At 40.1% G+C, this 72,089-nt stretch overlaps 4 protein-coding genes across 8 annotated transcripts; 3 read left to right on the top strand and 1 right to left on the bottom strand.

Moving 5' to 3' along the window:
* The first annotated feature begins 2,910 nt into the window (after window positions 1–2,910).
* sec11a (SEC11 homolog A, signal peptidase complex subunit) lies at window positions 2,911–10,505 on the top strand. The gene is made up of 6 exons (XM_080423811.1): window positions 2,911–3,085; window positions 5,205–5,314; window positions 6,665–6,814; window positions 7,232–7,351; window positions 9,380–9,437; window positions 10,060–10,505. Exons 1-6 carry the CDS (start codon window positions 3,023–3,025, stop codon window positions 10,108–10,110), a joined length of 552 nt encoding a protein of 183 aa, XP_080279937.1. The 5' UTR covers window positions 2,911–3,022; the 3' UTR covers window positions 10,111–10,505.
* Window positions 10,506–14,325: 3,820 nt separating this feature from the next.
* On the top strand, window positions 14,326–16,715 carry LOC308076247 (uncharacterized protein; the record flags this gene model as incomplete). The annotated part of the gene is made up of 3 exons (XM_080416450.1): window positions 14,326–14,491; window positions 15,289–15,491; window positions 16,637–16,715. 3 exons carry the CDS (start codon window positions 14,326–14,328, stop codon window positions 16,691–16,693), a joined length of 426 nt encoding a protein of 141 aa, XP_080272576.1. The 3' UTR covers window positions 16,694–16,715.
* A 13,157-nt stretch (window positions 16,716–29,872) lies between these two features.
* LOC308093009 (tetraspanin-3-like) lies at window positions 29,873–42,673 on the top strand. 2 transcript variants are annotated; one of them, XM_080439193.1, is made up of 7 exons: window positions 29,873–30,002; window positions 31,746–31,937; window positions 33,320–33,394; window positions 34,572–34,673; window positions 35,027–35,179; window positions 36,795–36,878; window positions 40,214–42,673. In XM_080439193.1, exons 1-7 carry the CDS (start codon window positions 29,940–29,942, stop codon window positions 40,304–40,306), a joined length of 762 nt encoding a protein of 253 aa, XP_080295319.1. In that variant the 5' UTR covers window positions 29,873–29,939; the 3' UTR covers window positions 40,307–42,673. The 2 variants fall into 2 exon arrangements, with proteins under 2 accessions (XP_080295319.1, XP_080295320.1); XM_080439194.1 differs by lacking the exon at window positions 40,214–42,673 and adding an exon at window positions 38,133–39,051.
* Window positions 42,674–42,839: 166 nt separating this feature from the next.
* LOC308086994 (proline-serine-threonine phosphatase-interacting protein 1-like) lies at window positions 42,840–67,758 on the bottom strand. Of its 4 annotated transcripts, none has more exons than XR_013933272.1 (16): window positions 67,559–67,758; window positions 65,861–65,961; window positions 64,448–64,522; window positions 63,635–63,669; window positions 63,356–63,462; window positions 62,921–62,983; window positions 60,597–60,689; window positions 58,923–58,968; window positions 57,731–57,810; window positions 56,282–56,380; window positions 50,169–50,265; window positions 47,654–47,747; window positions 46,976–47,088; window positions 46,213–46,331; window positions 45,121–45,343; window positions 42,840–44,657 (listed from the first exon to the last, which is right to left on the bottom strand). XR_013933272.1 is itself a non-coding variant. In XM_080430634.1 (15 exons), exons 1-15 carry the CDS (start codon window positions 67,567–67,569, stop codon window positions 45,206–45,208), a joined length of 1,290 nt encoding a protein of 429 aa, XP_080286760.1. In that variant the 5' UTR covers window positions 67,570–67,758; the 3' UTR covers window positions 45,021–45,205. The 4 variants fall into 4 exon arrangements, 2 of the variants coding, with proteins under 2 accessions (XP_080286760.1, XP_080286759.1); XR_013933273.1 differs by having other exon boundaries at window positions 45,155–45,343; XM_080430634.1 differs by lacking the exon at window positions 42,840–44,657 and having other exon boundaries at window positions 45,021–45,343; window positions 65,861–65,980.
* Between the last annotated feature and the right edge of the window lie 4,331 nt (window positions 67,759–72,089).

The raw sequence follows: 72,089 nt of genomic DNA, 5'->3' as shown, positions 1-72,089 counted from the left end.
CCTGCCCCCAGGTTACTTAGGTCATCCACTCAAAAACTCCTTTCAGTTCCCCAAACACGCCTCAAAAACAAAGGTGACCGGGCCTTTTCTGTTGCTGCCCCTCAACTTTGGAATAATCTTCCATCCCACATTAAGACAAGCCCCACCATTGACAATTTAAAATCTAATTTCAAGACCCAGATCTTTTTCTCTGACTGAGGTTGAAGTTATTGTTTCTTTAAATATACTGTTTATTTAATATGATCAATTATTGCTTTTGTGGAATATGGTCTTGAGAACAAGGGGAGTCTACCGGCACGCCTCAGCCGAATACGGCTAGTCCGGTGCGTCACAGGAGCCGGGACAACAGATGCAGAAGAGATTGACACCTTTTATTCAGGTGCTAGTACAATAAGAAATGACTCAGCTAGTACAATAAGAAATGACTGACGTTTCGATCTTTCGTTCTTCCTCAGAGATGACTCTGAGGAAGAACGAAAGATCGAAATGTCAGTCATTTCTTATTGTACTAGCACCTGAATAAAAGGCTTTAACTGTCCGAGCTGCTCCAGTGTCAATCTCTTATGGAATATGGTCTATATTTTTGTTTTCATCTAATGGAAAGCAATTTAGGTCAACTGCTGCTGTTTTTAAATGTGCTATATAAATAAACATGACTTGACTAGGTCTAAACAACTCACACTAACAATATGGATTCATCAAACAGAAACATTTTAGTTTTAATATTTGAATTGAGACTATGAACTGTTATATGAACTTTATAACAGTTATATGAACTTTATAACTGTTCTTAGGAAAGAAGGTTTACACACACCCAATCATGCTAAAAATGTATGAACTAATCTTTTTTCTTGAATGGCATATATTTACAATAACTAAAGAAAAGAAAAGAAAAGAAAAGAAAAGAAAAGAAAAGAAAAGAAAAGAAAAGAAAAGAAAAGAAAAGAAAAGAAAAGAAAAGAAATCAAGGAAATTACAGTGGAATTGAAAGGTATTGGCTGTGGACCCCTGATATGAAAATATTTGAGAAAATTAAGATTGTTGATGTTAGATTAGATTTAAGAACGGTCTATACTATAGGTGGAGACAGTGAAACCTATGATCTAGTCATTCTTACACATTCTTTCATTGGGTTAACTTAACTATTGGGTAAAATAACAGTGAAATTAAACCATTCCTCATTGTGCAGGGGACCCCCTGGAACCTAAGGATCCGTCCCCCGACCCCACTTTGAGGACCACTGAGTGTGGCTACGACACATGATATTTTGAATACTGCATACTGTATTCCAAACTCCTCCGTAGACTGGGATCAATTGGCTTTGCAGGTTGCAGATCCAGGTCTCGAGCGGATAAGGAAACTGCCTGTGTTGCGTGCATGTATGAATGTAAATGCATGGATACAGTAGGGCGGCCGGCTCTATACCGGATGTGAGCACTGAACAGCAAATTGAAACCAGGCTTTCCACAGGTGCTGTGGAGAGCCTGGTGCTCATTGATGTTACCTCCTCCTCCTCCCCCTCCTCCTCCTCCTCCTCCTCCACCTCCTCCTGGTGGAAGAAAGTACTCAGATTGGTATATGTAAAAGTAGCAATACTACAATATTACAATTATTTGTTTCAAGTAAAAGGCTTGTATTGAAAATGTTACTTGATAAAAGTACAAAAGTAGTGGCATCAAAATATGCTTAAAGTACCAAAGTAAAAACACTATTACTATTAGTAGTATTTGTCAAACTTATTTAGAAAATAGCCGATCTACAAACTCACAATGCGCCGCAATACAACGCGTTGTGAGCTTGCAGATCGGCTACTTTTGAAAATCCAAAGTATAAAATTGGGCTTAAAGTGGTTAACGTATCTTTGCATGAATAATCTCAATATTATATTACTATCTCAATAAGTATAGCTGTCAAATAATTACAGTGCAGTAAAAGTAGGCTACAATATATAGGTGGGCACTAGGGACATCTGGGCACCATATTTTTGGGATCACTAGGCACCTGGACGAGTGGGAACCTGGAGAGGTGGACACCGTGATAACTGGGCACTAGGGACAAGTGGGCACTTAGTTATCCCAGTGCCCACTATCTCCACCCCTAAGTGCCCACTCGTCCAGGTGCCCACTCGTCCAGGTGCCCAGTTATCTCAAGTGCCCACTAGTCCAGCCCAGGTGCCCACATGACTAGTACCCAGTTGTACCTAGTGCCCAGATGGTTTTGATGCCCACCTATCCTGTTACCCTGGGATGTAGTGGTGTATAAGCTATTATATATTAAAAACAAAATGGAAACACTCATGTAAAGCAAACATGCCTCAAAACAGTAGCCTACTTTAAATGTAATACTCGAGTAAATGTACTTTCAGTTCACTGTCCACAGCCCACCGTATCCAGAAGTGACACCTCAACGTTCAAAAAAGCCGTTAGGGTAGCGTTGCCAGATTTCGCGAGAGAAATAAGCAAACAGGTCTATGAAAACAAGCCCAAAAGAACGACTAGGCTACAAGCTCACAACGCGTCAATGGTCGAAACATAATTGTAACTAGTAGGCTACACGCACAATTAATCTGGTAGGGGGGGGGGGGGGGTAACCTCGCGTCACCAGACTTACCCACCTCTGGGGGGGGGGGGGGTCCCTGGCTGGCACTAAATATTAGATATATTAAAATGTATGTACATAAAATGTTTGAGAATCACTGTCTGGGTTTAAACAACAGCCCAAACTAAAAAAAAATCAACTACACTTTATAAACAAGCCAAAAAAACGCACGCCGCAAACTACCAATATTTACAAACAACTTCACAGATACAGACAAAGTAACCTCGCGTCACCAGTCTTTCCGCCTAAAGACAAAGGAGCCCAAAGTCGACGTAAGCTGACATGGCAACCCTGCATTGGGGCGGGACTTCCTGCCCAGGACAACCCGGAAGATTTGGATGCGAGTTGCCTCTGCATCCATATGTTGAACACTATAACCGTTTTCATGTGATTTTATACATATTCTGTATATAAATACATCATCATGACCGCCGGCATGTTGTCTTTAGACTTCCTCGACGACGTCCGTCGCATGAACAAGCGGCAGGTAGGTCATTTTAAACCTGTAAAAAAAAACGGTTTGTTTTTTTTGTTCCTCTTGCTTCCTTCTATGGTCACAGGAACCTTAAAAGCTAGCCGACTAGCTAACCAAAGCTAACCTAGCTTCTTCCCTCCTCCTCCTCCTCCTATAATAACACGTTGCACTTCATGGTCGCTTATTTATTTCATTATCTGTATTTTTTAAATTATTGTATGTGTTATTTTGTTATCTAGCTGCCTGGGTTGTGCTGTTGATTTATGTGTGTATATATATATTTTTTTTTTTGTATTATTATTTTAATATTTATTTATTACTCTTGATTTTAAATTGTTTTATGTGTCATTTTGTTAACTAGCTGTCTGGGTTGTGCTGGTGAATTATGTGGGTATACTATAGTAGCTGCTTTTGCTCAATGAATGCCATACATTGATTGATTGAACAGAAATTCTCACTCACAGTGATATAGTAATGTAACTCTGAGTGGTTACAAATGTAACCAAATGCCATTTGGTTGCATTTGTAACCACTCTCAGAGTTATATCAATGTATAAATGAGCACTGAGGATATTTTTTACTGTGTGCAGCATGGATGGTGTTCTATTGTTGCTGTCAGTCAAAGGGGTGCAGAGGATGAGTGGATGATCACTGCACAGAATGTGATCTTCAATATGTTTCATTCAAATACTTGTAAAACATGTTTGAGTTATGATGGTTATTAAATATGTTTGATTCAAACAGATCTAACATAATAGATAGTGCTTTGGTGGAGTTATGATGATTATTAAATACGTTTGATTCAAATACATCTACAGTAACAAACTAGATAGTGCTTTGGTGGAGTTATGATTATTATTAAATATGTTTGATTCAAACACATCTAACATAATAAATAGTGCTTTGGTGGAGTTATGATTATTATTAAATATGTTTGATTCAAATACATCCAACATACTAGATAGTGCTTTGGTGGAGTTATGATTATTATTAAATTGTTTTGATTCAAATACATCTAACATACTAGATAGTGCTTTGGTGGAGTTATGAATATTATTAAATATGTTTGATTCAAATACACCTAACATGGTAAGTAGTGCTTTGGTTGAGTTATGATTATTATTATTAAATATATTTGCTTCACATTATATCCCAAAGAATAAAACCCGCACGCTCATCTGCTCCAATGACACGTTTTGAGCCAAGGCTCTTCATCGGGTCCCTTCACATATATTCAACATGATAATGGTTTGGTTGAGTTATGATTATTATTAGATATGTTTGATTCCAATACATCTAACATGGTAGATAGTGCTTTGGTTGATTATATGAACCCTAGCGTCCCCATTCTGGGGCAAACATTCATCTACAATAGCAGATCCACAAGTTCGCGACACCTCGGAACAAGACACGTTGTTGTGAGCTTGTAGATCTGGTATTTTCAGCGAAGAGAAGCTCCTTATGGGAAAACAAGATGTGTTGCATTGATCATTGTTTAATGGGTTACACGTCAGATATTCATCCATTGTAAATGGTGCTTAACAATTAAAAAAAATAAGTATACAAGACCATCCCTAATGGGCAGTGGGCACTCATGCTTTCCACAGCTCAGTGGTTTTGAAGAAATATAAATTAAAACTTGTTTGTTTTTTGTGTTCAGCTGTACTACCTAGACCTGTCACAATTATTACATAATCGCCTAATCGCAATTATTTGAGATAAATGCAATTTATTTTTCCATGTTGAAAAATGTTCTTACATTTACAAATGTTTTCCAAAAATAGTGGAAATGGCAGATCTTGTACATCGTCTATTTCCACTATTTTTTGCAATATTTTGTAAGTATATCATTATTCAATATGTAATTTCTTAATATAGTTAAGTTATTTGTCATGTCTGGCTTGTACAGTTTTGGTTTACAAAGCCTAAAAGGCAAACGGAAATATATATATATATATATATATATATATATATATATATATATATACTTATTATTATTATTCATAATGTTACAATATTCAATGCCAAAACAAATCCTTAATCACAATTATTTGTATGACAATGAATCGTCAAGTAGTGACTAATAATACTACCAGGTGTTTAAACTTTGTGCATTTGTTTTTGTGTTCAGCTGTACTACCAGGTGTTGAACTTCGGTATGATCGTGTCTTCAGCGTTGATGATCTGGAAGGGATTGATGGTTGTCACTGGAAGCGAGAGTCCAATCGTTGTTGTTCTCAGGTACGTTAAGCTTACTTAACCCATTGAAACTGGGAAAGCGTCTGTGTGTGTCACTTTAGATTTGAGCTATATTGTGTGTGTGTGTGGGGCACATTGGTTGGCTATTCAAAAATGGCAAATATACAAGCTCATAGCGCGTGACTTTGTGCAGCGCTATGAGCTTGTAGATCTGCTTTTTTTCCCAGAGTTTCTGAGGGTCCCTGGTACAAAATATATTGAGATGGAGTGGTCTGTGGGCAAATACATATACTTTTGGGGGTTCCTTGACATGAAAAGGTTTGAGCACCACTAATATAGCAACATAAGTTTTTCAGAAAACTGTTACGGTTTAGACCAGAGATTTTTAGACTCGGCCTCAGGGTTAATTTTACTCTTTCGTATGACCATGTCGCGCACCGTAAATGACTGCTCTACACTGCTGTTGCGTCACCTGCATTTCTGTAAAGGTTTATGTAATGTTGTCAATAGCTGGCCAAATGCCCCACATACCAACGGCAGGTTGAAGTGTGGACTACACATGTGTTGACTACGCATGGAAATGATGATGGAAGTATGACATTTCTGCCAATGTCCTCCAGCTCCTTTCATATAGTTGATGGAAATGATTCTGACGATTAAATTAAATGGTGCATTTATGTAGGCCTTCTCCAAAGCACAGGGATGTTGAACCATTTTCATTGTAATGGGTCCCTGAACCTGTGTATTGTCATTCATGTGGGTCCCAGGGAAATCCAATGGATTCCCAATATAATACTGTGTTACTGTAGCTATAGCTACACATGTGTAGCTATAGCTACACATGTGTAGCTATAGCTACACATCCCACCGTGGCGGGGACTTTCTGATTCCCAAGTGACCGCTCTACCCCCGGAGTCAACATAATTGTGATTAGCTCATCCAATAATTGCAATCAGGCCATTATGTAATAGATGGCCTGGATGATAGACACTGTGGTTTACACCTCTGATCTTTGTGTCCAACGCTTGATTAATACGTTGTGGTGCAACAGTGTCTCATGCAGAGAATAAAAGACCTGCAAGCTCACAACACGTTACGGATGCGACGTGTTGTGAGGTTGTAGGTCTGCTATTCTCGGCCTTTCCATTGCTCCACTGTTGTCTATTTGAGTCAATTAACCACTTAAGGCCACTTAATCATAACATTATTCATTATTTTTTTATAGAACGGCTATTGTCACTATTTATTTTTATGTTCGCCTATAATTACTTGCTCAAAATATGAATGGCTTATTAATCAATTATTTTACTAAAATGATGGATTATTGGACTTTGTTTATGATCGATTAGTTGGATTAATTGTTGCACCCCTATTGCTGCCTGTGTTTTCCAGTGGGAGTATGGAGCCAGCCTTCCACAGAGGAGACCTGCTGTTTCTGACCAACAGGGTAGAGGACCCCATCAGGGTGGGAGAGATCGTAGTCTTCAGGATAGAGGGCCGGGAGATCCCCATAGTACACAGAGTACTGAAGATTCATGAAAAGTATGCTCCACTCTACTTCAAGCTCACAAGGCAATGCATCGCCTTGTGAGCTTGGAGATGGACTATTTTTGAAAAACTTTAAAAGCACAGAAATCGGGACACATCGGCTGCATATTTGCAGATACCGATGTCATCAAGAGTCAAATAATTGCCAATACATCGACCAAACCGATATGTCGGTCTGGCTCTAAATTCTTTGCCTATGAAACTTGAGAATAAAGTTTTCGCGAATTGGCTTGTAATGCAAGAACTGATGAGGAGTCGGTGTTCAGAATAGAATCATGTTCAGAAAGGGCTGAACATGTGATCCTTCTCACAGCCATTCAGGAATTATCATTCAGGTGCATATAGACGTCTTAAAAGGGAAAGCAGGGGTCTGCTGTGAGGCGTAAAGCTGCCACTGTTCTTTATCTACAGGGAAAATGGAGACATTAAATTCTTGACCAAAGGGGACAACAACGCGGTGGATGACAGAGGACTCTACAAACCTGGACAACACTGGCTGGAGAAGAAAGACGTGGTGGGGAGAGCCCGGGGGTAGGTCGTCCCACAATTCAGCAGTTATTAAAACTTTTTAATTTCAAGGACCCCCAGTTTGGTATGCATTAGGCCACAACCTCCCATAACTCAGTGTGTCAATGGACTATATCTTCCCTCGCCTACTGGGAATGTGCGTGCAAAGGTTTACACAAAACATTTGGAAGACAATTGTAGCCAATTGAATATGAAAAATCTGACAAATACTTCTTGATCACATGACTACAGAGATAATGTGTATGGATTTGTGTGAGGTTTGGACAAAATCTGTTGGAGTACCGGTAGTAACAAAACATGTTTTGCAAGCGTCAGACTCTAAATTCTTTGCTGTTGAAACTTGAGAAAACATGGTGGTACTATGAAAAACTTTCGGTGGAGATTCCTCCTTGTCCTACTGGGAATGTTCGTGCAAATCTTCATGCGGATTGGTCTAGAACAGCGGTTCTCAGACTATGGGTCGCGACCCAAAGTGGGGTCGCGGGAAGGTGCTGTTGGGGTCGCACATTGGCAATCAAAAAAATACGTTTTTTTTAATCAAGAAACGGTGAACAGACGGTATAGAGACGGACGGACGGACTGACTAACTGACTAATTATCTGGCGGGGATAATTAGGAGAGACAGCGAGACACCTGTTATTGAATAAACACTATAGCAGTGATTGCTATGGGAATATTAAAACAAAATGAGTTTTGACACCCCTGGTATTGACCCTCCAGTTTATATAGTGACTGCTTCACTTCACCTAAATGCACTAATGTAGTTTTCAATTGTCCCTGACCCAGTTCCTTTTCATTCCTTGTGTTCGCCTGCCCTCCACGCACACACTCATGAAGTTGTGCTTTTTGTGTAGTCCTCATAACATCCGTCCATGATGGGAGAATTTGCTTTGACCTTTTCTCATGCACCCCCCTCAGTGAATATCCTTTTTGCAATCTGCACTGACTGGTCAGCAGTGGTGGACAGTTTATTTAACGAGTGCAAAGTCCTTAAGCCAAGCAGTTCCCTCCTGGTCTGCTGTATGGAGGGTGACTAATCCTCCATTCAGTCTTTGGAGAGGACAAACGTCAATGATGTGCTCCATAGTTTGCTCCTCTCCACAAGCACACAGTGGGCTATAGGGCTACTGCCCCATTTGTGAATACCACTGTCTCCTTGGGAGGTTGGTGCCAGGGACCTGTTGGTTGGCATCTGACGCCAGATGTTTGTTTGGGACCTCCTTGGACTCCCATTCCTTTTCCCAGGCTGATTGGATGGTGAAGTCAGCTGGTGGGGTGTTCTTCCAAATTGGTCGTCTAGATGGAAGTCGAGCAGGTTGTAGATGTCTGTGTGGATTGGTAGATGGGGAGAGTCTTTAACCCTTTGAAGCATCCTTTGAGTAAATGCTGCTCGCCGGATATGTGGAGGGGCTATGTTTGATAGAAATAGGGAGCCAGAAAAGCGGAGCACATAGTCCCGGTTGTGGTTCTCATGGTTGTGTTGAGCTAGGTGTCAACGTGCTGTGTATGGGATGACCTGGACCAGACAGGGGCACAATATTCTGCTGCAGAGTATGCAAGGGCCAGTGCTGAGGTGCGCAGTGTGGAGGCTGCCGCCCCCCATTTTGCACCAGCGAGCTTGCAGAGCAGGTTATTTTGGTGGACAGTAACAAAGTACATTTACTTGAGTACTGTACTCAAGTAAAAGTTGCAGAATTCCTCAGAGTCTCTGAAGAAGATCGCAAGATCGAAACGTCGGTCATTCTTTTTTGTACTAGTGAAAATAGCAGATCTACAAGCTCACAACGCATCACGATACGACACGTTGTGAGCTTGTAAATCCCATCCTAACCCATTTGGCTGGTAAAGTCAAGCCTTAAACTAATAATAGATATTAAAGTTATTTTATGATAAAAGAGTATTGGTCAAACTAGCAAGTATGACAAAGTGTATATAGGGCTTAACTGGTTAATTGTATGACTGCAATAAAATGAAGATGTAATGTTTATTGTTGTGCTGTATAGTTATGTCTGAATATCTCCTCATCTCTAGGTTTGTGCCATACATTGGAATTGTTACTATTCTAATGAATGACTACCCCAAATTCAAGGTAAGTCTTTTTTCAGTTTTTCCTCAAAAGCCCTTTTAACACTTTTAGATCACATACCGATCATATTTGGTACCTTTTTCACAATATATACTACAATGTTTTTGTATTCTTATTTCAAAATCCAATCGTGTTTTCATCTTGTAAAACACAACATGACGTGTGCTTAGTTATGTGTCCTGAACCAACCAATTTCAACCAATATCATAACATCCATGTTACAGTCAAGCACTTTGTAACACTGTTTGGAAAAGCCTCCATATCACACAAGATGATCTCGGGGGAGTGACACCTCTTCTTCATCATTAAAATGTTTGCCGCCCAGTAATAAATATCATATTAGGTGAGGCAAACCCACCATCTTGTTTGGGTCTCTGAAGATTGATTTTTGTGATTTGGACAAAAAAAAGGGGACGGTCTGGAAAATGTAAAAGGAGACGTGGTAGTATGTTCATTTTAATCGTTTTCGATACGACCCACAAGTGAGAGAGGGAGCTTATTCCATCTCTGAAGATCTAGTTTAATCTTTTCAATTAGTTTTATGTAATTCTCCTTATGGAGTGAGCTAAGTGAATGGCATACAGTCTTTTGGTCTCCAATATGTTTTGCACTGTTTCCCCCGCAGTATGCTGTGCTCTTCATGCTGGGTCTCTTCGTGCTGGTCCATCGGGAGTGAGGCTCCAATCTACCCAAAAACACGTCCAGGAAACAACAAACCATGCCTTTTCAAACTGATGTTATGTTAGATTTCGTCAAAACCAACCGGCTTTTTGTACCATTTGTTTGGGCTTTTTTGTAGAAATGTGGAATAGGGTGTTTACATTTGAAACAAAAAAAATCCAAGCTTTAAAAAGTATTTTTGTGAGGGAACTAGATTAGATTCAGAAGTTAAAGTTCAATCTATTTGTAATTTTTCCTCAGAATGTGAATATGACATTCTTAATGGTTTATTGAATTTTGCTTTTTTTCTGTTCTTTTCTTGTTAATTCATTGTCTTTGAAAAAGATGTGAAGTATTTTATGACAAGGGAATATGAGTGTGACATTAAAAATGGAATCTGTTACCCTCCAATGTATGTATCAATTTGACTCCTTAAAACACCCACAATGCATCAGTGGCAGCAGATTTGAACCGGAAACACATTCCGCTGCTGCCAACTTGTGCCAAGCCAATCAAACAAAGCTATTGGAAAATGAAACGGTCAGGCCACATTGTGGAAACACAGGACTACAGTTATGCCCAGTGCCTATCATTAACCATATAATGGCTTACAATATGTCAACAAGGCCGGGTAACAGCTGTTCACCCTCAATTACTAGCAAATTTTACATTTCTTTTTAAGACATTGATGTAACTACGTACAGTTGTTACATACTGATTAAATGAAAGCAAGTGACTAATAGGTGACGCAAAAGACTACAGTTTGTTGCAGTATATTACACCTTTTTCAAATTTCAAAGCTTCCCCGGTCAGAATGCGTCAGCGGAAGCCGTTTGCCTCAATTACCTCTACTAAGCCTTCCAAAGCAACTGCTTTCTTGCTTTCTACAGGGTTTTTTTTTTGAAAATTTTCAATTTGTTTTGAAGGTTAGTGGGATTTGAGGTCCTGGGAATCTGTAAGTAGGCCAAGTTGGACTTCTGTAAAGTCTGTTATAAAAGGTTATTTCCCTTTGCACCTACTAAGTATAGATATAAATGATGTCATGTTTTTCATGATGAAAACCAGGCCAAACATGGGGAATTCTGTTTTGTGCAGCACTGGCATGTAATCACTGACATAATAGCATGGATCAAGTTGAATGAATGAATGAATGTCTTGTACTTGAGGTTGGACTGAAACGTTTGACCTGACCCACATTGATGGGTCTTACAGAGGGATGGATAGACGATGCTTTTCTCTCTTTTACCATGAACACTGTAACATAAACATAATGGCTATATAACACAATATAAAGCAACAATGTTGTTCATAGATATATAACTATGCATACCAGGAGTGAAACTGTTAATTGAACTAATCGATTTAAGCAATTATATAATAAAAAAAAGACTCGATTATATTAACAATATTGGAAATAGCCGATCTACAAGCTTGTCAACCAAGGCTCGTTAACCGAGCTTAGATCTGCTATTTTTGCATGTTTAGTGTGACATTGTACAGACAAGTAACAAATAGGGCTTAAAGGGATAGTTCACCATTAAAATGACTTTTTTTCTATCGATTAGTCACCCCATGGAGACTTGAATTCATGGATATTTTTTTGTTTTTGCCGCATTCCTAAGCCAATAATTTGATGACCGGCAGCGGTTCCAGTAGGAGACGCAAAGAGTCTCCTTTGTGTCTCCTACCGGAACCGCTGCCTACTGGTCCGCTGGTCATCAAATTATTGGCTTAGGAATGCCCATGGTAATTACAGCTGGTTGAAGTCCTGATGTGTTGCTGTAGATATATAGCATGGCATACATCACAAAGGTACAACCTGCCAAGTGTGATGTAGCCGAATACAGTAGTAGATCTGGTAATGGCTTGTCCATGTGCCTGGGATCAGCCCATTAAAATTCCCACACATTATTTGAAAGGAGATAGAAATCACATTCCTCTCAAAGTGCATCAACTGTCACCATTTCATTGCTGTCTGGCAGAAACCTTGTATCTCCATATTTCAACGTGTTTATTTGGAAAATGAATGTCTGCTTCATCATACAAGAGTGTCGCACAAAAGTAGTGAAAATAGCATATCTACAAGCTCACAGTGTGATGCGTTGTGAGCTTGTAGATCTGCTATTTTCACTATTTCAAAATGTTATTAAAATAGTACAGGGAAAAAAGGAATGTTTTTTGACCTGCAAGGTTTCCACCCGACAGCAACAATTTGAACTGTCAACCTGATGCTGTGATTGTTAGATCACCAAATGAGCCTGACATTCATCAGTGCATTGTTGAGATCCGCAGAAGTGTGTACATGCGCATGCGTGCGTGTGCGTGTGTGTGTGGGGCTAGACACTGTGTGTGTGTGTGTGTGTGTGTGTGTGTGTGTGTGTGTGTGTGTGTGTGTGTGTCTGTGTTTGTGAATGCCAGAGGTTACGAAGAGGACAGTGTTTTGAACTCTCATGCAGGTTTGGCACCCTGGAGTGACATGATGCAGCATGCAGTGCCTTCTCAGCTCTAAATGAACTGTGTGTGTGTGTGTGTGTGTGTGTGTGTGTGTGTGTGTGTGTGTGTGTGTGTGAGAGAGAGAGAGAGAGAGAGAGAGAGAGAGAGAAGAGAGAGAGAGAGAGAGAGAGAGAGAGAGAGCTGACAGAGCTCCAAATGAGCAGAGAGAGAGCCAGCCTCATATCCCTAGTAGACTACACTGCCACAACTGGCCAAGTGTCATGAGCTTAGGAAGAGGCTTTGTGACTGGAAGCAAAGCATCACCGGTCCAAAACATGCACCACACAATCTGCACCAGACATCCAGCATATCTGTTAATACAATCTGTGAGTGTGATGGCCAATTTTATCCTCACACCTATAGTAGATTTTGAGAAGAATTTCCCTGGTCCTCACAACACAAGATAAATAAATGGTTGTTTTTTGGGGAGTTAGACTTACAATTAGGAAAAAATATTCAGGTTGGGGTTATGTTGGTAACCGGAATAGTGGGCACCTAAATGTTAAATTGGCTTTTTTAAGATTTTGGAAAATAGTCTGAAGTAAATGTAAAGTAGACTTAGGCCTATACATGATTTGAACATGTTTGATCATTTGATATTTAAAACCTATTATTTGTAGCCTACAATAATTGCTATAAATTGCTACAAAGCCTGTACTGTGGCTAGACAGTTGGGCATAAACAAGAAGTTGAAGGGTACATTTAGGTCTGAGTATGATCATGCATTTTCAAATCATGTATATTTCACATTACTTCAGACCATTTTCCAAATTCTATTATTTTTTCTTTAGAAAAAAAAAATAAAAAAATACATTGAGGTGCCATAATCTTTATGTGCCCACTCTTCCTGTATTCGTTATGGTATAGGATTAAGAATTTTGAGGATAGCCAGGGGTCAGAGTTAATTATTTCTGATTTATAATTGTTGTGTGTTCCATGTTAACGCCATGCACCAAAAATAGCTGAACAATGTGGGAAAATTGTTCCACATTCCCATTAAAGGGATATTTCACTTCCAAACATGTTTGGGGGCCATTGTAACTTCTACTCAGGAGCACCACAGACAGTTTTTAAGTTGCTTGATTCAGTATTTAAATACTTGATATTCATTTTAACAAACAGCGCCCTTCCTATACAAACCCATGGTAACATCAAACTCTATTCTAACCATGATAGATTCATTGAAAACACCCATCCTTGGTTCTGGTGACTTGTCCTTCTTATGCGTGAGGACACCATGTTTTTTCAATAACTTAAAAAAAAAAAAAAAAAAAAAAACATAAATGAAAAAAAGTAATCGAAAAAAACATGGCCCCTTACGTATTAGGAAGGCACAGTAGGCCTATGAGTCACCAGAACCAAGGATGGGTGTTTTCAATGAATCTAACATGGCCTCAAACATGGTTGAAAGTGAATTATCCCTTTAAAGGTCTAATCCTAAAATTTCCCATAGTGGACCCTTACCAGTCTGTGACTCACATTTAAATGAACACTGCTGGGTGGCCACTTCAAAATGTTAACTGGATGGACTGGGGCTCCACGCACGCACACGCGCACGCGCTCACATAGGCCTACTCATCACACTTCTTCTCGCACGCACACAAAACCGAGCCCACCCTGGTCATCATCATGGCAAGACTATAAAAAGCACGACCCGCCTCCGTTACTCCACCACTGGACAAGAAGAAGGGACGTCTGGACACTTGGAGAATCCCGTGGATGAGCAGATCTTTCCACAATGAGAGGCTTTACGTTGACCACGGTGTGTCCTTATGGCTTACTGACCTACCTGCTGCTGTTCTCCTTCATCTCCCTGACCACAGCGGTCAGCTTCGACCTGACAGAGCTGAGGAATAAAGTTGCCAAGATTAAAGTGAATCCGCGAGGAAATCTCTGGGCAACAGGTATGTAGCCTATATCAGTGTTAATTAAATGTGTATAATGCATTTATATTATGTTTTTGGCTTTTTCTGCCTTTATTGATAGACAGTATATCGTAGGTAGGAAATAGGGAGAGAGAGATGGGGAGTAACACAGCAAAGATTGTCGGGATCGGGATTCGAACCCGCGACACGCTCGCTGTCAGGTGGCCTTAGGTGCCCGGACCGCTACGCCAGCCGTCCGGGCCATAAAAGTGTTAATTTTAACAGGACATTTTTTATTTCGTTTTAGTCATAGTCTTTGGAATAAAATCTCATTCAGTTTTTGTCACATTTTAGTCATCTGAAAAGTTTTGGTTTTAGTCTAGTTTTAGTTCCAGTGCGCTCACTATTTTTAAAGTGAAATTCTGGCTTTTATGTTTGAGATTTAATTGAAAAAAACACGACCAACAGTTCACAGACAGATACAAGTTATTAACTTTATTTTTTTTGTCATAATTGAGCAAGTATTTATTTAGTAATTGAGTAAAAAGCAAAAAGGTTCACAACCTACCACGCCCTCCCTATCCTCTCTTCAGAAGAAATGCACCGTTACGCACGTTACGCGCGACAACGCAGATCTTCTCTTAGGGGTCCTCCCTGGCACAACATCTTTTCAGATGGGGGTCCCCCCGGTCAAATACATAGCCATCCGTTTGGGGGATCCCAAACTGACCTTAACATGAAAATGTTTGAGGACCACTTTTACCCATGCAGAGTTTCCAAGGCTGCCTGTCTATCGCACGCGATTAACGGTCAATGAATTGGTTTCCTTTTTAAAGGACATTTTATGGGCAAGAAGAGCGTGATGGACAACCCCTTGCTGCCGTCCTCTGATGATCAGGATGAAGATGAAGATGAAGAGGAGGAGGATGTCGTCTCGTCGAGGCAGAATCATCTTCTTGGGAAGAATCTTTTCCAGGAGGTTTTGCGGGTCGCGTTGAAAACGCAGCTGGACCCTCACGACAGCCGCTCCAAGACTCAGGTGAGGGAAAAAACACAGTGGTGGAAAAAGTACTCAAATGCACTTAAGTACAGTACTTGAGTATGTACTTAGTTACTTTCCACGATTGGCCTACACGATCAGAATTGCAAATGAGTAAATTAGTATTTGTAATGTGTCGGAGAAAACTGGCTATGTGTTTTATTTGTTCATGTGTTGTTGTATACACTGTAGCTACAGTGGTGGAAAGTACATTTACTCAAGTTCTATACTAATGTATAATCTACAAAGTAGGCCTATAGGCTAACAGTCCTAGTCTAACTAAAGTTGTAGAGTAAAACATTATATTTACCTCTGATATATAGCCTAGTAGCCTATAAACTATCAAAATGGAAATGTACAAGTAAAGTAGTAACCTCTTATTGTACTTTAGTACAGTACTTGAGTAAATAGTTACTTTCCACCACTATGATGAAACATACATAAACTGCTAAATGATGATGTATTCTTTATAGATTAATCTACTCAGCACCACGTAAAGTAATTCAAATCAGACCCACTTTTACCAGCTGCAACATTAAAGTGATGAACACATGAATGTATCACTAATAACAATCCAGTAATATGATGTGAAATGGACCATTCTGCATAATGAGCACATTTGGTACTGTATAGCCTAAGTATGTTTGGGTGCCAATACTGTAATTTTACTCAAGTAAAACTAGAATACACTTACTTAGAACAGAGTATTTATATAATTAAGTTATTGGTACTTTAATTTAAGTAGTGGACAAAGTAGGCTACTCAGATTTCCTTTATGAAAATAATTGATATTTCATGAAAATGCATTGTAATATTTCATCTTACACATCTTACATCTAACGGTGTAGCACAAAAATCGCAAAACTATAGCCGATCTAACACAAGCTCACTAACTCGTCACATCGCGATGCATTGTGAGCTTGTAGATCTGCATTGTCAGCTTGTACATCTGCTATGTTTGCTATTTTAACGTTTTTAAAGAAAAAAGGGAAATATAAATCTTTTCGCCCACAATTGATTTAAAAAATAAAATAAAATCAATGAATGAATGAATAAAAATATATATATATAATCGATTAAAACGATTAGTTTGATTAACTGTTGCACCACTAATTTATTGTGTCTCTGCGTTGTGTGTTTTGTAGGAGACGGGGCTGTTGAAGAAGATTTTACAGAGCTACATTCTAAGCAGCAGAATGTGACATCATCAAACCGTGCTGGCGCCCGCACGAGTGAACATGCGGAGGTCGTCATCCGACCTCGTCGGTCAAATCGATTATGTCTTGACGTCTCTGTTAATTGCTTTATCACGATTGTATGGTAGGCTGCCTACAACACTGTCGCGGTTTTAAAGGTTTCATGGTCCTTCAAAAGTGTATTAAAAGGTTTTAACTGAAATATCCACTCCAGTGAGCCATGGCAGGTTGTTTTCTCTCTGTGTCGCGGAGGCCTTTTTAACTGCAATGAAAAAAAAACTACTTGCCTGCGGGTGTCGCTGTTGAGGGATTTTGCCTGTCAAGCATCGCCTCTGCTCCGCCCCCCCAAAGGAGAAGGATAGGGGAGGGGACGGGGCGGGATTAATGGACTGTGACATCAAAGTCCACGGGCCAATCGCAGCACTAATTATTCAGAAAACCCCAGACCACAGAAAATCCACTGAATGCTCAAAGTTCAGTTTTTTAGGGTGTAATTGAGGTCAGAAAACCTAAAAAAATAAATAAATGAATGAAATTTGATGTCATGAAACCTTAAGTAAAAAAATAGCAGATCTACAAGCTATGTCGCCATGTGAAGTGTTGTGAGCTTGTAGATCTGCTATTGCGACGGCATCATAGACTGACGATAAGTTAAGCATAATTTCAGGTCACAAGATGCACAGGTTGCAATACCGTTTGTAAATCATGTGGGGGATTTGTTTTCCTGTTACTTTGATGATGTGTGTTGAAATTGCATTGTTTATAAAAATTATTTATATATTAAATAAAACATTGGTTTGCAAAGTCGGTGATCTTGATCTGCTGTATTATAAAGATGTTTTTTATTATCAGAAGATCATGTTTTGGTATGAGTCAAATGACAAATCTTTTCAACTTATTAACATATAGTAAATTATCCACACTATTACTGCTCATTATAAGATGGAACCATTTCAGAGGAGGGCTGTGGACAGCCCAGAAACCTGCCTGCCAGTGACATCATTGATAGGCAGGTTCTGACATTTCAGAAAAGATTCTTTTATTGCATTTCTATGTGAGATTTCAGCATGCTAACCTTCCAGGTACGAATGTACAGTAGTTTCTATTGTCTTGAAATCCCCATTGATGATGTCACTCACTGGTAGGCAGGTCTCTGAACTGTCCACAGCCCACCAATGAGACACAAAGTGAGTAGACAGAAATGTTGACGTAATGAGCATTAGTGAGGACCAATTATATGAAGATAAGTGGCAAAAAAGAAAAGACCAAGGCACTCTTGTGGAACAATTAAAAAGCCTTTAAGACAGTGGTTAATTCTTAGTGACTTGTCACCCTGATGAAGGCCTTGTGCTGCAACGCGCAGGTGTTGTTTGTTATTCTTGCCATGCATTAGCCATCATATTAAAGGCTTTTTATTTTTTCCACGAGAGTGCCTTGGTCTTTTCTTTTTTGCCATTTAACTTAATTTGTACCAAAGATCACCTCGTTGGGCATTTTGACTTTGCCAAACAGATGCGCTCCTTCCTCTCTTTCTTCTACATGAAGATAAGGTTGAAAAAATGGGTGAAGTGCTCCTTTAATATGTATATTTTTAAACATTATCATGTCATGGACCTATTATAGAGGTCCACACACACACACACACACACACACACACACACACACACACACACACACACACACACACACACACACACACACACACACACACACACACACACACACACACACACACACACACACACACACACACACACACACACACACAATAGCCCATGTTTCAGCCTATTTTACACTGGAGAGGAAAGTGTGAAGTCACAATTCAGCCACTTACTGTAACACTTTATCAGGGTGCAATGCAGTGATGTGATGTCATGATAATAAAAAAATGCAGACATTATTGAAATGAACAATCCGACATTCAGTGAAAAATTGCATGTTGGGCACTTACATCTTTAATAATAATAATAATAATAATAATTGTAGGGAATAGTATAGTCGTAGGCTATGCGTTGTAACCCTCTGTAGGAATAAACACATCACAGAAAATGGCATCACAAAGCCAGTATTGAACAAAAAATGTAAATGATAAACTATGCGTTAAAATTTTCTTGCACAACTAAATGCACTAGTAGGGCGAAGTACAGTAGGCAATTTCAAAAACACATTGATACCACATTGTACTTATACAGTAGTAGCATGACTGAATCCTGTTTTTCTCTGCAAAATGCCACCACAGTTTAATTTATTTGACTATACTTAATATTGTGCATCTCAATCTACAAATCAACTAAAGATAGCACATTGGATTAAAAGTAATGGAGTACAAAGTACAACATTTGTCTCCAAAATGTATTATAACATAGCAACAAATTGAAATACTCAAGTAAAGTCCGAGTACCACAAAATTAATTGCACGACTGAAGTAATGATGTATACCCGATTACCTTCCACCACTGTACAGTATGGCGTTATCTACTGTGCATTTAGTAGTCTGGTCCTATAGTGTGACAGATATTCATAGTGTTAACTGGATTTAAGAATTGCAGGGAGGGAATTTGCACAGTAAAATGCTTAGCATTAGCCACTTAAACCCTCTATGATTTGTAAAACTGAGCTTGTAGATCTGCTATTTTTGACAAATGGATGCTGGGATTCAAGAGGTTAATTTAACTCCGAAAGTGTACAGAACCAAATGAACCCGCAAGGTTCCATTTGGTTCCATTTGTACACTCTCGGAGTAACAATGGACAAATGAACCCTGCAGACCTTACTACACAGTCAAATCCCCAATGCTACTGTTTTTATTAATTGCTTTTGCACAATTCTCATAATGAATATTTTCAAAACAACATGTGTACAGCTCCAACCGGGCACTTTGTTCACAACAGATTAGAATTTCTCATTCTTTTAAGCAAATGATCGTCTATGCAAATTAGCAAGTACAATAATTGTCTACAATAATGACCAAATGAGCATATCCTGCTGATCAAAAAGGATTATGTTGCTTCTCATTTGAATAGTTTCACGCTCCAATACATACATGAATCATTTCCTTGTGGAAGTCATCATGGCATATGAATATCATGACGGTAATAAGGTTTTATTATTATTATTGTTTTGCAATGTCCTCTAAATCGGTACGTGAATTTCACTAGCACATGAGATCCCACCCTTCCCTGACACGTTAGACTCAGGCGTGAGCTTGTAGAGCTGCTATTTTCGGCAAAATGTTTGGCCCAGATTAAGGACACTTTAGGGTTCAAGTGATTAAGGACCAGCAACCCCCACTGACCCCGTTGATGAGGTCGCTATAAACAGACTGGTCAGTAAACTGAAGGATTTCTTTTCCCTCTTGTTCAGGGCAGGCCAATCAGCAAAAATATGACGAGGCAATAGAAACAAGCCTTTTCTGAAGGAGCGCTTCCTGTGGCCGACTTTCTGCTGAAGGAGGAGGTAGAGACAGTGGGGGCTGTGAAATGCAGCTATTTTTTAGAGAGAGAGAGAGAGAGAGAGAGAGAGAGAGAGAGAGGGAGAGAGAGAGAGAGAGAGAGAGAGAGAGAGAGAGCGAGAGAGAGAGAGAGACACACACACACACACACACACACACACATACACACAGACAGACACAGACACAGACACAGACACAGACACAGACACAAACACAGACACAGACACAGACACAGAGTGTCACGATCTGGTGGTGTGGTGAGGACCCAGCCAGGCAGGGTAGTGTTCAAAACCCATGATTGGGATTTTATTACAGGTGAACATACAGACAAACGATGCTACACAAACAATGATCCGACAAGGACTCACTGGGGAACAAGACTTAATATACACATGAGGGCTGATTACACATGAGATACATCTGGGGAAGACAAGAACATAGAACTAAAACAACTAAAACAAGAACATAACAAAGAAATACAACACCTAGATAGGCACAGTCTGTGACTGTGACACAGAGAAAGACAGAGATAGACAGAGAGAGAGAGAGGTGGAGGATGGAGGGAGTGGTTCTAGGTTTGATTTATTTATTGAATACTTCATCAGACAGAAATGTAAACAGCACGAGGTACAGTCAGACATTTGAGCTAAAAGGATTACACAAAAAAGACCTGAGGCCTTGTTTCCATTGTGGTACTCTGAATTCGATTCATCAACATAGCATAAAAATAACACCAAAATACAATATCATAGAAAAAAGGGACAAAAGAATAAAACTGTAGGCAGTGAATGCCAGCACCTTAGAAGTCAGTTTACCTCCTCATTTGGCCTCCTGAAAGATGGATTTTTAGGCCTGATTTAAAGGAAGCGAGTGATCCACATTTTTTAAGGGACGGTGTCAGGGCATTCCACACTTTGGTGGCAGTGCAGTAGTAAGAGAATTTACCCATTGCTCTATAGGTGGTACCAGATCGATAGTGTTACTCACGGTGAGGTAGTTATTCAGGTATGAGGGTATTGAGGGCATTGAGGGCAGCAGAGCCCCTTGGACAATCTTGAAAACCAATCCCAGTTTTAATTGCTTAACCCTGTCTTCTACCCTGAGCCATCCCAGACTAGCGAAATGAGTTGGAATTAGGTGGGTCATCATGGGCCCCAGGCCGAGAAGTAGTCGAATCAGTTTGTTTCGGGAGGTCTGCTTAGTCTTTAGTGACATTGGGATGTTGGAGAACCAAGAGGTGCAAGCATAGTCAAAGTGGCATTGAATGAGGTCTCCGACAAGAGTCCTGAGAGCACTTTTGTTGACAAAAGGGGAAATACTGCTCAAAAATCTTTGGTCACCTTTAATGCCATACTTTCACCTGTCAGTTTGTTGTCAAGAATACAGCCCAAGGGAACGTTTTATCTCCTGGGTTAAGCTGCTTTACTCAACTCTGCTATCCTCGGTTAGGACAAACAACGTTGTTCAATCTGAGTATTTTCGCCTACACCTGGGTTGTACAGAGAAGAGTTTCCGGGCACATGGACTCCTTCCATTGGTTGAGAGGGAAGATGATGATGAAGAGGATGAAGATGATGATGATGTGACACAGTTTATCTTGGACAAACAGCGTCCCAATGCCTCGGACAAGACATTGACCTCGGCTCGGACCAGGAGAAGGTGTTGTTGCGTTGGAGTGACCCAGTGCTGAACGTTCTCCTAAACAATCCGAGAACCTATAGATATCCGAGATAACTATAAATATGGAATTTAACAACAAAAGTTTGTTGTTAAATTCCAGAAGCCGATTTACAACAACAAAGTTAGTGGCAGAATGAAGTCTTTCTCCTGTAGAGTAAATGTTATCTGACAGAGGAGCAGCCAGTGACTTTGATAGAGAAGTTCAATAAACATAAAATAGATATAACTAGAAAATGTGCTCCTCGGAGCACAAGTCTCCGCCAGCAGACCCGTGCTATTTTAATCAAAGGAAATCACTTACCCTATCTTTAACCATAGTTTTCTGGCTAACAATGATTGGCTGACTTTCTGTGTTCTTTACAGACTGTTGTACTTTTTCTTCCAGAGATTGTAGCAATCTTTGCTGTGTCATGTTGTCAGCGTCTGTGGCTCGTCTTCGTTTTTTGTCATTTAGGGATTCAAGTGTTCTTTTCTGTTTCTTAGCTTGGGCCTCCTGCTGTCGGCGTAGCGCCTTTGCTTCTTCATCAGGTTTCAGACGATGATTTTCTGCTTCTTCGGTTCGCGTAATGGGAGTTAGTTGCATTGTGTGATCTCAGCTGTGATCTCAGTTTGTACTGGAAAGTACTGTTCCTGATTGATCCTGTCTAAGCTATTTATATTACATATTGTGATGTCTCAGACGGACACACACGCACGGTCGGGTAATTTGTTCTGGAAAGTACTGTTCCTGATTGATCATGTCTTACCTATTTATATTACATATTGTGATGTCACGTGAAGCTTGACCAATGTTGGGTGTTCTCAGACGGACACATACAGAGACGGACGGAGAGGAAAAGATACTCTCCATTAATCCTGTCAATATTACATATTGTCACGTGTCACTTGACCAATGTTAGCTTGGCTGATGGAAGCTCACTTCAAAAAATATAAATGACGTGAAACTTGACCAATGTTAGGTGTTCTCAGACGGACACACACACGCACGGACGGGTAATTTGTACTGGAAGGTACTGTTCCTGATTGATCCTGTCTTACCTATTTATATTACATATTCTGATGTCACGTGAAGCTTGACCAATGTTGGGTGTTCTCAGACGGACACATACAGAGACGGACGGAGAGGAAAAGATACTCTCCATTAGTCCTGTCAATATTACATATTGTCACGTGTCACTTGACCAATGTTAGCTTGGCTGATGGAGGCTCACTTCAAAAAATAAAAATGATTTTTTGAAGTGACACACCTATGTATAGTCTCTATTTCGTCATGCGTCTCGCTAGCCAATCAGAGCACACCCTTTCAACATATTGTCACGTGTCACGTGGAGCTTGACCAATGTTAGCTTGGCGGACACACGGATGGACGGGAACGAAAACATAGTCTCCTGGCGGAGACAATAAACCAATGCTAGATGGCCCTCTGTTTAGTGTTAATTACCTAGTACTACAAGTCACGGTCTCAAGGTTGTGACAATCAGTGATGATTAGGGTTAGCTCTGGGCATATGGACCATTTAACATATTACAAGATATACAAAATAGTGTAACCATATAATGCCATGATAAGGTAAGTTTAAAACAGTGTACATGTAAAGATAAGGGCCAAAGAATATTAGGCCAATGCAAAAAATACTTTAAACAACATTTTTGAAATGTTTTAAATTGTAAAGACACAAAAAGGGGAAAACACTCTCAAGAATAAAAAGCACACAAAAACATGTCAGGAAGCCTCAGGGACCGTCTGTAAAAAGCATGAAAGGCTCAGTTCTTCATTTAGACCGTAAACTCTGTATAGGTGAGCATAAAACTGCTATTTGCAATAACAACCCAGAATATGCCATGGCCAGGCACTATAAACAAGCAAACCATGGCTCCCCAGCATCCCTGAAATTCTGGGGAATAGAAAAAATGTCAGCCTCATCACGGGGTGGAGACATAATTAACAAATTGCTTCGCAGAGAAGCACTGTGGATCCACAACCTTGACACTTTAGAACCCAACGGTTTTGTTTGTACACAATTTAAATACATCCTTGATGGAGAATACTGAGGTCTGGTGGAACGCTGATGTGATGGGCTTGCTGTGGCAGGGGTGTTGCGCTGTTATGTGGATTATAGATGTGTCATGGATATGTACTGTTTGACTGATTTTGTTTTGTTTATCTGTCTGTGTTTATCTGCTTTTTTCATTTATTGCATTTTATTTAACCTGTATTTCCTGTATGTTTTGAGTATTTGGGTGTTAATTCAATCTGTTTATTGTTTTTTTATTGTTGAATGCTTCTGTGGAATATCCCATAAACAAAGTATATATATAAAAAATGAATACAGCCCAAGGTCACCTTGAAAACACAGCACAGAAACTTTGGACACAACACAGTGTCCAGTTGTAGCAATACAGCAGAATTAAAGAGTTAAAATAAATAAATAAATAAAACATTCAGTTGAATTACATGAAGTCAATAAACGTCAGAATAAAACTCAATGCATGTCTGAAACCCCTACTATACAAAACACATGAGTCAGTCACAGTACAGCACCCATTTATTTGTTTTATGGCTGTTGATTTCCCAGAGTGGTCACTGGAGAGGTCCATGACCTGAGTTGGGTAACGAGCTCCAAAGACTATAGACTAGACTCTGTCCAAGTGTGCTCATTGCTGATTTATGGTTTGATGTTAGGTTCTCTTTGTTAGAGTTTTCGAGTTATTCCGCAGTGTATGTTTCTTGAGTGTTGGTTCCTGTATTGCACGCTTGTCATTTGTTTTGTGAGTTTTCCTGTTTAGTGTATTGTTTATCTGTGAGTAAAGTCTAGATCACATTTAATCCATGTCTCCTGCGTTTGATGTTTGAGTCCCTGACAATTTCTGTCTCAAGTACTGAAAGTCACTTTAAATGCTTGACAAGGCTAGGATAAATTACTTGTTTAGTATAGTATATTAGTAATAGTTTTCCAGTTCTCTGCATTTGACCAGTATAATTTGTATAAATACTTGTCTTCCTTGCAGTGCACTATTTTTCATAAACTGAAGGCATATCTTCCCTACTGAAGAATCAGCCATAGCTCATTAATTCAGCTCATAGCACAGATATATGAAAGGCACATGTCTGCCTGCATGAAGATATTGAGTTATAATTGGACATTCTGCTAGAAATGTAGATATTACATTAACCACTTGAACCCTAGCGTCCCTATTCTGGGGCAAACATTTGGCAGAAATAGCAAGCTTGTAGATCAGCTATCATGTTAGGTGAAGAGATTTGGTATATAGGGAAAAAGGAGTGGGCCAAGTACAGACCCATATGAAATGCAACCAATCAGGAGAAAGTGCCCATTTATTAGCTTGAATTTTATAGTGTTCCAGTTTAAAAATTCTCTGCTATTTTTGTTTCATAATTTCCATTTTCACTTGTTTATTCCTGTATGAGTCCTCTCTCCTAATTGGATAAAATTGTTATCCCGCCCTGAAAATGTATTTCCTGTTTACTAAAGAGATATTACACTATAACACTTATTTTTAACAAAATAGAAAGAACGAAAAAACTGGGGAAAAAAAGAAAAGAAAAAGAAACATCTAAAAATAACGTTTAATAAATATAAACAAGTCCCGGATTGCAGCTTTAGTTTAAACCACGCCAAGAGTGAATTGTTTATTCATATTATCTATTCATCTCACTCAGTGTTTGTGACAAATATTAGTGTAGTAGTGCAGTTTGAATTTCCACTGTTGATGTTGTTTCCATACATTTGAATGCACAGATGTCCCGTGACATATGTTTTCTCATTCCAGAAGAAATGACACATTGAATTCATCATCTCAGCTTCTTCTCACTCACTCCATTACACAAAGCCCAGCTCCCCCACCCTGTTGCATGCTACAGTTCACCCAACAGTCCCATTTGACATCCACACATGCAGCCATGTCACTGCTTGCCATAAAGCAAGGTTATTATTATAGTTTATCATTTTGCATTATGATTTATTTGTATTGAATGTTTTCATTTAGACTTTTTGTTTGCAATTTTAGTTAAATTTTGATTCGTTGTTGAAGTGGGTTTAATAGTTCGGTTTTTAGTTTTTTGAAAAGGCTTAGTTTTAGTGTTAATTGGTGTGAGAGAGAGAGAGAGAGAGAGAGAGAGAGAGAGAGAGAGAGAGAGAGAGAGAGAGAGAGAGAGAGAGAGAGAGAGAGAGAGACAGACAGACAGACAGACAGACAGACAGACAGACAGACAGACAGACAGACAGACAGACAGACAGACAGACAGACAGACAGACAGACAGACAGACAGACAGAACATTAAACTGATTATGGGTCTTTAACCACGTTGACCCTGATGAGTACATATACAATTAAATAGCAGGAAATACAAATGCAGCTCACAAATTCACTCTGTTTGAAGAGCTCACTGGAGCATTTTAACACTGATGTTATTTTGATGTTGGCTAGAGTAGACCATGATTAGCCATCTGCTAGTCTATAATTGCTTGGACTAGATGATCCATACGATATGACGTCTAACCATCGTTTGCTGTTGGGATGCAAGCTCGTTTCCCTATGGGGTCAGGTCAAGTATCTGCTGCTAACATCATTCGATGAAACGCAATGTGAGTTTATAGGAACTGGGGAAATCTTTGTTTGTCTTGGGTGACATGTCACATGACTCATATGATTCATGACATAATTTGCTCTGTGGTGACCATAGTGAAATGCTCTGAAAAAGAATGGACATATGGACCAGAAAGTAGATGGTGGTTGTTGTTATCCACAATATAAATCTATTGCTTCTAAAGTTGCCATGCCTGTTTGCCTGTAAACCAGACATGAAGTGGTACACATTTTCAACTCAATAAAGTTGAAACTTCGGGCTATAGAGCCAAAGTCACTATTGATTGAAGACCTCTCACAGGTACTCATTGTGGGTAGAGTAATCCATCTCCTATCAAGGGGCCAAAATAATTGGTTTGTTTGGGTTAAAGAAAGATGTGACTTCACATTTTCTCAAATGGGAAATTTGTTATCGTATAACATGTCTCTGGACATTTGTATCAAGGGATTATGGTACTGTAGTCTGGTTTTATTCAGGCTCATCACCGAATAATTGACAATCAATGTTTGATGCATCATGTATTTGTACACTATTGTGCTGCTTCCAAGTGTAGGCCTTCTGTAATTTCTCCATCCACCTGTATGATGTTAACAGTGAAACACTGCCACCCTGTGGCATAAACCACAAACAACATCCTAACTACAGATGACATTCTTTCATAAGTGCTGACATTGTGTTGCCTTTGAAACTAACATGAAATTAACCAAAATGACTGCGGGGGGATATAGTTTAACTATACAAACTGTACAGTAGGAGCAGTGAGCCTGCACTGCAAGGATTTATTGTAAGCTCACAGCAATATTTACCCTCCCAGTTAAACTTAACAACTTAAAACGTATACCATACTTTGACTGGAATCCCTCTGGGCCCCGCCCCCTTCCTGTTTTCGCTCTACTACACTAAACAATATCTTTGGCAAAAATAGCCAATCTACAATCCGGTTGTGAGCTTGTAGATCTACTATTTTTGCCAAATGTTTCCCCCAAGCCTGGGCACCATTCCTTTTCGGGTATATGATCCGGTCGGGAGCGGAAGTTAAAAAAATAAAAAGTGGCCGGATGGGCAGAACCGGAAACACGTCTCACCCCAAAATAGGTCCGATAATAAAATCGTTGATGCGGCATAGTTTCGCTTATTTTTTAAAATGTAAATGTGCGTGCACTATCCGGAGACTATTTAGCGTCTGTATTATCCCACGGGGAAATTCTATTCCATTTAAATAGGGATTGGGGAACCAAAACAAAGCGGCACCGCAAAACCGGATGGGCAGAATCCGGAAACAGGATTATTTTTTCCTTTTTTTTCCAGTAGGCGTGGCCTAGACCGGATCATATGGGTCTTTAGTAACAGACACCAGGCTTTCCTCCGAGGTGGAAAGACTGGTGATGCGAGGTTAATAGGGTAGGGTTCATGTGAGTAAGGACCACAATGACTACAACCACTCAATCCGTTTTGTGTAGGCGTATCCTTTTGACAGATATGTACATTGCCACTCTGTCCTTATCTGCTCATATATATTTGAGGCCAGGAACATTCTCATACAGAACTTCAAATCCAAAAAGTCAGAAAAGGAACATCACTTTTTATTTATAGGACGTGTAATATATTATGTGAAGTGGTAAATAATATTAGGGCTGAAACTATCGTCTATTTTCTTAGCGATTGTTCTATTGATTACTTTTTCGATTAATCGAATAGGCCTACTCAAGAAGCGTGATTTTTTTTTTACTAAATCGATTAGGTATAATCACTTAACCCCTTTTATGCTTTTCCGAAACGGTGTCGCACAAAAATGACTAAAATAGCCGATCCACAAGCTCACATGTCGTTGTTAGAGCGGCTATTTTTTATACTTTATTATTTAGAGTATCGATTATCATATTTAAATCAATTATTTTAAATATGTTTTTTATTTGTTTTATTTTAGAGTAGCCAATTATTTTGACCCCCTGATGAATGCATGCTTTACCATGTAGGCTATACTAAGTAAGTCTATACATGTGGTTCTCAACCTGTGCACAGGATTTTCTTATTTTTTTCTTATTGAAAAATATTTTCTATCAATTATTTGGGCTTTCAACCATATATGGACCTATCTAATATTGGGATCAAAGTCACATGATGCCTTTGTTTGGCCCGCAAAACCGTCAGCTGTCCCGATTACGGATCAAACAAAGGTGCTTATTGGTTAAAAAAAAACCCGAATGTGTGTCTCAAAGAATACCTAACACCATGCCAAAAATCTAAAACTAGTTAGGCCTACTAAGTGCACAACTTTTATGATTTTTGTTGTTCCCTCCCAGTTTATGGCCATTTTAAGCTCCCGGCAGCCATCGCGGACGCCATCTTGAAAATGATTCCTTTCCACAAGTTAGATTTTCCTAGATTTCTAGTATGCTTTTTAGCATGCCCAGCAGTATCAGAATCAATTGAAAATGTTTTATATCAATTATTTGGGATTTCACCTAGCCTATACCTACCTAATATTCGAGTTATTGCAAACCGACCACTAGGGGGCGAGCCCAAGCGATGGTTTTTGAAAACCTTATGCCCATACCTAACACGGTCACCAGAGATTTCGACCCAGGACGATTCGACCCGGACCATTCGACCCGCTCTCGACCCGCTTGGACCTGACTTTTCGACCCGGACCGCGAGAGAGAGAGACAGAGAGAGACATAGAGAGAGAGAGAGAGACAGAGACATAATAATAATAATATGTACATTGATTTACCAAACAATTATTGTGTTGGTGTTTTTATTTACCAAACAATTACAAAGCTAATGGAGGCTAATGGAGGCTAAAGGGAGCCACCCACAGAGACACAGAGACACAGGCCATCAACGATCACATTCCTAAGGCTAGCAGCCACCATCCTCATCCCCATAGCAGAGTATGACGTTTTTATTGTTTTACACTGCCCTGTTTTGTCAAATAAAATAACAGTTACGTTAATTCATTTCACCTCTTGTGTTGTGTTTAATGATGGGGACTACTGTAGATCTGCTACTTTCAAATGATTTTAGAGGAGAGAAGGACAAAACAGACAACATTACAATAAGGCATACATTATTATTTCTAACACCATGCCAAAAATCTGAAACTTATCACCATGAGCCAAATCTTGATTTTTGACGAGTTCCCTCCTAGCTATGGGAAGTGAGAACCGCCCTAACTTATTTATTGTAATAGGCCTACATGTGTGTGGAGCAAAGGATTCCATGTTGCAGGTTGATATCATCATCATCATCATCATCATCATCATCGATGATAATCATCGTCACCCAGTCCCAGTTTGTTTTGAACGATGAGCTCATCGGGGACAAGTGACTCTTTGCAGCGCTCTGGTTGGTTCAACACGAGCAGAAGGGGCGGAGCCACTCCGCCGGGGCCATTTTCTTATGAATATTATTATTATTATTCTAAGAACAGAGAGGCTGCAGGTGCATCGGTCATTTTTTATATCTTGTTGTTTTTTTGTTTTGTTTTTTCCATTTCCAGCCCTGACCAACATGGGTCAGTGTGGGATTACGTCATCTAAAACCGTGCTGGTGTTTCTTAATCTGATATTTTGGGTAAGTTTTATGTAAATCAGTTCATCTGATAAATAACGGTATGGATGCTGGTGAACTGCGACAGAGAGCAGGGTTGCCATGTCCGCTTATTATAAGTGACTTGGGGCTTGTTTTTCTTTTAAGTTTTTTGGGGCTGATTTCTAACGTGTACTTGCTTCTTTAGGCTTGTTTCCAAATGTTTTAATTATCTTTTAAACTAGTGGTTCTTAAATATTTTCACAAATGTTTTGTGCCAGGGAGCATTTGTGTTGTTAGAATGTTATTATATATTCCACATTTTATTTAGATATCTACAAGCTCACAACGAGTCGACGCGTTGTGAGCTTTGTAGATCGGCTATTTTCAAATAACCGGTGTTACTTAGTATATATAGCTTTACTTTAAAGTGCTCATGTGGCCTAAACTGCTTCTTTTGGGCTTGTTTTCCTAGACTTGGTTGCTTGTTTCTCTCGCAAAACCTGGCAACACCGCCAGATAGCTTTCTGGCAATCTGCAGACGATCCAGCCTGAACTAAAACACAAAGCATTTGTTTTGTTTTGGTATTTGTGGTTAGTAGTAGCTGCTGCTGTTTAATGATAGCAGAAAGACAGATGTGAACATTGTAAAGCAGTGGTTCTCGAACATTAAAGGACAAATGATTTGGCCGCGGCCAGCGGACCCCCATCCATTTGTAAAGATTCTGTACCAGCTAGGGACCCTCACATACGAGGAAATGTGTGTTTAAAATGTTCTAAACTACAAATTTACAAACATTCTAGATGTGACGCGTTGTGAACTTGTAGCCTACAGTATGGGTCTGCTATTTTTGAATACCTAAGTATAAAATGTGGTTAAAGTATGACACCACTGTTGTAAGGTTGGGTTATAGCTGCAGCTGGCCTGGGTTGAGTTGGGTTGATGATGGCTGCCGCAGACAGCCCTGGCCTGCACCATACCTAGTTGACGTTATGATGATGCCAGTTCATGGCTGGCATTGATGCCATGCAGCCTGCAGGCAGTGGTGTACATTTACTCTGCTGTACTTAATTACAATTTTGAGGTATTTTTACTTTACTGGAGTATTTCCAATTTCAGTACTTTTACTTCTACTCCACTTCATTCCAGAGGCAAATATTGGCTAATGTTGCCCCCAGAATATGGATGCTGGGGTCCTGATTAAACATATTAATGCTGTTGCATTCATTGCCAACAACCGTTTTATTGCATATGTAATGCATTAATTAATGCATCTAATACATTAAATTGTTTTCGTCAGTGAATGCATCATTGCATGTAGCACTGTTTGACAAACATAGGGCCAAAAACGGGTCTGACATTTAACATTTCTTTTTACCAAATGTATTTTGTTGTATTTATTTACTTTAAAAAAAATAAGGGGGAAGAACAGAGGGGGAAGAATAAAAAAAGAAATCAGACTCAGCTCTATTTACAATTTTTGCAATAGGGCTTCCAAGAAACATCCAAGAAAGCATTATTTAAATCTCGGGGAGACACCAAATTTCAGTTTTGTTTCTCAAGCTGAAAAACTTTGGGAACTCAACCCCTGGTCTGTAGAGCTCCGAAAAATAAATGCACTTTTATATGTAAGCAGCCAGGGCTGTACTGGGAAAAACATATAGAGTATTAACATCTATCTCTCTCTCTCTCTCTCTCTCTCTCTCTCTCTCTCTCTCTCTCTCTCTCTCTCTCTCTCTCTCTCTCTCTCTCTCTCTCTCTCTCTCTCTCTCTCTCTCTCTGTACAGGCGGCAGCAGGTATTCTGTGTTACATCGGAGCATATGTGTTCATCACATACGATGACTATGAGCATTTCTTTGAGGACGTGTACACGCTGGTCCCCGCGGCGGTCATCATCGCCGCGGGGACGCTGCTCTTCATCATCGGGGTGATCGGATGCTGTGCCACCATACGTGAAAGCTCCTGTGGCCTAGCGACTGTTAGTATTATGACGCTGCTGTCACCTATGAAATAAGCTGCATTAGATGACTGATGCTGCATGTTATGGGGAACCAGAGGTGGACATGTTAATAAACCAACCAGCTGCTGGTGCTAATTAAATCAATAATAGGTGTTAGGTGTGCTGTGTACTGTACGTTCACATTGCACACTTAAATCTATCACACCCATTATTAATTGATTCGCTGCAGCTGTGTTGCTTACATCAATGGTTCCCAAACATTTCCCCAAATAATCATATTTGAACGGGGACCCCCGGGGGAACCCCGGGGGAACCCCGGGGGAACCCCTACCCTGACAAGCACTTGGAATTGTAGGCATTACAATTAGTTTGACTCAGTTCCACAGATAAATATTGTGAAAATAGCCAAACTACAAGCTCACAACGCCTCGCACTACGAGGCGTTGTGAGCTTGTAGATCGGCTATTTTCACAATGTTTGCCACTCTTCTTACATAATATTTGACAGTTTGGCCAATTGTGTATCAAAAAGGTCTTAAAAGTCATTACATTGTCACTTTAGAAATGTACAGATACCCTGCATACTTATACTGTATGTTGGTTTGTTTACTGTTGAGTGAGAAAACAATGTTGCACATTAAGCTAATTATCTGGGGACACCCTGAAATTATTTGGCGACCCCCCTGTTTTGGAACCACTGGCATACATCACAAATTGTCCGCAAAAAGTAGTGTTCCATCTGAGAAAATACATTCTCCCTGGTGAGATTCAAACCTGAGGCCTGCAAATTGAAAGTCTATTGATTGCCGTGGCACACTGTCAAGGCAGGTGGTGGAGAAAGGTTTTGAGAGTTACTTGAATGTGACGCCCCTCCGTCTATCCGTCTCGGAAGTGACGTGAGTGACTGGGGGCGTCGCCAAGTTGCTCAAACTAGCGGTACTAACGCCACTCGCTTCCCAGAGAGAGCTGTACACGCTCGGATCGGAACGTTTTATAGCTTCTACAATGAAATGCTTGCGATTGAACAAGTAGAATCACTCGTGACACAATGCAACGGCATGCATTGACGTGCAACCAGGTAATTCAACAGTCTCTAAAGCGGTTTTGGTCTGGACTGGCCTTATGGTCAATCTAATACGTGTCATCTGCTGTAGTTACAGTACTAGTTTTTAAACTGAACTGGAAAAAAACTTAAAATCAGCCTATTTCATGCCCCTTTGATTTGATTTGGGAGAAAGATGTCTTACTTTTGAATGCCAAAATTATGCTCTGTCGTATGACAGTGTTGCATACTGAAAATAGCCAATCTACTAGGTCACAACGTGTCGCATCTGCGATGCGTTGAGCAGCTATTTATGTCACGCGACACAAGGTGACAAGGTGCATGTGTTTTCATTTCAGTTTGCAGCCATCCTTCTGCTGGTGTTTCTAACAGAGTGTGTGGTGGTGGTGCTGGGATACATATACAGAGCAAAGGTAACACACACAACACACATACTTTACACATGCATGTGGTGTTTTACAGTGATCTGAATGTTGACTATTCGACCACCAAGTCCTTCTAGATAGGTGCAGTGGTGGAAAGTAACATTTAGCACATTTACTCAAGTACTGTACTTAAAGGGGTAGTTCACCCCCAAAATAACTTTTTTTCTATTGATTCCTCACCACCTGGAGCCTTGAATTCATAGATATTTTTTAGTTTTTGTCACATTCCTAAGCCAATTATTTGATTTTAATACATTTGTCCCCATTGATTCCGGTAGGAGACACAAATGCATTTGTGTCTCCTACCGGAATCAATGGGGACAAATTTATTATAATCAAATAATAAAGGAAGGAATGCGACAAAAACAAAAAAATATCCATGAATTCAAGGCTCCATGGGGTGAGTAATCAATAGAAAAAAAGTTATTTTGGGGGTGAACTACCCCTTTAAGTACAATTTTGAGGTATTTTTTACTTTACTTGAGTACGTCCAATTTTCTGTACGTTTGCTACTACTCCACTACATTTCGTAGGTAATTATACTTTTACTCCACTACAATTATTTGACAACTTTAGTTACTAGTTACTTTGTAGATTTTGATGATTATTACAAAATATACAGTAACCACTTCAGCCCTATATACATTTCGGGCAATTGAAAATAGCAGATCTACAAGCTCACAATGCGTCGCATCACGACGCATTGTGAGCTTGTAGATCGGCTATTTTTAAAAGATTTTCATACATTTTATACATTTGAAAACTTGTGAAATGGGACCTTCTACATAATTCTGAGTACTTTCTAGTTTTGGTACTTTAAGTACATTTTGATACCAATACCCTTGTTCTTTTACTCAAGTACATTTTACATTCCAGACTTTTACTTGTAACAGAGTATTTATACATTGCAGTATTGATACTTTTACTTAAGTAAAACAAAATTGTACTTTTTCCACCTCTGGTTAGGTGTTAGCTTAAACAGTGCATTGGACCTATTTTAATTAATGGATGACAATGTCTGCTGCTTGTACAGAGATGCTAATAACATGTTCATGTGTTCATAGACTATGTAGTGTACATAGATGTTAATAACATCATGTTAGTGTGTTTATAGATTATGTATTGTACATAGATGTTAATAGTCTCATGTTAATGTGTATTTAAGGTGGAGGATGAGGTGAATCACTCCATTCAGAAGGTTTATAATGAATACAACGGTACCAACACTGATGCTCCCAGCCGTGCTATTGACTATGTGCAGAGACAGGTGAGAACACATGCTAATAGTGTGTGTGTGTGTGTGTGTGTGTGTGTGTGTGTGTGTGTGTGTGTGTGTGTGTGTGTGTGTGTGTGTGTGTGTGTGTGTGTGTGTGATTTTTTTTTATTTTTTTTTTACTTTGAATCTCTTTTGAAATAACAAATACAATGTAGGAAAGGGGGAAAAAAAGGATATTTACTTGCGACCCATAAAAATGGGTCCCGACCCGCTGTTTGGGAAACACTGACACTGACTGTGTGTGCTTTCCATGGTGTGTGTGTGTGTGTGTGTGTGTGTGTGTGTGTGTGTGTGTGTGTGTGTGTGCGTGTGCGTGTGTGTGTGTGTGTGTGTTGTCCTTGCAGCTTCACTGCTGTGGCATTCACAACTACTCTGACTGGAGGAACACCCGCTGGTTTAAACAGGCTAAGAACGGCAGCGTCCCGCTCAGCTGCTGTCTGCCCGACATCAGCAACTGTACCGGCACCCTGACGCGACCCCATGACCTCTATCAGGAGGTACACACACATTTGCGATTTTATGAATGCCACTTTTATTTAAATGTTTTTGCCATTTTTTTAATCCTAACCCTAAAGCCGAAAATAGCCGATCTACAAGATCACAACGTGTGAGCCTTTGAGCTTAACAATGTTTGACTTTAGAAGTACGACCCCAGGTGCTTAAATCCAGTATTATTGGTCCTTTGCGGTCTACAACTGTAGTTCCCTTTAACTCTTTGACTGCCAGAGTATTTTCATAAAGTACTCCCCCAGTGCCAGCAATTTTCGTGTTTTTTTATTTTTATATTTTGAATTTTTCTCATGAAAATAATTTAAGGACACATAATGTAAAGACCCAGCACAAATCCGCCACTAGAGCGCAGCACATGACAGCTTTGATCATGTCGTTGGGTCTCTCTCACCCTTCTTCATAGATTAGACAAGGAAAAACATGAAAACGGATGTGACGTCCCCCCCATTGTTTTGATCGGCGAAAATTACGTTGTGATATACGACGGCGATGACTGATCGTCACCCAGACCATAGATTATAGAAGAGAAACTGTCCGTTTGTCCGTCATACCGTGTGAAAGACCGTTTATTTACCTATTTTGGACGAAAATGACTGGGGAAAAGAATCAAAAACCGGAAACGGAATCCAGGTCATGAAACCGGATGCAGATGTCCGTGAAGTAAGTGGAACTCGAGAATAACATTGAATATTAAGCAGCATAGCGCAATCAGAGATTAAACAATGAACGCGCGTCCAGCGCGTCGAGCGCGTCGACGGCCAACTGGACAAAGTAGCACTTGACGCGTTATCGCGTCGTCCGCAGTCAAAGAGTTAACAGAAGGTTGCATTAATGTTGCCAAGACGACGATGACGGCGCGGCATTACGCCCGATTATGGACACGACGCCAGCGTGACGTCGTCCTACGCTCGTATGACATCATATTCCACACGTAAAAGCAGCTGCAAGACACAGAGAAGGGCGCGTCGAGCGATAGAGTCGAGGCAGCAGCTTGATAAAATGTCAGATAACTAGTTAACCTAAGAGTTAGACACTTAAGAGTCAGACAGTTCCTGTAGAACCGCATAGAATCTCACAGTGAAGATAAAGATCAAAGACAATAAAAAGGGGAATAGTGAAAGACTATCTCCCTTCCGGACGTGACTCAACTCCCACCTTCACTTGTGGCAATCACAAAGAATCAGAATACCTAGGGTTTTACCTTTAATAAATAATACAGTCCTAAATAATATCGAAGTAGTAGTAGAAACCTCTACAACAATTAACGTTTCCTGTTCTGGGTCAGTTTCTCATAGCCTCATTTGATTGGCTCAGCAGCAGATTTGAACCGGAAACACATGTGAAGGTGTGATATTTTTCCAGTTTAAATCTGCTGCTGAGCCAATCAAATAAAGCTATGGAAAACTGACACGGAACAGGAAATGGGTATGCCTCGTTCTGGAAGAAGGAACTACAACTATGCACAGAGCAGAGCCTATATCAAACTTTGATGTTTGTTGTTGTTTTTTTTTACACCAGTTACACCAACTCTAGTATTTATGCATTTCTTTCACATGTGAAATAACTAGTGTCAGTAAATGGCTTTGTGTTTGATTCCATCAGGGCTGTGAGGCTCTCGTTGTGAAGAAGTTGAAGGAGATCATGATGTACGTCATCTGGGCAGCTCTGACCTTCGCATCCATACAGGTAAACACAATGTAAACACAATGCACATGCATGAGCTTCTATCTGTGTATGCTTACCAATATGACGTAGACTTAAATGGTTAATGTCTGTCTGTCTGTACGCATGCTGTTGATAATACTGTCATTCTCAAACCTAAAGGATTGAATTAGCCAGCTATTAACCACGGATTATTCAGAGAAATAGCAGATCTATTATATATAGGTTACAACATGTCACGTCGCGTTACCTTGTTGATCTGCTATTTTTGCCGCCCAACACCGTCGTACAACGAAGTATAAAATAGATCATGCTGTATTTATACTGGATTTAACCATCTGGGGTCGTACTTCTAAAGTTTAACATCATTAAGCTCAAAGGCTCACACATTGTGATCTTGTAGATGGGCTATTTTCCGCATTAGGGTTAGGGCTACCTCCTGATCACTTCTAATTTGACTTGTTTTATTCTGTATCCTGTATGAGTTCTCTCTCCTGACTTTCTGTTTATTAAAGAGCTGGAGAGACAGGGAGACCCCTGTTACTGAACAAACACTCTATAGCAATGATTACTATCACAATATTATAAACAAAGATATATCACTTACACCACCTTTAATTGAAATTGCCAACCAAGCTAGTTAATGCTTACTTCATTCTGGGTTCACTGCAAGTGTTCATCAAGTCTGAAGCCTTAACGATATACACATAAAAACCTATACGCAATGATTACAAACGATTTTTCAAAGATTTTTTTTTCCAGGGCTTTTCAACATCTTTATTAGACAGGACAGTGTAGTGAGACAGGAAAGGGATAGAGAGATGGAGAAACACGGCAGACATGACAGGAGTCGGATTTGAACTCGGAACCTCGCGAGAGTCGCGACACACAAGGAGTTCTAACTGGCAGCGCGACCAGGCCCACCCCATCGTACGAAACACTCTTGGTATGTTCTGTATTTGTTTTGCTGCAGCAGGTGCATTCAGTGTCAGAGACCTTATGACGGGTTTGAAGGGTTAAAGGGATACTCACCCCGTGAAGCCTTGAATTTGTGAAGAATTTGAGTTTTTGCCCCGGACAAACAGACAGACACACACACAGAAACGAGTGTCTGTCTGAGGCTGTAAAAAAAAAAGACATTGTATCATGTATGTCATTGTCTAACTACAATGCTGTGTGTCTAATATGCAATTAACTTACACAAGTCTTGCTGGGTTTAAATATAATGACCCATAGGACAATGAATAGACGGGTAATAAAGCGCCCCTTCTTCCATAGATCCAGCAGCATACAGTGCCTTGCTGGATGACCCGATGAGGGACAGCCGATGACATGCCGACACATCAGTGGGCTGAGCAGAGATGATGTGCGGGTGCTGGTGACAGAGTGACAGTTGAAAACCACATCTAAAACCACATCTGCTTCTGTAGTTGGAACACGTCATCTCAAGATAGTTATATGTGGCAATGTCTTCATGATGCTGTGTATTCACCTCAGCATCTCTGTGTCCCTTTAATAGGACGAGGAGCGTGTGTGATTTTGGATGCTATTGAAAGCTTCAGGAATTCCGAATACCCGTGTATACCGTAATGACCTCGATAGCCTACCGGGCCAGGCGCAGTGACACTGTTGACCTACTGTAGCCCCATCTGTTACCTTACACGTCACTGTACTGTAGCTTTGGACTCGTCACATAGCGTTGCCATCCAGGACTGAGGGTGCCGGGCGAATAGGGGTATTTTTTTTAAACCTTTTTTCCGAAGTTGTATTGACATGTTCCTACAGCTGTCTGTAGTTTAAAAAAAAAAACAGGATGGTAAAATGGCATTCTGTTGTGAATTAACTGTTTAAATCAGGGTTTTTGACAGCCTGTGCAGAATTTCACTTTCAAAAACACAGACGCACATTCGTCCTCACTGCCTGGACGCTGCTGCTGGTCGGGAGCGCACTGCTGTGTGCAATTCTGCACTGGCTGTCAGTAAACCAGATTTAAAACGGTTGTTTTACAACAGAATATCGTCGTTTTACCAGGCCGGGAGGTTGCAAGTACTCAACTACAGCTTGGGGGCGGCACCTGTAATGTTGAACGAGAGGAGGAGTTTGGAGGTGCTACGTCCTCCCGGTGGAGGCTCCTCACTGGCAGGTGAGCCAGTGGCTTACAACAGCAGTGACGACACAGAAATGTGTGGGGAGGAAATTAATTGGCGTAACGACACAGATGGTCACAGACGGGGCTAGGTGGAATATACAGTGAGCTAACCTCACATGATAATTGTGCTACTGTCCATATCAACCATGTTTATGTACTTAACCCATTAAGACCTGAGAAGATTCTAGAAATGTCTTCTAAATCCTAAAAAAAATTTGAAAGAAAAACCCACATTTTTTTTCCTCGATTTTTCAAAAATAGCAGATCTACAAGTTCATATGTATATCTGCTATTTTTGAATAGCCAAAGACATCTAAAGTGACACAGATGCGTTCCAGGTATTAATGGGTTAACCATACTCGCGTGTTGTTAAGCGCCATAAATAGCCAATCTACAAGCTCGGCTATTAGAGTGTTGGTGCGGGACCTCGTCGTTAGACAAAGCATAAGTCGAGCAAGGTGACAGTGTTTTAGCAGTGCACTGTCTGTGCTGGATACATGCACTTCAACCTGAATGTTGTATGTATCCAGAGGTCATGAAATGCAATTCAAGCGATTTCATTATTTCACGACATTGTGACATTTTCCATCAGTGTGGGTGAATCAGCTTCAACATACTGTAGATGCTCTTCACAGGCACATGCTGCATTTCAGTTGCCAATAAGGTGTGTGTGTGTGTGTGTGTGTGTGTGTGTGTGTGTGTGTGTGTGTGTGTGTGTGTGTGTGTGTGTGTGTGTGTGTGTGTGTGACTGTACTTGTTGCGCGCTGGTGTTGCGCACCAACAATGCGTGCAGCGCAACACATTGTGAGACTGCAGATCAGCAAATCTTAAGAGGAAAAGTATTTGTGCAAAACTAAATATAACCACAGTTTTTAAGGTTTGCATAAAAAATGACTAAAGAAAAGGTCAGCATTTAAAATTGCTTTCCTAAAATGTGTACAGTATGTAATACACAATACAAGTGTGTGTGTGTGTGTGTGTGTGTGTGTGTGTGTGTGTGTGTGTGTGTGTGTGTGTGTGTGTGTGTGTGTGCGTGTGCGTCAATTTCATGAATAAAAACAGCTTTATTTGACACCTGTTGCACTTTTCAGTTGAAATGTTGAGTGTTTCTCTATATGTGCTTGTGTGTGTGTGTGTGTGTGTGTGTGTGTGTGTGCGCGTGTATGTGCGTGTGTGTGTGTGCGCGTGTGTGCGTGCGTGCGTCTTGCAGATGCTGGGGATGATATGTGCGTGTGTGGTGTTGTGCCGAAGGACTCACGACCCGGCGTACGAGCTACTGGTCACATCCAACAGTTACGCATGAGGACCACCTCACCACCTCACCAACCAACCAATCAGCAGAGCCTCACTGGGACTTGTAGTTTTCAGCTGTAGTTCTATTAAGCTCAATCACTCCTTGCACAGCTCATGATCCACTAAGTACTGAACACTGGAGACGCACTGTAAAAGCCTTAGTGTTTGTTTAACTCCGAAAAGGGTACAAAGGTGGACCTGTAACTCTGAAGAGAGTACAAGTGGAACCAGGTCCACTTTGTTCCATTTATACCCTCTTCAGAGTTAAATTAACACAGAGAATTTTACTGTGTAGAAAGAAAGGATCCTTTTTGGGGGGGTTTGGGGAGGGGGGAAATATAAGTTATTTATTGACTTGACTTTATTGATTTGTAAGTTATTTTAAACGTTTTTAAACACACTTAAATGCTCAAAAAAGGCCAAAGTTATATACTGTACGGTTGATTGATATTATTGATGTTGATCTGTAACACATCTTTTTTTGTTTGTTTTTATTTACTTTTTGTATTGTTGCAGTTCATGAAAGAAAACAGCCTTTTGTCCATACGAGGAACATGGAGGTTCATTTAGTGAAAATCAAGGATCATTTGAGGATTATAAAAGATCATTTGGAGGTCAGTGTTTGGAATGTATTCCTTTGTGTGTCAGTTTGCACTATGCCGGAATTCTAGGGACATCTTGGGAGACATTTAAAAGGAAAATCAAAGCTAAAATAGACAATATGCTAAAGGGAAGGACGCTGGAGCAGCACGGACTATTTAAGCCTTTTATTTATGCAGTGCAATATGCTACTCTTAGAATTGGTTTGGTTTGGTTTATATTTGGGAATATGAACGATTGAGACTTCGGCACACAGAATCCTTGGTTATTTTTTGCTAATTTTGAGTTGGAGAATAATTCTGCTTAACACCACAGTACAGTAAACCTCTTTAACTCAAACTAAACACTACGTGTCCACCTAGACAGTTTCCAAGTTCCCTCCTGTGTATCTTGTTAACAAAATGGTAATTTATCCCTTTGTTACTCAGAGTGTACAAATGTAACCAAATGGTTACATTTGTACAATCACAGAATTACATTTGCGATGAGGATCTTTACTGTGTAATCATCAATGTCTACTGTAGAGGGTTTGAAATATTGAACTACTCTGATTCACATGGATAAATTGTCAATTCTGTTTCAAGCTGAGTTTTTCTTTTAGGAGGCTATTAGGCTGTGTCCACCGGAGCATTTCTTCCCAGCTTAGAACGCCAACGAGTTGAAAATATTTCACTCTTGGCAAGCAGATAAAATCGCCACTCGTGAAAGCACAGTGCGAAACAGATGCTGAGCGCCTCGCTGCGCTGCTGGTGTTTCCAGCTCAGCTTAAAATGCGTGGCACTCCCATTTAAAACAATTCAAAACATACGCTGCGCTCAGAAACAACGAAACACAAAGCTTTGGTGCACACACAGGCTAAATCTACGAGGCTTCACTGACACAACAACGGAAGTCTCTCAACCCGTTGTCGCTTTCCATTCATACATAGACACAGTGGTGGAAGAAGGACTCAGATTTACTTATAAGTAAAAGTATCAATACAACAATGTAGAAAAACTCTGTTACAAGTAAAAGTCCTGTATTCAACATTTTACTCCTGTATTCAATATTTTACTTGAGTAAAAGTACAAAAGTATTGGCATCAAAATATACTTAAAAGTAAAAGTGTTCATGATGCAAAATAAAAAGTTTTTCAAAGTTCGTCAAAATATTTTAACAATAGCAGATCTAGAAGTTTACAACGTGTCGCATTGCAACACTTTGTGAGCTTGTAGATGTGATCTTTTTAAATAGCCTAAATATAAAATAAAGCTTCATTGTTTAATGTATGTTTTGTAATAATCTAAATCTACAAAGTAACTTGTAACTAAAGTTTTGAAATAATTGTAGTGGAGTAAAAAGTACAATATTTGTCTCTGAGATGTAGCAGTAGCAGTATTGAAAAATGGACATACTCAAATAAAGTAAAAGTACCTAAAAAAAATTCTAAAGTACCTCAAAAATGTTCTTAAGTACAGTACTTGAGTAAATGTACTTGTTACTTTCCACCACTGCATAGAAGTGCTATGTGAATATTATCAGTGTTACTTAAAAACACCATGTGTGCGTGTGTGTGTGTGTGTGTGTGTGTGTGTGTGTGTGTGCGTGCGTGCGTGCGTGTGTGTGTTACGGTTTGTACAGCGATGTTTCCAGGCGAACAATATCTTTACCACATTGTTTAGTTGTAATACTTGCTAAGAATGGTTTTGAGTTACCGCTTCATTTTGTACTTTTGTGGCATCATGTACAGTCTTAATTCTTTTAGATGTTAAGTTGATCCTTAGGTATTTAGCTACAGTAGCACAGCTGAAGAAGTATGTGGAAATGAATCATGTACGTATAGGCTACATATGTACGGGGGAGCGAACAAACGACTGATTGAAATAAACTACATTTCAACTGCAACTCAAGTGTCGTATTTCTGTCATCTGTTAAGAAATGAAGTACAATGCTCCAGCACAGAATGAATCATATAAAATAATATTGTTTATTTATTGCTTAACAATGTAACAATTTTACCTTAAATGTTAAACTTCAGAATAGTTTTGGTGGTCAAACATTTATCATAATTACAACTACACAGAAAAAAAACGTTTTAAAATATTAATATATATTAATATATATAATGATATGAATATATATACAGTATATATAATGATATATAACACTTGATACAGTATAGTATAAATTACACAAAGTTCATTTGCACTAACCACTTCAAACATGGCGTCCCAATTGTGGGCATGCAACTACAGTAATACTGTGGCAAACACTTTCAAAAATTGCAAAAATATTGCTGTGCAGACAGACGGACAGAGTTCCATGATAAAGCAGGAAATGTTCGATATTCTATCCCAGTGGTTCTCAAAGTGGGGTCCGGGGGTCCTCGAGGGGGTTCCAGAGGGTCCCCAGCAAAATAAGTTATTATAGCATCAAAATCAGTTCACCAGCCCATATTAATTTGAGGGTCCTTGACATGAAAATATTGGAGAACCAATGCTCTATCCATCATAATTCAATGTATGCTGTGAGAATGTGAGCAGAGTAACACGGGGTGACATGCTCATGCTATGCTGTGACTCATTGCCACATGAGTCACAGTGTCCGGCAGTCTATTTCGGGAAAGCCTTTACAGTTAATGATTGAATCTATATTTAAAAGTAAGTGTCACATATCTTGTGTCAGTGCACACTCGCATTAGAAACACTAATGGGTGATTATATTAATTTGATATTCAACGGTCATTGGTTAAAGTCTAGTTTGAATTCTGGGCTGTTCTGGTGTTGCCAGCGTTGAAACAAAAATGGGAGTAAAGGGCCACACCGCACAAAGCATGACTAAAGATTACGGCTGCAAATAAGATGATTTTCTTTGTGATTATTCTAGCGATTACTTGTTATATTAATCGAATATTCGAGAAGCCCAGTTTTTTAATACATATGTTTTCAAATGTATATCAACAGATCGATCAACCACTAGCAGATCTACACAAAATCTACAAGCACACAAAGCGTCACATTGTGACGCTTTGTGTGCTTGTAGGTGACCTTATATAGGTGAACTTTTCACTATAATGACAGGCCCAAAATAGGGATTGATTTCTAATAGATTATTTTATAAAATTATCGATTATCTTTTATAATTGATGAAAACGGTTAGTTTGATGAGCTGTTGCTCAATAATGAAAATGATGTGTAATATGTGAGCATTCACACTGATGACGTGTTGAACCTAACGTCCTGTACATTGGGATGGATTTTGATTGGTGTTTCTATAGATAGAGTACAGAAGTCCTGACTTCACTTGTTCATCGTCCCCTGGGTCGTGGAAGTCATTTCTCTATGGAGAATAACATTGGGTCATCTTAGAATCGTCTCATATAAGAATTGTGGTCCAAAAATACTGTCTCTGCGATATTGTCAGGGAGGTGGTGGCTCTGTATCGTTTATGATGGTCAGTCGCTCATAATTGATACAGTTTCTGTCGAAAAAAAATACTAATTCGGCGGAAGTAACATAAGCGTTTTCTCACTGTCAGTTGATGCTTCATATCCATAAGAGGGAAAAGAAACACGACCCAGGTAGGATGCGTAAATTACGTCAGACTTCGGTGCTCTATTGTTCACCAAAATCGGGGTCCACAGCCAGGTTCTTGTCGTGGGAAAGGTTTGAGAACCACTGGTCTAATGCATATCAAACTGGGAGTTGTTGAAATTGAAAACAGGTTGGTTCAGACAGCATGTTTGCCCAGGTAGGATCATTGGTTCAGACAGCATGTTTGACCTATAGGGCATAGCAGTGGCGGACATTTTATGGTTCCACTTCAAAATAGTCAATGCATTTTTCCCATTGACATTTCCAAAAATATTTATATCATATAATTGTTTTAAGCCATCCCGGATCCTGGTGAATCATGACCATAACATTTTTGATTCTGTGAAAAAACTTTTTTGAAAACGGCAAAACAAAGGGTATTTATTAAATATAGTATATCAAATAAAATTTAAAAAAATCACAGAAAAAAATGTTTGATGGTCATGATTCACCAGGAACCTGGATGGCTTGATTCTAGGCTTGAATGAATTGATATAAATATTTTTGGAAATGTCAATGGGAAAAATGCATTGACTATTTTGAAGTGGAACCAGAAAATGGCCGCCACTGCTATGCCCTATACTATAGGGCATAGCAGTGGCGGCCATAGGATAGGGCCTATAGGATCATTGGTTCAGATAGAATGTTTGACCTATAGGATCATTGGTTCAGATAGCATGTTTGACCTATAGGATCATTGGTTCAGACAGCATGTTTTCCCAGGTAGGATCATTGGTTCAGACAGCATGTTTGCCCAGGTATGATCCGGGCACCAGTCCAGTCTGTCCGTCCCTGTCCACCGTCCACCAGCCATCATCTCCCTGCTCCAGGACCACCACCAGCTCTCCCACCATCACGGACAGCTCCTCTGGGTGCTAGTGCACAAGGAAGGTAAACAAAGAATCAACTTTATTGTCACATCACAGTCTGCAGGTGTAAAAATAAAAGAAAAGTGGGTGAAATGTGGTTTTGTCGCTTTTGTTACTTTCATAAAGAAGAAACGAAAAGAAGTGTGAAAAAAAAGCAGACCGTGAAAGAAAACATGTCAATGAGAGGCAAACATGTAAAATATCTCCATATAACTTAATGCGGGAACTTCCATCTAGGACGAGCGGTAGATGCTTGTTCCCCCAAGCACCTAGAAAACCCAGGTTTGAACCACGGGTAAGACTTAAAAACGAATTTCATTTTTTTTTGCAAAGACTTAGCAGTTAGTGTCCTCTAGAGCACCGAAGTCTGTCATCACTGCCGCTAGAGGGCGCTATCCCCCTGGGTCATGCCGTAGTTTTTTTGTATTGGAATTCCCATAGGGGAACAGATGTTATCAAATGTAACTCAATATCATGAACGACACATACAGTCACATACCTGACAATATCTCCGCTGTGTGTTTTTTTTTTTTTGTAACACAGTTCTTATATGATGCGATCTAAGATTTGCCTATGGGAATTCCAAAAAAAAAATTATGCCATGACCCAGGGGTAGTGGGTGTGACGCCAGGACTTCCCATCATGGCAATGGCAACGTGGTCAGAAACCTGCCTACCAGTAACGTCATCGGTGATGTCACTGGTAGGCATGTTTCTTAACTGTCCACAGCCCATAAATGAGACGCAGAGTGAGTAGACAGAAATCAAATTGTGCCATCTTATAATGAGCATTAGAGGACCAATAATGAAGATAAGGTTAGAAATGGGTGAAGTGCTCCTTTAAGCATCATGTATCAGTTATAACAGTGTTATTACCTGTGCAAAATAGTCATAAAGAACCACATAGCTGTTGTCCTCATCAGGTAAAATTGTGCCCCCTGTGGCTGTTTGCTGGAATTCACTTATGTTTGCATATCCTCCACCTGCATTCTCCACTGAGCTCAGCAGTGATAGAGAAAAATAATTGCAATTATTATATGTTATAAGACAATTTTACAGCTGTAAGTCAAAATTATACATTTTATATAATGTAAGCGCACCACAAGGGGAGGTACAAGTAAATTCCCAACGTAAGGAGGTGTCATTCACTGCCGTTGTTTTTCCTTTTTCTACTTTGTACAAACTTTGTATTTGTTGATGAGAGGTATTATTGTGTTATTTTTTATGTTATAAAGTCTCCAGGACTTTTTTGTGTTATCCTTTTAGCCTTAATGTCTTGGGTTTTACATTTCTAATAAAGTATTCAATCAATGAATCAATGAATCAAAACATTAACTCTGGGCTGGCATATCTATTTTGGGAATGTCATTGTGGGCGACAACTATTTTTTCGCTATTTTAGAAATTCGTCTTAAGTGGTTAATATACACTAATATACAATAATAATAATAATAATAATAATAATAATTATTATTATTATTATTATTATTGTTAATGCTACTGACACATGAATCTGGAGAGCAGATATTAAGTTATAACAATAAAAACCCAATATAGTAATATAAGTTGATATTTGAAAACATATTCAGATCCATAATTATACTGTGGTGACAAAATAATCAATATGAAGTAACACTTACATTGACCAGTAAACGTTGGCTGTGATTGTGTTACTGTTGACGGTGAATATGAAGAAATGTCATTGACATCGACGGTTGAACCTCCACAGCTTCCTTGTAGTAGTAGAGAGAACCTGTGCATCCGTGGCAAGAAAGTGTTAAAAAACAACACAAAAACAACAACGGTGTTTCGTACAAACATTGAAGCTCTATTATAATAGTAATAATTGCTATAGAGTGTTTGTTCAGTAACAGGGGTCTCCCTAGCCTGGTATCGCAAGCGAAGAGAGAAAAAAAAGTCCGCCGAACGTAGCGAAGCAGGCTGGATACCAGGCTAGGGTCTCCCCGTCTCTCCAGCTCTTTAGTAAACAGAAAACATATTCAGCTGGGTTGCCAATTTGATGGGTTGCCAATTTGATCCAATCAGTAGTGTTCCAGTTCCAATTTTGTCTGTTTCATCACTTCCAATTTCCCTTGTTTAAGGTGTATCCTATATGAGTTGTCTCTGAGTCCTGATTGGATAACATTTGTATCCCAGCCTGAAAATGCATTTTCTGTTTACTAAAGACAAAGAGATGGAGAGACAGAGACACCCCTGTTACCGAACAAACACTCCATCAGACTATAAAGTGTTGGCCTGTATCTCTTTTCATAACTATATGATGCCACTAGATGGTGCTGTGGGTAGTGTTTTCTGACCTCTTCATGACACCTCCTCCCCCAATGGAGTGAGCGCTTCCATTTCTGTCTGCAGATGATTCCCCTTGGTAGTAGTTTTTAAATACTATGGGATCTGTGAGCAGGAGAGAACATTAGTTCTTAAATACTACGGTTTATGTGAGAAGGAGAGAGAATTCCTTTCCTTTTTTATGATTTTTTTTTCATTTCATCCCATGCCAATTCCCGTCCTGTCAACGGCAGCTCCTATAGCCTACTGGTTTGTCTGTGGAGGGTGTATTGTAGACAACCGTGTCTCCTCTGATACTTATGGAGTCACCAGCTGCTTCTTTTCACCTGACAGTGAAGAGTTTCACCTGAAGGACGTAACACATGTGGAGGAACACGCTATTCCCCCCAGGTCCGCTCCCTGCTAAACAGGCACCTGTAGAAGTCCTGTAGGTACCAGAAGAAGAACACCTTCTTCTGTCGGCTACCGACAGAAGAAGGTAGCCGACAGGTTCTTGTATTTGTTTTGCTGAGGTTAAGGTTAGGAATACGTTTAGGGTAATAAGGCATAGTTTTACTGAGGTTACGTTTAGGAATAAGGTTAGGTTTAGGCATAGTTTTACTGAGGTTACGTTTAGGAATAAGGTTAGGTAGTTATAGTTTTACTGAGGTTATGTTTAGGAATAAGGTTAGGTTTAGGCATAGTTTTACTGAGGTTACGTTTAGGAATACGGTTAGGTTTAGGCATAGTTTTACTGAGGTTACGTTTAGGAATACCTGGAGGCGACCGGGCCGAGGTTGCCGGATTTGACCCGGGGCGAGCGTGTTTTGGGGCGAACGTTCTTGTATTCGCAATTTGTGTAAGTTGAAATGCCCTGGCTAAGCTGGAAGGACTGCGGAGAATTGAAACCAGAGTCTCCTGCCTGTCTTCTGAAGTGGCTGGTAAGGTGGTGTACTACACTACTGGTCTCAACGTGGGGTCGGGGACATATGGAACCATAACTATAGTTATGGTTCCATATATGCACTCTCAGAGTTACATCTCAGAGTTACAGAGATACTGATGAAGTTAAAGTGTGGATTGGGGTCACAGATAGGGCCTATAACAATCAAATGGGGGTCTGTGGTCTACGCATATCAAACTGGGTGTCTTTGAAATGAAAAAGGTTGATAATCACTGGTACACTATATACCCGGCACTTTACTTTGGCAGGCAGCCAGTTATCATTCGTTCAGTTCTCGTTATTTGGCTCTATAGTGACAGCATGTTCCTTCGCTCTCCCGGTGATACTCCTTTGCCAGGTGAGTAGAAGTGGCTGGTGACTCCATGTGCATCAGAGGAGACGTGGCTGCCTACACCCTCCCTGAGACCAAACAAGGACTATTATAGTCCTTGTTTGGTCTCAGGGAGGGTGTAGGCAGCCACGAACACATGGGGGTAAATGGCATAAAGACTAAATTGGGGAGAACATTTTAACTTAAGATCAAAAGTTGATGGGGAAAAAAAGAGATCGGTTGGGACATTGCACACAGTATCTATCTCATGTGCTACAATAGTCAAAATGGCTTGTAAATACATTTTGTGGATCACATTCTGGCTATTTGAAATATTCAGAACTTACTGTCAAATGAGTCAAATTGTGTATTTGAGTAAGCAATGCAAAACAAGGAAGTTTAAGGGATATTTCACTTTCAAAAAAACTTTTGGTCATTTTATCGTCCACTCAGGCTTTTATCAGTCCCCCAGACAGTTTTTAAGTTGCTCGATTCAGTATTTAAACATTTGATATTCATTTTATCAGACACGCCCCCTTCCTATACAAACCCATTGTAACTTCAAACTCCATTTTAACCTGTTAGATTCATCAAAAACACCGTCCCTGGTTCTGGTGACTCATACCGCCCCCCTAATACGCGAGGGGGCCGTGTTTTTTCCAATTACTTTTTTCATTTATTTTTAATATTTTTTTTGGAAAATGAAAAAAATAAAATACAATAAAAAAACATAATAATAAAAAAAATGATAGGAAAAACACGGCCCCCTCACGCATTAGGAGGGCAGGGTGAGTCACCAGAACCAAGGACGGGTGTTTTCGACGAATCTAACATGGTTAAAATGGAGTTTGAAGTTACAATGGGTTTGTATAGGAAGGGGGCGTGTCTGATAAAAATGAATATCAAATGTATACATACTGAATCGAGCAACTTAAAAACTGTCTGGGGGGCTCACAAAGGCCTGAGTAGATGATAAAATGACCAAAAGTTTTTTTGAAAGTGAAATATCCCTTTAAGTCTTCACCCAAAGCTAACATCAAAACTAACAAAGCAATGTCTTTTAAATTCATCCAGGTGGACTCTGCCCAGAATTCCCCTTTTACTGGGAAGAGTAACATTGATCTCTAATATATAGTATATTTGTAATTATCTCTAATATAATTGTATATGAGTAATGGCTTGTTCTTGTAGGTGATCCTAATGGTACATGTGACCCCCATGAATATCATATCAGAACTGGAAGTAAGTTCTACTAAGTTAACTGATGAATTACCAGGTAGACTGGAACCTGTAGTTTTCAACTCAATGAAACAGTTGTTGTCTGTGTCGATGTCACACTTTTCCAGAATCTTCCTCACCTCCTCGTAAAGCTGATGACAAAAGAAAGGAGATAATCCACTTCAAGACATATGGGAGCAGTTTGTGGTGGATTGTATTTTCACAGTGTTTTCTCATTCTGCACTCCAACATTGGAAGTACAGTACAGTACAGTACAGTACAGTACAGTACAGTACAGTACAGTACAGTACAGTACAGTACAGTACAGTACAGTACAGTACAGTACAGTACAGTACAGTACAGTTGTGATGACCATTCTCAGTCTTTTTGAAGCAAGAATGGGTTTGAGGAACAGACAGTAAACAAAAAACGGAAGCAACTGATATTTTACAAAAACAGAAACAGAATAACTACCAAAAACCTATATACTACAGTACTTCCTTGTAAGACATAATTTCTGTCCAAACTACCAGATGTCTTTATCACATTTCCACATGTTCATTGTATTTCTGTAATGTATTGCCTGAAGCTTAATCTTTCCCCATTGAGATCATCATTGGAGGACAACACATTATTTCCCTACATTTGAATAAACAATATGGACTGTGGGCTGCCTCTATAGATACTGCTTTTCTATCTGTCTGTATTTTGTATATGATGAAGTCACATAGTAATGTGACATTTAGCGGTACTAATAAGTTGTGCAACTCTGTGATTATACACAAGGTATGTTTGAATGAGTTCATCTTAAAAGATTAATGAATTAATGTAATAAATAATATAATAAGTGAAAATAATGATGTGTATTTCATTGTTTTGAAGTGTGTTCTTGTGTTTCCTGTCTTCCCTTGTAGCTGTTACTTGTCTTATCGCTCCACCCTTTGATTGTTCATTTTAATCACCTGTGTTCTGTTTGCCCCATACTACCCTGTGCTGATTGTCCTTTGAGTTCACCTGTGTCTAGTTGGTTTTCCTGTCTATATATACCTGTCTGTTTCTACTTTTGTCAGATCATTCTGTAGCCTGTGCATGTTGCTTGTGCTGCCATCTGACCTTATGTGAGTAATGGACAATAAAATGTTGAACTTCTGAGAACTGACATGTTGAACAAATGCATGTCTTTTCGATACATGCATTTGTGTTGTCCTGTTTGATTTGGAAGAGAAACATTTTCATAACATAAAATAAATATACATAAATCAAACTTGTATTGTTTGGAATCTTAAGTGGTAAGAAGTTAAATGCTGTGTTCACACTGGCATGTGATGTGGCTGTTGATCAACATGCTCGTTAAAAATAAACTTTAACTTAAGCCCTCTACATGGAGGAGCCGGTTCAATTGGTTTTTCATTCAGTTCTACTTTTGGTTTATGGAGATTACTTCTGAAATTTGTCTAGAAATGTGTGTGGTCTGACTGCATTATAAAAAGTAGCTCTAAATCTGTACTGGTTATTCCCTAGGAGGGTGACCAGGCTTATATATATATATTATATATATAATTATAGACATAATATTATGCCCCAAGACACTGGAACAACCTGCCGAGGACTTAAGGTTAGCTAGCTAGCTTTATTATAAGTCACTAGCTTGGCGCACATATAGTCTATGTACAATTCCAGTCCTTTCTTGCTTATTTTATAATAGCTTTTGGTGTACTGTATTTGCATTGTTTTATTTCACTTCATCTCCACCAGGCCTGAACGGCCTGGGACGGAGATCGTTTTTGTCCGTGTGTGACCACTAGACCAATAGGTGTCAAACTTGTGTGCACGCTGCCAGTAAAGGAAGTTACTTCACCCTAGCTGCAAGCAACTCTTAGATGCTATTTTTAATATCTGGCATCTAGAGTTGCAATACAGACCCTTGACGGCCCTTACAGCCAAACAGAAAAGTCAGATATGATTGTATAAAATGATGTTAAACTCGCCAACATTGCAGCTGTACGTAAAGCTTGCATTATCCAGTATCTGCAAAGTTTGTTTCATAAAAATCCACCATAGACATGTTATGAGCTACTTTCTGTTTTAATGCAGGTGATCATTTTCATAGTGTTCGAGGTTGGAAATCACTCAACGGTCCTGTGTACCACCTGTTTTGAAATTGCACATAATGCAGCAGGACGTTGCCCTATTGAAAACGAGCGCTTCCAAAACTCCAATAATCACCTGCATGGAATTTATTGACAGAAAGTAGCTCATAACATGTTTATGGTGGATTTTTATGAAACAAAAACTTGGCAGATATGAAGAGGATAATCCAAGCCTTTCATACAGCTGCAATGTTTGGTCAGTTTAACGTTGTTTAATACAATCAGATCAGACTTTTCTGTTTGGCTGTATGGGCTGTTAAGGGTTGGTATTGCAACTCTAGATGCCAGATATTGAAACTATCCGCAAGAGTTGCTTGCGGCAGTGGCGGAGCGTCCGGGGAGGCCAGGGAGGCGGCCGCCTCCGGGCCCGCGACCCAGGAGGGCCCGGGCCGTCAGATAATAAATCGGTAAAATCAGGCAAAAATAAGAATTAAACAACATAACCCTAACCTAACCCTACCCTAACCCTAAAACCGAAATAAAGTGACAAAAAGCCCCCCAAAAAGTGACCGAATCTGCCGAAAACCCGCAAAACTTTGCGTGCACGCTCGGGATGTGCACCCGCGCACGCGCGCGCAGGGGGGGCCTGATCACTGTGCTGTGCCTCCCGGCCCGGCTTTGAGTTGTTCCGCCACTGGCTTGCGGCTAACTCCACCCCACCTTTTGTAATCCCCCTCATGGTGGCGCTAAACCAGGCCACTTTATGTCTGGGCCTATAAGTCTTGATCTGTAAGACAATCAAAATGTTTGATTTTTCACTACATTCCTTGTCATGACACAACTCTGCCTGACTAGAAGTCTGCCATTTTGCATTTTATTAAACACTTGTTGATACTCCTCCTACTATACATATTTTGTCAAACTCACACAAATCCCTACACATTATCTTTGGAATCATGTGATGACATGTTTTTCCATATACATCGTCTTCCAATGTTTTCAGGGTGGGCCTATTTTTAAGGAAATGTCAAATCATGATTGCATCTTCCGATCAACCCAAATTTCAATAACGCATTGAGGGGCCTCTACACAATGCAGAGTCAAAAGTGATTTCACGTAGACACAGGGCGCTCCACAAATGAAACATGATTTTGTTGTTCTGACAGGTGCAACACACAACTTACACAGCCTTGGGTAGGCCACCCGGCCTGGCGGAGATATGTGCTCCGTGGAGCACACCGTTCTAATTTCTGTGTTTTATTTTACTTGCACAAATGCCATGAAACCTTGTTGAAAAGTGCTACAGTATTCAAATAAATATTTCTGTTCCTCTTCCAGTAGTCCTGCTGTGACAGCCTGTGATCATTCCAGTGAAACTGTCAGACAAAATGACTTCCCTATTGCTTCGTCAGGAAGAGGAGCTGACCTGTACCGTGTGCTGTGAGGTCTTTAAACATCCCGTTGTGCTGTCGTGCGGCCACAGCTTCTGCAAAGGCTGTCTGCAGGAATGGTGGACGGGCAGACCAACAAAAGAATGCCCTGTTTGCCAAAGAAGATCCTCCAGGGACCAACCTCCTATCAACTTGGTGTTGAAGAACCTGTGTGAAAACCTTACGGAAGAGAAACGCCTGCAAAGTGCCTCATTGAAACAGGAAATCCAGAAATCACTGAAGCCGTTAAAGGAGAAACTGGATGTTTTTCTTAAAGTTAAAGAAAATGATAAACAAACGGAAAATCACATGAAGGTTCAGGCCCAAAACACGGAGACACAGATTAAGAAACGGTTTAAGAAACTTCACCAGTTCCTACAACATGAAGAGGATGCCAGGATCGCCACTCTGAGGGAGGAAGCGTCGCATAAGAGTCGGAAGATAAAGAAGCGGATCGAGGGCCTGACCAGAGAGATGGTGATCCTCATGAATACAATTCGAGACGCCGAGGACCAGCTCGGAGCCGACTACCACGTCTCGTTCCTGCAGGACTGCAAGGCCACCATGGAAAGAGTCCAGCTGACCATGCAGGTCCCACAGCCATTCTCAGGATCGCTGATAGACGAGACCAAACATCTAGGCAACCTAGCCTTCAGAGTCTGGAACAAGATGAAGGAGATTGTGTCCTACACTCCCGTTATCCTGGACCCCAACACTGCCTGTACAGAACATGTCCTGAATGAGGATCTAACCAGTGTGAGATGGGTAGAGCAACGGCAACTTCCTGACAACCCTGAGAGGTTTAGCCGGTGTGTCTATGTCCTGGGTTCTGAGGGCTTTAACTCGGGCTCTCACAGCTGGGATGTTGAGGTTGGACACAACAGACACTGGGCCCTGGGTGTGTTAGCAGACTCTTGCAAGAGGAATGGGGACATTATTAAGGATCGTTGCTGGGAGATGGAGTGCTATTATGGTGAATATGAAGCAAACGGCGACTCATCAGCGCCTGTCACACTCCCAGTGAAGCAGAAACCCCAGAGGATCAGAGTCCAGCTGGACTGGGACAGAGGAAAACTGTCCTTCTCTGATCTTGATTCTAACACACACCTACACACCTTCACGCACACATTCACCGAGAAAGTCTTTCCATGCATTCTTAATGGCGACGATAGTGATACAGGTATCTCTTCACTGAAGGTGTTACCAGGAAAGATCTCTGTCACGCTGGAAAACAACAGTTAAAATGTCTAGCGTCCAATAAAACAATGGTTATCAAAGTGGGGTCGAGGTTAAAGGCTAAATTATTGATAGTTAGGAACCAAATGGACCCTTATGGTTCATTTGGTTCCATTTGTGCACTGATCAGGGTCTGAAGTGTGGCCAAATGGATAACAAAACTGGGGTAAATGAAAAGGTTTGATAACCGGTGCAATAACAGCCTATTAAATCTATTGATCTGGTCGGGATATTGATGTATGTGCAATGTATTGGGCTATTAGATATTCAGTGCAACTGTGAAGACTTCAACAGTGCAACTGGTTCTGCCGAACAACGACTCAAATGTGAACAAACTTAACGTAAATGTGTATTAATTAGAAGCATTGTATGGATGCTTGTAATGTTAATCACAAAAAAGAAATTGCTCTGGTATTCATTAGGGGCTCTAGAAGGGATTTGTGTGTCTGGTTATTTTGAAATTATGATGACATGCTTGATATATTATTGATGACATGGTTTTATTTTGTGGTGAACGTAATTTATCTTTAAGATATTAAAATATGTCTTATAAATCACATGGCTTGTGTTGTTCAGTTTGTGGGTTGAATTCCATTTGTTGGCCTTCCTGTTCCACCGTGGTAATTGTGTGTTTAGTAATTTATTTGTAATATGTCTTGATATATATATTTTTTTATTAGATCATGGGGTGAATTGGAACTCTGAAGTGGTTTGTTTATGAAACCAACTCATTGAATGGAGGAATCCAGTCCATGTTCTAACATCACTGTAAACCACAGCTTCTTGGAGCTTATTGCTTTAGTAATGTTAATGCACATGTTTTCGTTTGGGGCACATTTTATTTTGGCTTAAGTGTCTGATACAAGGACGGTAGATGGATAGACCTTAATCTAGAGGGAAATTCAGTTGTCATAGCAGCGAATAGAGATGAAACAAAGCTGCAGGTAAGGATAGAGAACAGATAAGTAGCACTATACTGTTGTAACAAAACGGGTAACAATATAACACAGTATAAAGACAATACAATAAGATTACTTAACACCCGACCTTGCCTTCTGAAGAAGACTGTCGAAACGTTATCTATAATAAAAGCTTGACTGGGAGTTTTTGCAAAGTCAGTGTGCAGACTTCAATTTTTTTTTCCTTTATTTTTTTTATCTTGCCTTAAAAAGGGCCCTACCCTATATCTTTTAAAAACATTTCACACTTTTGAAAAACATTTTTAAATAGTTCAAATAGCCAATCTACAAGCTCACAACGTGTCGATGTAGATCGGCTAGTTAAAGGTAAAAATAGCCATTTGTTTGTGACGAACCCACTACTACTGTACAGTCCTTTCCCCCCATTAATCAAAGAAAAAACTACTTATTTCAGGCTTGGATTGGATAGACATACAACATTTGTGTTCTTACCTCATCATCTGTCACACACTGCATGGAGAACAGGTTGCAGTGGTCCCACAGGGCACACCTCAGGGTGCTGATGCGGGTTCCCTCCAGTTGTTGGAACACCTGAAAACATGCAAGATGACTACAACATGCATGACGCTTACAACATGCATGACGCATACTGTACATGCATGGGCAGTGGTGCAGACATCAGCATCCAAGTGCATGCATGTATAGTGTGTACTTAAAGTATACTTGTGAGGACCAAATGTCCACACAAGTATAGTAGAATTTGAGAAATAGATAATGTCTAAAATTTTCTTGGAAATGGTTGTTTCATGGTTAAAACTCAATTGGGTAGTTAGGCTTTCAATTAGGAAAAGATTCAGGATGGGGTTAGGAATATGGTAAAAATGGCATTCATGATGTCCTCTGCATGCATGAACGTGTGTGTTTGTGTGTATCTTGGTGTTTTCTAAGAATAGATTATTTTCCCTCCATTAATACTGAAAATCGATAAAGAATGATGCATTAGCTACTCGTATTGGGTTAACAGAGACACATCACTATTTGTAAAGTGTTTGCAAATACTACAGTATCTATGGTCATATGGTACATATAGTGGACATTTAACAAAAAAAAAAAAACGAGGCTTTACAAAAAACTATAAGTAACTTATACTGTAGTGTGTGTTTACAAAACAAACTAAAACTAACTAATATTATAGAGAACATGTCCTTTTATGTACTCAATAGTCCATACACAACAAGCCTCGTAATTTCTTACCTGTGCCATTTTTTAACTGTCAATACAGTACTTTACAGTACAATACAGTAACTAACATTAAGGGTGCATGCAGTCACACCTAAACTTTTATTCTGTCAATGCGGCGGATTCTGCCAATGCATTTCAATGGAAACGGAGGGCGTGACTGCACAGTAAGAATAATAAAACCTAAACTACTGTAAAACTACGCTTTTTCAAAAACAAGATGGAAGAAGCTGTTCAGAGGAGTCATAGTGTTCAGATAAAGGGGATGTGGTGTGTGTGGTCGTGTGGTTTGCAGAGCCCCTTGTTCTGGGTTGCTGAGAAACAAGACATCGTTGCTGTTGGGCAGAAACCTTGTATCTCCATATTTAAACTTTTACATTTTGGTCAAACAGTGTCACGTAAAAGGTGGAAACAATAGATTCTTGGCATTTCATATAATGTAAAGTTTGAAAGTGAAAAGTGAAAGTGGTTAAGTGTGTCTGTTTATAAATATTGAACCAATGAAAAGTATTAACAAGGGCCTGTGACTAAATTGGATCCATTGGAACCCATTTCTTTCCAAATCTTCCTGAAAAGTAACGGATTTGGACATACATAATCTCTCAAGAAAGATTCTGCGAGAAGAAAAAAAAAGTATTGGGACATACAAGGTTTCCACCCGACAGCAGCGTCATGTTTTCATGTACAGTAACAGTACCCTACCTCACACGTGCTTCTGTGTGTCTGTTCCCAGTCCTGACGAGCATCCTCTAGCTCACTGAAGCTGTCCACGCACAGCTTCTCTGTGAAACAATGGAACTTTAGGTCATGCGACTACAGTCAACAGGCCCTGAAGTACAATAGGCCTGCGATTTAAAGGTTTTCCATGAGTCTAATATGATTAAAATGGAGTTTGAAGTTCAATGGGCTTGTGGGGGGGTGGGGGGGTGTCTGGTCAAATGAATAGCAAATATCGAAATATTGAATCAAGCAACTTAAAAACTGTCTCGGGTGCAAACAAAAGCCTGTGTACATGTTAAAATGAAACCAAAAGTGTTTTAAAGAAGCTTCATCACGCAACCCTGTCGATCCGTGTCGAACAAAGTGTCGCTCGCTTCAGCTGGAGATGTCTGGTTGAAAACGTGCCATTTTTGTGGTGCAGCGTGTTCAGCAGTGCTTTTCCTGTAATGACATCATCGTCTCTTCCATCTCTGTTTTTGACTCAGAGTCAAAGCAACACAAGTTGAAGAGTATCTAAAAGAGGTGATACTGTATAAGTTAACCATCTGAACCCACAGCCTTCCCACGCTGGGCAAGACCTAGCCGGTTGAGTGTCTAAATGGAAGTACCGGAAGTACCGCCCAAGGAAATTACGTTGACGCTTTACAAATCTGTTTACATTCTCCGTGAATGAAACGAGTGTTATGATTGGTCGAAAGAGTGGTTACTACGTACGACGTAGTAACCACGACGAAATTCTGCGCCTATAGACACTCTCTGCATTAGGTCGTGACCAGGCTCTTCTCTTCGCAGATGAGTGAGGCTGGGAACGAGGCTACAGCCTTCCTATTCTGGGGGCGAACATTCGGCAAAAATAGCCGATCTACAAGCTCACAACACGTCGCAACGTGTAGATCCACTCTTTTTGATGAAGATATATAGTTTAGATCGAAAACAGGAGGGGGCCTAGTATAGACCCCTGCGGGACTCCAGTCAACTATAGGGTTTAAGTGGTTAATTCTATGGAGTACTATAGCTACATGAGTGCAGAACTTTTGCTATCAGTGTTCTCTACATGGGACTGCTAAAATATGTAGCCTAAATGTAAGCCAAACAAATGTGTTTAAATACTGTACAAATATTCATTATTCACTTATAAAACTTTTTACAAAAATGAATAAATAGAATCACACACCTGCATCATTTGCATTCTGTCTGCACTGTTTGGCTCTGTGATGAATCTGGGGGGAAAAAAATACAAAACACATTGTATTACTACTAAACTTGTGAGGACATCAACATTTTAGGACGCCGATTTTATGAAAGCCGTTTTTAACTACAACCCTAAAGTCGAAAATAGCAGATGTTCAAATGTGTCGGAAAATTGTCCCAATGTATATCGCTTTCAAATTCTACTATAAATTTGGCCCACTGCACAAATATAGTAAGTACATATGCACACGTGTGCACACGCACACACACACACACGCACACGCACACGCACACACACACACACACACACACACACACACACACACACACACACACACACAAGAAAGGAAGTGACACTCAGTTAGTGAATCAAAATGTGATGTAGTTAGTTAAGTTCAGCTCAGTTCTCATTTTTTTGATGAAAGGCTTTCAGCATGACGTGTTGCTGAGTAAGTCAAGTAAAGACAGATCTACTGTGCTGCTACAGCACTGAAAGGGATACAGGTCGAGTGGTCACCTCCATGTTAAACATGTTTTAAAAAATCCTAAATGAACAAATGAATACAAATAAAGAATAAATGTATGCATCGGAAAAGGGTGGGAAATAATGTAAGTATACATCAAATAAATGTAAAAAAAAAAAAAAACACTAGCCAATATACAAGGTTGTAGATTGCTTGTTTTCGACACCACAGCACAGTGAAGTATAAAATATAATCAGGAATTATTGGTACAAATATAACCTTAAGTGGTTCACAGATACACTACCATAAGCCTACAGTACAACAGCATGCGTGTTGAAGTGTCACGGAGCAAGACACTTAACCCCTAATCCCTATATTTCTGAGCCACAGGATTAATAAAGGTATATACCTTCTTCTACCCTCTCTGTGCCTGACCCATACGACGCCGGGCTGTAAAAATAATGTTGTCTGGGGAACGTCAGTAATTTTCTGCAAACTGGTCGGGGAAACGGGCACTAACAGTTGAGGTTTTCAGTTCCTCTGTGCGGACTTTACCATGTGATTATTATTATTTCTTTTTTTACATTGGGTGTGTGTGGGTGTGTGTGTGTGTGTGTGTGTGTGGGGGGGGGGGGTGTGGGTGTGTGTGTGTGTGTGTGTGTGTGTGCGAGTGTGTTTTTTGCACCTCATGTCTAATCTCATGCAAATACATGCTGCTTGTGGACATATCGATGTATAGAGCGTGCCAACGCGTCGTCACCACGGGGGGGGGGGGGGGGGGGCAATGTTAAGTCAACCTGGTTTATACCCCTCAAAGATATCCGCCGCTACCAAAATGTTTGGCACGCTCTATTACCGATTTGGCACCTTACTGTATGTTTAACCTCATGTACAGTAGCCTACATACTGTATCTGCTGGTCTTATACTGTGTACTGTATATACAGTATGTAGATATCTTTTCATGTTCTTTTGACATGCTTCTTTAATGTTTGATTTTTTTTTCTCTCTGGTCTCCCTCTCCCTGCCTCCCCCCTTTTTCTTTGTCTCCCTTCCTAACAAGAGAAAAAATAGGGAAAAAATTATGGAGCTTACGCAAAAACGAATTCACCCACTAATTCACCCACTTCTTTACACTAAGCCTGTGATGTGACAATAAAGGTGACACTTGAGTTGGTACATTGTTCTACTGTACCCTTTCTGAGTGTTTAGGTGTAGCGTTATTCCTCTCAGCGGCCTGCTCTGCGTCGTCAGCATCCCTACATCGATGCTCATACGTCTTCTTACACTGCAACAACAAACACAAAGCAAGAGTTACACAACGTCAACACATCTATGCTCATCCATCTTCTTACACAGCAAATAGAAAACATGACTGACTGATTTATTCATGTTTTTGTTTTTTTCCCCGCCTTCCTAAGCCAATAATTTGATGACCGGGTCATCGGTCAGTAGGAGACTCAGTAGTAGATTCAATTGAGTCAATTGAGTGTCCTACCGGAGACTCCGCCGGTCATCAAATTATTGGCTTAGGAATGTGACATGGCCCGGATAGCTGGTGTAGCGGTCCAGGCACCTAGGCTCATTACAGCCTGACAGTGTGTCGCGGGTTCGAGTCCCGATCCCGACGACCTTTGTTGCGTGTCACTACCCGTCTCTCTCGGGGAGTAAAACATTTTTTTAATTTAGTCTCTTGTTAACAGTTTTCAATGTTTATAAAAACCCACAGTCAGACACACTTTACCACTTTCACTTAAAAAATAATCTACTATTTTGGCTACTTTTGTATGACGGAGTAGGACATTAAATTACCAAACAAACAAACAGAATATGACAATTAAAGGGATACTTCACTTCCGGGCCGCCGACACATTTAAAAAAAATATTAAAAATAAATGAAAAAAGTTATGGAAAATTCATGGCCCCCTCACGCATTAGAGTGTCCTACTAATGTGTGAGGGGGCCATGAATTTTCCATAACTTTTTTCATTTATTTTTAATAATTTTTTTAAATGTGTCCCCGGCCCGAAAGTGAAGTATCCCTTTAAGTGGACACTTTATTTTTTTTTGTTTGCCACCCTCAGTTTTTTCTGAAATCAATAATTTACCCAGGGACCCACAGGAACCCCCCCAAGGACCCTTGGGGGTCCCTGAACCCCACTTTGAGAACCACTGCTACATGAGTGGGTTCTCTGATTGAGTCAGAGTGGACGCATATGCCGTAGGTTTGATTAGTTGTTGATTTGATTGTGAAGGTGACATCACAATTTATCGACAAGACCAGATGTTGCCAGATGGTTCTAAATAAGGGAACCAGGAGACCTGGTACTGCCACACCCCTAGTGGTTGAAAGATCAGAGCACTACGTCACGCTAAGCTTGGCCAATCAAAAAGAGGACAGAATATGCCCATGTATGGACGAAAACGTTTGGAGAGGGGAACCGACAAAGCCTCATGTAGGCCCGACCCCCTGGGTCTGGCAATAATCATTTAATAAAGTTAAATTATTGTGCCAGAGGCTTAAAATTTTCGTATTTGAAAGAAAAATATGTGCACAGCCAAAAGTGTAAGCATTACATTTGACAAAAATAGTGTACTTAGTAATGTAACAAACATGTTTGACACCCCTACTTGAGAAAAACGCCTATACAGTAGCAGGCAACTTCCTGGACCTTATACTCATATAAAAGCCTTGAACTGGACTGAAAAGATGCGACCAGCGTTTTTAATGTACAGATCTAGGATCAGATTTATCTTTTTCAATCCGTATTGTGAAAATCCAAATCAGATCCCGGACCATTAGCCAGGGACCTTTTTGTGATATGGCGAAATTATTGAACATTTGGGCATGTTTTGGGATTATTGATCGTACAGAGGGTAGAATTATCATACAGATACGATAACTATAATACGTCTGGCTAACCCTAACCCTAACCGAAGACCCAATAACATGAAAACAAACTAAATCAATTGAACAAAACCCAAATCCTATTTTTAGAAAGGAGGGAGTGTTGCTCCCTTGCGCTCCGCCCTCCACTACACCCCTGCACAACGTGTCGCTGATCTACTGTAGATCTGCTATTCTCAGCACTCAACCCTGCCATATCACGAGGTATAAACCAGGCTTAAAAGCAAGAGAGAGTGAGGGGGAGAGCGCGCGATCAAGACAAAGTGAAAGCAAGACAGATGTGAGTGAGACAGTTTTTGTGTGTTTCTGAGCATGTTTCGCACGTCACAACGAATCATGTTCCTGTATTGTACGCTATACTTCCTTCCCTCCTGCTGCCCACACCGTGTGTGTGTGTGTGTGTGTGTGTGTGTGTGTGTGTGCGTGCGCGTGCGTGCGTGCGTGCGTGCGTGCGTGCGTGCGTGCGTGCGTGCGTGCGTGCATGTGCATTTTTGTTATTCTCTGGGTGTGTTTGCTGTGTGTTCAGTAACAGCTCAGTTTGTGCCTTTTTTCTGTCTTAATATCAAACACTTAGGTGGTTTTAAAGGTGCTTATAGTTTTAAATATCCTACCTCCATGGTCTTCTTGAACAGAGACACCTTCATTTTCTGGACCTTCTCCATAATCGCCTCAAACTATGTCAAGAGAAACATCACAGATTAATATTAATATAGCACAATTTGACATCTAACATTCGGCAGAGAGAAACCAGAGGACATTCATTGCCCGGTATCTACACCTTCAATAGAATTTCTCAATGGAATCTCGTGACATGAATCTCAGTTATTCCAATTTAACAATTCAGGCTTTTTTAACCACTTATTTGATCAGGGTCCCCATGGGTCTCTACCAGGTCCGCTAGTATCTACAAGCTAACAATGCGTCGCAATGACATGCGTTTTGAGCTTGTAGAGCTGCTATTTTTCGTTGAATCTTCGTCCACAGATTAGGGGCGCTAAGATTCATGTGGGTCTCCTGCAGATACAGATATAAATGTAAACAACTACCTGTTTTCTCTGCTCCTTCTGCTTCTCTCTGAATATCTCCATCTTCTTCACCTCCTCTCTCAACATTCCAGACAGATGGATGTGACTGTTCCCAACGTTCTCAATGTCTGTGGCAGCAATGAGTGCATGTAAGTTAATAACTCTAATAGATGAGTGTAAGTAAGGTAAGTTAATAACACTAATATGAGTGTAAGGTACAGTTAATAAATCTAATAGATGAGTACAAGGTACAGTTAATAACTCTAATAAGGTGCATTCCTGTTGACCAGAAGTACTTACGTGCTTTGAGCTGATCAAATGACGCCTTCAACGTGCTGAAAATATATATTACAGAATCATCATCACAGATGATAAAACAGAAAATATAACTTTTAGAGTGGGACCGTGCAATATGGACAAAATCAAATCATGATATTTTTACGAAATACCCCAATATCGATATTGTGATAATAGTGATATCATATTGTGACGATAATATATATCTATTTCTTTCAAAAATACCTTAAACAACAGCAGATCTACAAACTCACAAAGCATCATGAAGCGTATTTAGCTATTAGTGAGCTATTTTCACTCATTTAGAAATATGTAGAAAGTATAAATTAAGACGATTTTTTTGCGGTTTTGGGCGGATATTTCCGAGTTTTTGGTGGTTATTTGCGGTTATTTCTTTTTATAACTCTTAATAAATGTGATTCTGTTCACTAAGTGCGGGGCCCTGTGCGGCCACACCGCTCGCACTACCCTTCCTGCGGCCCTGCACACACACACACACACACACACCCCCACCCACACACACACACACACACACACACACACACACACACACACACACACACACACACACACACACACACACACACACACATACACACACACACACACACACAGGAAACTGGCATCAAATGGTGACATGCCATATATAGATAGGGGTCACTGAGGCACGCACGCACGCACACACACACACACACACGTGACTCATTGACACACTGCTTCAGTCGAGTCAGCTGCCAAGATGAAGCGGTATCCGGTATCCAAAACTAACATATTAATTTTGCGTTCATGTGTAATGATGACTAGTAATACGTTTACCTGATCTCTGTGTTTCCTCCGGCTTTGTGAGCAATAGTCACCAGTTCCCTTCCATACTTCTCCTCTGCTAGAGCCCTGTAGTAGTGGACATTATGGAGAGAATTATGAAGCTCTCTTAGAGGCTCACAACCTCATTTCAGGTACAGTACGTCCTTAAAGGGGAGTTTCACTTTAAAACACTTCTGGGGTCCTTTTCATGTCTACTCAGGCTTTTGTGTGACCCACTGACAGTCAATTGTCAGTCATGTCATCAGACACGGCCCCCTCCTAGATAAGCCCATTCAACTTCAAACTCCATGTTAACCATGTTTAGACTCATTGAAAACACGTCCCTGAATCTGGTGACTGATATTCTTTTCTAACGAATTGGAAGTCCTTCAGTATTATCATTTTTTTCATTGCAACCCTACTTTAACCCTTCCCGTTCACTAATATCAGCTAAGGCTGTCCCTCCCATCCCTAAAACACCCTGAAAAACGCTCCACGGGTCCTAGACTCTTCTCCCTCCTGGCTTCCAAACTGTGGAATAAACTCCCCATTGCAATCAGAACTGCAGACTCACTCCCAATCGGCTGCCTCACCCCCAGCACTTTCCCTCTTGACCACTTAATGTTAATTAATGTTGTCATTTTGACAGATGCTAGGTTCATTGTTTACCTGGTATCCTAGTTTCTTTGAGGCATTTCTTTTCCCCCTCCAGCTCAGGCAGTTAATTGTTCTTAGGCCTGTTTTTTTCAATCTCAGCTGGACTATGGTGACAATGTTCATAAATGTGCTTGCCCCACTGCGATGGTTAAATTGTATCCGCTCTCTAACTTGCGTTCAGGATCCAACAGATCATTGTACTTTGTATGCTCTCTTTACATCATTGGTACGGTACCTCTTCATTTAAAAGCCATCCTTGGAAACCTCCTCTCTTAGGTTTGCTCAAAGTTTGTTTTGATCAATAATTCACTTCAACCTCAGATCAAACACCTGGCTGCGCTACGTTGTGCCCCCTCTACGTACTGTGGCTGGCTGGCAAAAGAAGTCTATTTATTTTGGACCGTTGGGCTCGGAATGACCTTCAATTCAAACTGCCTTCTTTGATTTCACTCTGGGACTGGTATGGTAGTTGCTTGCCAATTAGCTGTACCTGCTTTGATGTTTAGTTTCACATAATTAATTCTAAATTATTCCACATTTTTCACATTTCAAGACATTTCAAAAACAGCAGATCTACAAGTTCATCTGCAATTAAAAAAAAATCTAGCCTAAGTATAGAGTCAGTATAAAGTGGTTAAACTGATTGTGATGTTACAGATATTAACACATTTTGCTGGGGACCTTCTGGAGCCCCCTCAAGGACCCCTGGGGGTCCCTGGACCCCTCTTTGAGAAACCACGGGCCTATACATGTGTGTATAGAAGCTACCTCATCTTGAACAGTTCCTCCACGTCTTTGCACATCCGCCTGCCGTCTCGTAGCCTCTGTATGATAGCGTTGTATCCAGGGTGACTGGTGAAGTCTGTCCCCTGTACGAAGGAGAGGAAACTGTATAGTGACATTTATTTCTAACTGACAGCATTGCACAACAGCTTCCATTCTGTTACAACACTAGGTTCTCAACGTCGGGTCCGGGCAGTGGTGGAAAAAGTACTCACATTTTTGTACTTAAGTAAAAGTGTCAATACTGCAATGCAGATATACTCTGTTACAAGTAGAAGTCCATTTTTGAAAATGTACTTGAGTAAAAGAACAAAGGTGTTGGCATCAAAATGTACTTAAAGTAGCAAAAGTAAAAGTGCTCATTAGGCAGAATGTCTGTAACCCTGAGAGTTAAATTAACGCTACAGTCTTTACAGTGTAGATTGGGGTCCATGGCCTATAATACATATCAAACTGGGGTCTCTGAAATTAAACTAAGACTGGAACCCCAATCTAATCTACACTGTAAAATCCTCAGTGCAGTCTGTGACTCAGTTATAGACCCGTAAGGGTCTATTTGGACCGCCGGTGGTCCTCGGACTCGGCGTTGAGCACCAGTGTGTTACAACATGCGTTTGACTCAAACTCCTCACAAGTAACATGCTACTGTACAGCCTGAGACAGCAGTAAAAATGCAGAACTAGCACTAAGATAAGCTTGTGGGGTGTATGATACAGTATGGCAACATTTCCTTTACTTTTTTTTCTTTTGGTATGGGCTGTGTTTTCTATAACAGTTGTCCTCAAGCTTTTTCATGTTAAGGACCTCCAAATTAATATGTATTTGGTCGCAGACCCCCATCTGAAAATACTTTGTGCCAGGCACTCCCAAATTGCTGTAGTTCAAATGTTTCAAAATATGTTTTTCACATTTTATTCAAGAGTCTGTTGGAAAATAGCCAATAGGGTTAGAGTGGTTAAACTGATTTTGGTGCTATTTTAACACATTTTTCTGGGGACCTCCTGGAACCCCATCAAGGACCCCTGGGAGTCCCCGAACCCCATTGAAACCACTGCTCTATAATGTGTGCAGATGACAGACAGGTTAGCACAGGGTTGGGTTGGATTTTCTGGGGGGGATTGATGCCTCTGCTTTTGTACATACATTTATTTTGGCTGGTTGGGATATGTTTTATCCCTGCATCTGGTCACTCTGAATTAAATACACACATTTCATTTTGGGAAATATAGAGCGTGTGTTTGATATAATATCACAATTTAACAGTTGTATTAAAAATGTGTTATTACCCTATGAACCATATTAACTGCTGGCATCCCTATAAAAAAATGCTGCATGTATGACATGACAAAAATGCAGATATAAATAATGTGTCACATTGAGACACACTGGGAGCTTGTAGATAGACTTACGATTTGTCATACAATGAAGTATATAGGCTTAAAGTCCCCCCCTTTTTTTCACTGAAAATAACACATTGATTGTACGAACTATAGCAACTGCTTTTCAAGAATTTCAGATAATCCATTCAAATAATATATTATACTGCTGTATAAACTTTGATTAGGTTTATCATAAACACTAGCAAGTACAAATTTTAAAGGCATTTAAGTGCAACTTCTGCCATCATCCATTACTAGCAAGAACAAACAAGTTCAGCAGCAGAACAGACCAGACCACACTTACCCAAAAAGCATCTTTGAACAACAACCGTGTCATTCTGATTGTTCTTACTTCCTGTACACTTCAGTTAGTTCCCCCTCAGTGCTGTTTTAAGCCCAACAACACAATTATTTTGCATCTAAATGGCTGCTCCTTACATGTAAGCCCTAGATCAAACCAGTTAGTTGAATGGGTGAACTAATCCATGCAGTGACTACAGCTGAAGGCAGTGGGTGGGTTTGTCCGGCAGTGCTTGAACTGACTCATGTTGAATAAGGAAGAACATGTCAACCCTGTGGTGGTGATGTGATGTCACTCACATGCAGTGGTGTAAAGTAACTAAGTACATGTACTCAAGTACTGTACTTAAGCACAATTTTGAGGTATTTACTGAAGTATTTCTAATTTTCAGTTCTTTTACTTCTACTCCACTACATCTCAGAGGCAAATATTGTACTTTTACTCCACTACAATTATTTGACAACTTTAGTTACTTTTCAGATATAAATTATGATATTATAAAACATACATTAACCACTTTAGCCCATATTTTATACCTAGGCTATTTGAAAATAGACGACAAGCTCACAACGTATCGCATCGCGACACGTTGTGAGCTTGTAGATCTGCTATTTCAAACATTTTAGTACTTTTACTTTTGGTACTTTAAGCACATTTAGATGCCAATACTTTTGTATTCCGGACTTTTACTTGTAACAGAGTACTTCTACATTGCCGTATTGATACTTAAGTAAAACATTTGAGTACTTTTTCCACCACTGCTCACATGCAACACACACAATGCATCAATGCAAGGCAATACTTGAGTACTTTGTCCATGCACCACTGTTATTATTTGAAAGGTGAATGAGAACAAAATAAATATTGTCTATTATAAAAGTGGTCTGGACAAATGTACAGGTCAATGTACTCATAATAAATAATAATAATGAGAATAATAAATAGATATGGCTTGCTTAGGCCTACTTACTTAGGAATACACCGCCATCTTGTGGATAATCTTGCAAGGAAATACTTTAACCGCTTTTACTTTCAGCTACCTGGCGTCCCCATGTTAACACATTTTCAATTATAAATAGCAGATCATTTTTTTATTATAATTTAATACTTTTAATTAGACTAAAATGTTTTTAGTTTTTGTTTTCTTAAAACTGGTTTATTCCAGTATGGTTTTGTCATCGCAGGCTATTTAAAGTTTAATATTATTAATATCCATCAATGGCAGAGCCCCACAGACCCGTTGGGTCAAAGCTGTTGTCTACTTCCGCCCGTCTAATCAGTGTGTTTACATTGCAACAAGCTGCTGCACCACGGTGAAAAGATACAACACAACTATTGAACGTTTATTTATTAAAAACCTAAAAAAGCGGTGATGATAAACACCTACAGAAGTAGCTAGCAGGTGCTGCCTCCAACTGCAAAGTGTATCAACTCTCTGAGACAACTATGACTTTTATTTACAAAGAGACAGATGGGAAAGTGTAGAAAACGAACCTCTGTCGGAGCACCCCACCTCTGTCAGCAGACTTTCCACAACGAGAGAAAACATACACTCAAAACGACCAGTTCCCAATCCTTTGAACAATATGCAGGAAGTTTCAATTCACAAGGTAAGCCTCATTTATTGATTGTTCAGTTAAAATGCTGTTGATACTGCTACCTGCTTGGCTAATAATATAAATAAATAGAAATAGACCTGAAAATAAAAAACTCTTGGTGTAGGACAGGACAGGACAGGGTACACAGGCCTAATACGGTTGTTTGATGCAGTGTGCACATTTGTTGACATTCTATTTCTTGGCCATCACACAGATTTCTACATTGGCTTAGCCTACAGTTCACAACTGCTATTACTGTAAATACATAATTTAAAAGCCTATGTATTAAATAGGGCTGAAGTGGTTAATGTATGTTGAATAATATCATCATTTATATCTGAAAAGTAACTAGTAACTAAAGTTTTCAAATGGGGTAAAAGTAAAATATTGTTCTCTGAGATGTAGTGGAGTAGAAGTAAAAGTACTGAAAATGGGAAATGCTTGAGTAAAGTAAAAAAATCCTCGAAATTGTGCTTAAAGGAGAATTTTGGACTAAAGTTTTCTTACCTTTTCTATGACGTTATGATATATTAGGATGAATGGTACAGTAGAAACATTTCATAACTCCACCCCTGAGCCGCCACAGCTTAAAAGGTGCGCGGATAGGCCTTAGGTTAGATCACATATTTTAATAGCTTTTTTTTTTGTTTGTTTTTGTGAGATCTGACGTTCATAGTGACAGAACACTGTCCCCCAAAAAAAAAAAACAGAAGTCTCGCTAGACGAGATTGAAATCTCGAAATTTCAATCTCGTCTAGCGAGACTTCTGTTTTTTTTTTTTTTTTTTTTTTTTTTGGTTGCATAGTGTTCTGTCACTATGAACGTCAGATCTAAAAAAAAAAAAAAAAAGCTATTAAAATATGTGATCTAACCTAAGGCCTATCCGCGCACCTTTGAAGCTGTGGCGGCTCAGGGGTGGAGTTATGAAAATGTTCTACTGTACCATTCATCCTAATATATCATAACGTCATAGAAAAGGTAAGAAAACTTTAGTCCAAAATTCTCCTTTAAGTACAGTACTTGAGTAAATGTACTTTACACCACTGCCACTGTCTGCCATACAGTGCTCACTTGTACCACACTGGATACACCTGTTAAGTCAATGTTGTAATCTTATGTGATGCCCAGAAGAGGGAGACACAGACCTCTCTAAGACACACCATTCTCTGCATAAAATGAGAGTCCAGAGTCCACACAACAACACAGGTCTCTCAGATCACCGTGGGGGTGGCCCAGAAATGAAAGCCAGAAAAGAAAAATCTCAGAATTCAGTCTCGGTTGTCTTTCAAATTGTGCCTCGGGCACCTCTGGGGGAAAGACATGTAGACACATGAATGAGCACATGAAAGCCTATTGATTTTCGGAGTGAGAAGGGAATAAGTCTCACCAATCGCTCAATAGCATGTGTGAAAATGTGAAGGTGCTCTCTCAGTTCATCCAGGGATCACTCTATCACACACCTAAATACAGTTTAACAGAGCTGCTTCAGATCAATACAGACGTCCCAGACTTAAGGGAATTCGTTTGATAAAAGGAAAAGTCATATTTGGGGGTTGGTTGGGGGCAGATTTAAGTGGTGCATTTGGGCTCACACGCCTTTTAAGCACATGAACTCTACCATCCCTATTCTGGGGGCGAACATTAGCAAATAGCAGATCTACAAGCTCATAACGTGTCACGCTGTGATAGATTGCGAGCTTGTAGATCGGCTATTTTCAGCAAAGGGAGATCCCTTTGCTGAAAATTAGAGGTTAGAGGGGAAAAAAGGAGTGGACCAAATATAAAGCTTTGAGGCTCTCCGATCAACTAAGTAAATAGGGTCTAAAAGAGCTAATTATGTGATTTAACCTCTTGATGTGTGACAGGCAAGGCTATTATCGGTATGCCGATGTTCATAATATATTCTTGAATCAGTCACCTCACATTTGTTGCTACTATGAGTGTGCTGGGTGTTTTTCTTTTATGTGTTCAATTACATTATACTATAATGTAATTTCACCATTGTATCATGCACCTAGTGCTTTTGGTTGTACATAATTATCCAGCCATTTTAGCCATTTTTTTAAATCTGCATTCTGAAGTGATAGGTCGTCAGATCATGTGAGCACAACAGATTGGATTATCTTCTTGTCGACTGTATCCATTCCTTATTCTCGCCAGTATGATGTTATTCATACAAGGCGTTTAGATTTGTTTTTGATTGTCCACAAATGCTAAGAAAGTTATTTAGATAGCATGTTGTTTATACGGATGCTAATATTTGTTGTTTACTTTCTTTGGAGCACAACTACCAATCTGTTGACTAGGGTTCATGCTATTTACTCTGATCTTGCACTTTAGGGACAGCCATAGGTGAATGGGTAGAGAGCTTGTTTGGCCAGCAGAAGGTCCCCCTGAGAAGCACTCAGCTGGGTGAAGCTGGAAACAGACTTTCCCCTGTGGGATGTAATGTGTCTAATTATTTTTTACTTGTAGGTCGCTCTGGATTAGAGTGTTTGCTAAATGGTAATTGATTCCAACTCAGTTCAGGCACGTCATCATTCAGCCACCGTGGAAGGCTGCAGGCTGTACAGGGGTTCTGGTTGTGGGGACTCTTGACACCCAGAGAGTCCACGGTGGCTGAGCTCCTCTGTGACCCCGTTAGGGTTCTGCTGCCTGGGGGAGGAAAGCTTTGGGAATCAGCTGTGTGATCATCAGGGTGTGGGCGGGACCACCAGCAAAGAGACACGCACGCACACATGCGTCCGCGCACGTACGCAGAGACACACACACACACACACACACACACACACACACACACACACAATCCTATTCCATTTTCTCTCTGCCTCTTTCATGCAAAAACACACATTTACACACACTCACACACACACACACACACACACCCACCCCCACCCTCCCTGGGGTGGCAGTTATTGAACTGTGACAAACGAGCC

The sequence above is a fragment of the Gymnoscopelus braueri genome (assembly GCF_963280865.1).
Source record: "Gymnoscopelus braueri genome assembly, chromosome: 1".
Taxonomy (NCBI): Eukaryota; Metazoa; Chordata; class Actinopteri; order Myctophiformes; family Myctophidae; genus Gymnoscopelus; species Gymnoscopelus braueri.
Note: the sequence above shows the minus strand (reverse complement) of the source record. Positions and strands in the feature narration are given on the sequence as shown.

Coding starts and splice junctions, on each gene's coding strand:
- sec11a (XM_080423811.1), top strand. CDS start 3,023: ATGACCGCCGGCATGTTGTCTTTAGACTTCCTCGACGACGTCCGTCGC. Junction 6,815..7,231: donor GTACTGAAGATTCATGAAAA/GTATGCTCCACT, acceptor CTTTATCTACAG/GGAAAATGGAGACATTAAAT. Junction 9,438..10,059: donor ATGACTACCCCAAATTCAAG/GTAAGTCTTTTT, acceptor TTTCCCCCGCAG/TATGCTGTGCTCTTCATGCT.
- LOC308093009 (XM_080439193.1), top strand. CDS start 29,940: ATGGGTCAGTGTGGGATTACGTCATCTAAAACCGTGCTGGTGTTTCTT. Junction 30,003..31,745: donor TTCTTAATCTGATATTTTGG/GTAAGTTTTATG, acceptor CTCTCTGTACAG/GCGGCAGCAGGTATTCTGTG. Junction 36,879..40,213: donor TGACCTTCGCATCCATACAG/GTAAACACAATG, acceptor TGCGTCTTGCAG/ATGCTGGGGATGATATGTGC.
- LOC308086994 (XM_080430633.1), bottom strand. CDS start 67,591: ATGACACGGTTGTTGTTCAAAGATGCTTTTTGG. Junction 63,670..64,447: donor GGAGGAAACACAGAGATCAG/GTAAACGTATTA, acceptor ATATATTTTCAG/CACGTTGAAGGCGTCATTTG. Junction 62,984..63,355: donor AGAAGGAGCAGAGAAAACAG/GTAGTTGTTTAC, acceptor CTCTTGACATAG/TTTGAGGCGATTATGGAGAA.